The sequence below is a fragment of the Vicugna pacos genome, chromosome 11, assembly GCF_048564905.1.
Source record: "Vicugna pacos chromosome 11, VicPac4, whole genome shotgun sequence".
NCBI classification, from domain to species: Eukaryota; Metazoa; Chordata; class Mammalia; order Artiodactyla; family Camelidae; genus Vicugna; species Vicugna pacos.
In genome coordinates, this window is record NC_132997.1 from 90,644,328 (window position 1) to 90,716,416 (window position 72,089).

Consider the following 72,089-nt stretch of genomic DNA (forward strand, 5'->3'; position numbering starts at 1 on the left):
CTGGCTTTTCTTTCTAGCCGAAGGTGTGCAGAAGCAGGATGCAAAGCCAGAGAACAGGGGTAGGTGGGAATTCAGGGCTCTGCCCGCATCCCTCCGTTACCTCCCCTTCCGCCACATCACCTCCCTGTCCTGGCCTGCATTCTTTCCTTCTCCATCACTAATCACATACACTGATAGGCATCTGGCTGTATTTATGTTATTGTCCGGATATAAAAACAACAACAAAACCTGGCCCCTTAGCCAAAAGGCAGGTAGAACTTTGACCTTTGTACCTGGAGAGAGAAAACAAAACGCGAGGTGTTAACTACCACTGGATTAGCATGGGTAGAAGACAGACAAAGGATATCCTTTGTATCTTTGTCTTCTCCCCTTCCTGGGACCTCACTGTGCATTTGTTCACTTAATCATTGTCTCCATGGAAGGGAGATAGTCCATAGCTGGTCTGTATTCTCAGCTTTGAGGACCCCACCCTGTGTCAATTAGCATAAACTCAAGTGTGACCAAAAGAAGCTTACTGTAATAATAAAAGATATTCCTATCTCTCAGGACTTTAAAAGGGTTTCAGTTGCTTTGTGCCAAGAACAGGGACAAAGACTAAATATTATACCACAGCAACTGTAATCACTCTTTTTCTAAAACTTTTTCATCATCCCAAACAGAAACCTTGTACACATTAAGCAATAATCCCTCATTCCCCCTTCCCACCATTCTCTCATCTACTCTCTGCCTCTATAAATTTACCTATTCTAGGTATTTCTTATAAGTAGAATCATATAATAGTTGTCCTTTTGTGTCTGGTTTATTTCACTTGTCATAATGTTTTCAAGACTCATTCATGTTGAACTTCATATCAGAACGTCATTCATTTTATGGCTGGATAATATTCCATTGAATGTATATACCACATTTTAAATGTGTATTCATCTGTTGATGGACACTTGGATTGTTTTCATCTTTTGATTATTATGCTACAATGAATATTGGCATCTGAGTCCCTAGTTTCAGTTCTTTTAAGTACATACCTAGGAGCAGAATTGCTGCATGTTTAGCTTTTTGAGGAACTGCCAAACTGTTTTCCATGTTGGGTGCAGCATTTTACATTCTTCCCAAGTAATGCACAAGGGTTCCAATTTCTCCACATCCTACCAACACTTGAACACTTATTTTCTTCTCTCTTTTCTTTCTTTCTTTCCTTCTTTCTTTCTTTCTTCCTTCCTTCCTTCCTTCCTTCCTTCCTTCCTTCCTTTTCTTCCTTCCTTCCTTTCTTTCTTTCCTCCTTCCTTCCTTTCTTTCTTCCTTTCTTTCTTTTTAAATGATAGCCATTCTAGTAGGTATGGAGTAATATCTCATTTTGATTTTGATTTGCATTTCCCCAATGACTAATGAGTAAGCATCTTTTCAGTGCTTATTGGACATTAATATATCTTTTTTGGGGAAATGTCTAATCGAGTCTTTTGCCCATATTTTAACCTGGACTGTTTGTTTCTGTTTGTTTTGTCTGTGTGTTGTTATTGTTGCTGAGTTTTAATTCTTCATATATTCTGGTTATTAAATCCTTATTGTGTATATGATTTGCAAGTGCTTTCTCCTATTCTGTAGCTTGTCTTTTTGCTTTTTTGATCGTATCCTTTGATGCACAAAAGTTTTTAAATTTTGATGAAGTCCAATTTAGCTATTTTATTCTTTTGTTGTTTGTGCTTTTAAGGTCATATCCAAGAATCCATGGCCAAATTTAAGGTCATGATAATTGACCCTTATGTTTTTTCTATGAGTTTATGGCTTTAGTGATTTCTTCTGTTTAACCCAGTGATCCATTTTGAGTTATTTTTTGCACATGTGCGAAGAGGGGACCCAACTTCACTCCTCTGCATGTGGATTCAGTTGCTCATCACCATTTGTTGAAAAAACTGATCTTTCCTCATTGAATGGACTTGGCATCCTTGTCAAAAGTCAATTAGCCATATATGTTTGGGTTTATTTCTGGACCCTTCTTTCTATTCCATTGGTTTATATGTCTATCCTTATGTCAGTAGCATACTACTTGATTACTATAGCTGTGTAGTAAATTTTGATATCAAGAGATGTGAGTACTCCAACTTCGTTCTTTTTCAAGATCATTTTAGCTGTTTGGAGGCCCTAGCAATTCCATATGAATTTGAAGATCTGGAAAAAGAGTCTCCTGGAAATCTGATAGGGAGTGCATTGAATTTGTAGACCACTTTGGGGATATTGCTATCTTAACAATATTAAGTCTCCCAATCCATGAACATGGGTGTCTTTCCATTTATCTAGATCTTCTTTAATATTTAATTTTATAGTTTTTATTGTACAATTCACCTCCATGATTAAATTTATTCCTAGATATTTTATTGTTTTAAATACTACTGAAAATGGAATTGCTTTCTCAGTTTCCTTTTCAGATTGTTTACACATGTGTGCAGAAACACAGATGATTTTTGTTTGTTGACCTTATATCCTGCAACACTGATGAATTTTTTTTATTAGCTCTAGTAGCTTTCAGGTGGATTCTTTGTGATTTTCTCCATATAAGGTCATGTCATCTATAAATGTTCTACTTCTTCTTTCTTTTCAATTTGGGTGTCTTTTATTTCTTTTCATTTTCTAATTATTTTACCTAGACCTTCCAGTACAATGTTGAGTAGCTGTGGTGAAAATAGGCATCCTTTTCTTTTTTCTGATGGATAATCTATTTCTAAGATACTTATTAAGTTGATGGGATCCAGTGCACTCATAAGAAGAGACAGGGGAGAGCTTGCTTCCTCTCTTTCTCTCTCTCCCCATCATGTGAGACTATAACAAGAAGAAGGAAACCATCTGCAAACCAGGGGGATGGCCCTCACCAGAACCTGACCATGCTGACACCATGATCCTGGGCTCTCCCAGCATCGAGAACTGTGAGAAATAAACTTCTGCCATTTAAGCTACCCAGTCTGTGATATTTTTTGTTACAGTTCAAATCCCAGCCAGATTACCATAAATCCTTACACTAAAGTCCTATTTACCTCAGTTCCTATTACCTGACACAACATGTTCAACTTTTAACAAATAGTTATGCCAAAGGCAAGAAAACACACAGTCTGAAAAGACAAAGGAAGCATCAGAACTAGACTCAGATATGAAACAGATGTTAGAATTATCAGAGAAGTAATTTAAAATAACTATGATTAATATGTCAATGGTTCTAATGGAAAATGTAGAGAACATGTAAGAGCAGATGGGGAACGTCAGCAGAAGGAATTTTTTAAGGAGATAAAATTATTTCATAGGATAGACTAATGGTGAATGCATAGCACTGTGCTTTTGTTAAAATCCACCCACAACTTTACAGCACAAAGAGTAATCTCAATGGATGCAAGTTAAAAAATAACTTAGGAGGTCACAATCAAATGCAGAATGTAGCCAAACAAATTACAAATGTATGAGACAATCTAACTATTGCAGTGAAAGTTTACAGATAATCCATGGGAGCAGACTAGAACAATCTATGTGGTAATGGACAAGACATGGAGACATAAGTATAAATTCCTGTTCAGCTTAATATAGATACAAATGATTACACACAGAAATTTTTTTGTTCCCATTCTTGTTTTTTTATTGGACTATAGTTAATTTATAATTTTGTATTGGTTTCAGGTGTTCAGCAAAGTGATTACACATATATATATATATATACACATATATAGATATATATAAAATGTGGTTTTATATATATTACATATATATGTGACTCATATATATGTATTCTTTTTCAGATTCTTTTCCATTATAGGTTATTATAAGATATAGAGTATAGTTACCTGTGCTATATAATAAATTCTTGTTGTTTATATATAGTGGTTCATATCTGTTAACCCCATACACCAAATTTATCCCTTCCCCCTACTTTCCCCTTTGGTAACTATAAGTTTATTTTCTATGTCTGTGAGTCTGTTTCTATTTTGTAAATAAGTTCATTTGTATTATCTTTTTAATTCCACATGTAAGTGATATCATGTAATATTTGTCTTTCTTGTCTGACTTACTTCACTTAGTGGGATAATCTCTAGGTCTATCCATATTACTGCAAATGGCAGTATTTCATTATTTTTATGGCTGAGTAGTATTTCATTGTATGTATGTACATATACACTACATGGCTTGATTTGTAAAATATACAAACAGCTCATACTGCTCAATGTAAAAAAAAAAAAAGCAACCCAATCAAAATGCGCAGAAGACCTAAATAGACATTTCTTCAACGAAGATACACAAATGGCCAACAGAACATGAAAAGATGTTCAACAATGCTAATTATTAAAGAAACGCAAATCAGAACTACTATGAGGTATCACCTCACACGTGTCAGAATGACTATCATCAAAATGTCTCCAAATAGATTCCTCAAAAGATTAGGAATAGACTTACCGTATGACCCAGGAATCCCGCTCCTGGGCATATATCCAGAAGGAACCCTACTTCAAAATGACACCTGCACCCCAATGTTCATAGCAGCACTATTTACAATAGCCAAGACATGGAAACAGCCTAAATGTCCATCAACAGATGACTGGATAAAGAAGAGGTGGTATATTTATACAATGGAATACTATTCAGCCATAAAAACTGACAACATAATGCCATTTGCAGCAACATGGATGCTCCTGGAAAATGTCATTCTAAGTGAAGTAAGCCAGAAAGAGAAAGAAAAATACCATATGAGATTGCTTATATGTGGAATATAAAAAAAAAAAGCATAAATACAAAACAGAAATAGACTCACAGACATAGAATACAAACTTGTGGTTGCCAAGGGGATGGGGGGTGGGAAGGGATAGACTGGGATTTCAAAATTGTAGAATAGATAAACAAGATTATACTGTATAGCACAGGGAAATATATACAAGATCTTATGGTAGCTCACAGAGAAAAAAAATGTGACAATGAATATATATATGTTCATGTATAACTGAAAAATTGTGCTCTACACTTGAATTTGACACAACATTGTAAAATGATTATAAATCAATAAAAAATGTTTTTAAAAAAGTCTCCAAATAATACATGCTGGAGAGAGCGCAGAGAAAAGGGAACCCTCCTGTACTGTTGGTGGGAATGTAAATTAGTGCAGCCACTGTAGAAAACAATATGGAGGTTTTTTAAAAAAACTAAGAATAGAGTTACTATATGATCCATCAATCCCACTCCTGAGCATATATCCAAAAAAGACAAAACTAACTGGAAAAGATATATTCACTCCAATGTTCACAGCAGCACTGTTTACAATAGCCAAGATATGGAAGCAACCTGTGTCCATGAACAGATGAATGGATAAAGAAGATGTGGGGTGTGTGTGTGTGTGTGTGTATTTTCGCTCTGGCAACTGAGCGGGGCTAGAAGCAAAGACCTGCCAGTAGCATTGAGTTGCTGGATATTTGTTTTATTCTCCAGTGAAAGGAACCAGGGCTCCCAAGAGATATGGCCAATTCCACAAATGACACTGGAGCATCTTGCAACCAGAAAGGTCCCACAGTTCCTCTGCATAGTATGCCAATGCTCAGCTGTTTTCTCCAGGGTGAAGCTAGAGGGAACACTTGTTCCCCAGTGCCCAGAGGAAGAACTAGATCCCACATCCAAGCAATAAATCCATGGGTCCTTTCTTTGCTCTCTGCACTAACTCTTTGGCAAGGGTTTTCTCTTTACTTCTCTCCCAGCAGTGTGACCGAAGTTTCCACCCTTCTTTGGCTCCACTTAGAAGCTCTTACTAAGACATCTGTTGAGGTCAGCCGGCTGAATGTGTTTCAGATTTTATAGCTGAGCACTTGGATGTCATACTTTCATTCCTGGCTCTATCCACAAGGGATGTGAGGAGTGGGCCTCTCTGCCTTAAATGCAAGATGAAAATACCAGTATGTTGGGCAGAGCCTGTGAAAGGCTATAATAATGAGCCTCCTTGAATGAATTATGAATAAGTAAATGCCTATTAGTGTTTTGTACATTGACATCACGTCCTTATATAGGCTACATAAAGAAGATTTCAATTCTGAGGGCCAAAGCCCATTGTAAAGTGCATACACACAAACTTCCCCTAGCCATTTTTCTTACTCCCTGGGGATGACTTATAATCATATGATTTGGGAGTTACAGGTACAAAATGTTAAACTTCTTATTTTGCAGATGAGGAAACTGAGGTAGAGAGTTGCCTTGCTGTAGCACACACATTGTACGAAGACTATAAAAACCTTATTTATGCAAGATGAAAAGCACTTTATGGCTCAGAAGAATTATCCAGTCTTTTAAAAGTCTTAATAAGCATTGGCTTTTAGTAAAACTTGATTATAAAGCCTTTGGATTAGAAGGGATCTGGAGCAATCTGTAGTTTATCTAGCCACAGTTAGAGGCAAGGAAAAGTATCTCTTTGCTTTCCCCCTGTTCTTGTTTAACTATTGATTACAAAGCACAGGGAGTAGAAAACTGAAGCTATGTGACATGTCTGGGTCGTTCTGGGAAAAGCTGATATGTGAAAGTCCACATTTCCAAAACAGGTACACTAAGGGATGATTCTTTACATTGCACATAAATTACCTGCCTTATAAAATTATCATTCCAGGGCTTAGTCATATCACAATCTATCTAGTATATTAAAAAATCATTTGCATCAAAAAATTCTATGTAGGCTCTATGACTCAAATGAGAAGGGACGTGTACTAGGACCTGGTTATAAATATAAACATTAAGAAATTCATTAGCTCTGATATGATACAAGTTCTCTTGTCATTTATTTTTGTTTTCTTAAAGTTCAATTATTTTTAAAAATTCTTGAGATGTTTGCTTTGCAAATCACACTGTAATCTTGTTTGGTCTTAGAAAAGAAAGGCACAAAACTACTGTTTCAACAAAGTGTATTCCCAAGCCATAAAGCTGAAATCAATATTTTATTGTCAACAGAGTTAAGTAGGCACAAGCCCTTGCTGCACAGAAACTCCTCCCTCACATCCTTGTCATCAAATTATCATGAGAACTATTTCATGCCATTCTGGGTCAAGGCAATTACTATATGTCCTTTTCTGAACTTTAAAGAACTAACCATATTATAAACCTATCAAATTGCACATATATTATTAGGAGCATTTCTCAAACATTTTGTACTTAGAAGAAACTTCTAGAAGCCCATTCGTTGACAGCAGAAGGTCAATACGCTGCTAAACATCCCATTTCCCTTCCTTCTTTCATTAGAGACTTCAGATAGAGCCTCACTCTCCAATGATTATAGATGAACAAAGTAATGGGCAACAGAACCCATCCCAGATGAGGGCATTTTCTTGAGACTCTAGTGTTAAGATGATAAATGGGTAGACCATTCATCCTTAAATGACAAAGAAATATTACAACTGATTAGAGAGTTTTGTTGTAAGTGTCCATTCTTGACCTTCTAGATATATGGATAAAGAAAATTTATATTATTTCTGACATTTCAAGATGAAAATGAGGAAACTTCCTTTACTGAACTTCCTACTTTGGGCAGTAGCCCGATAGGATGCAATTTTATTAAAATAAGGAAGATCTGCATGGCATAATCCAAACTCTCCACCCTCCTTCCATATTATCAACAATCTGAACAAGCAGATTCCCATTAAGCCACTTCACTTTGCCAGTGATTATTTTTCATGCCTTCTTAGTAGGTTACCGGTATTACTACTTTTGTTTTTGCTATTACTCAATTGCATTTATGTTTGGAGCAGGAAAGAGGACATTTTAAACACATTTAACCAGGTCTTGGTTTGGGGGTCAGAAATGTGTTTCGAGTCCCACATCGGTCTGCAAACATCTGGTATCCCAGATGGGAGTCATAACAACTCTACTCTTATTTTCATAACTGCGTTATGGAAGATGTTCACTGGTTTCCTCCTCAGTGAGTTTAATTCACACCAATATTTTAAGGAAGATTAGAAAAAAAATAAAGAAATGAAACAGTTCTGCCAGCACAGAGCTGAGTTTTCACGCTCCCATCATAAAAAAAGATTTCGAGATAATTATAGTGTTATAACAGATCTTTAAGGCTTCTTTTGTGACTCAAATCAACTATGCATTATTTTCTGTGCTGAAGCTCAATATGCACCACAAAAATGCTATATTTTTAGCCCAGATACAGGTTTTATGTTTTTCCTCTAAAATGATTTTCCCCAATGAAATAGTCTTTGTAAAACCAGCTGCAAATCAGGCAACATCGTAGAACGGCGTTTGTGTTCAATGTCACCGTTCAGCCTCACTTGAAATATTGACATTAAGAAACGCCCAAGCTGTTGCATCACCAACCCTTGCTAACAGCTGCACTAAGAAGTAATTGTGTTATTTTATTTCTTATTTCTCTGAGATGATTTTCAATGGTGTCCAAATTTGCTGTAGTGAACAAGTCAGGGACTCACATGCGGACTGTCAGCTCCTGATTGAAAGGGGTCTTCAAGGGGAGCCACAGAATCACAGATCCAAAGCTCAACAAGGCCTAGAGTCACAGTATAGTCATCTCTGCTTAATCCAGGAGCTGGGGCAGGTCTGAACTCAGGCCCAGCAATCCAACATTCCCGAGGAACGGATACCAAATGCAAGTGCCGTGAGCACTAGAGATTTTGTCCCTTTTGTTGACTAATGGGTCCTAAGCCTCCAGAAGAGTGCTTGGCACATAGTAGGTACTCAATAAATATTTACTGAGCGAATGAATATCAGCTTCTTGAGCAAGGTCATAAGCCAGCGAGAAGTCAGACTTAATTTTCTCGTGTGACCCTACATCACCGGGGTTGGCAACACGAATTAGCGAAAAGAGCACCCAGATCTAGCTCTTTACTGAGTCACTTACTTAGGTTATCTCAGCCAAGTACCTTTTTGGATGTATTTCCAAGAGCAAATGACTCAGACGCCCAAGCTTTTTCATCTGGAAGCTGGGACAATATTGGACCTACCAATGTCATAGGGTTTAATGCCTACCAATTTAGATAGTATAGGACAAACTCTAAAGTGCTGTAGGATATTACTATTGGCAACTGGACTCTGAGATGAAGACATTTTATTACTGCAGAAAAGTTTAGGCAGGAACTCTGTGGCAGAAGCAAACTCTCCAATGTGGTGAAAGGCTCCGGCCAAGGGCATGCTGGGAGCCATGACCTGGACTGCTCCTGAGCTGGAACCAATCTAGTAAAAACCAAGGAAATGCAACCCATAATGAGGTACAAGGTGGGGTGGAGGAGCTAGGTCAGGGAAGCAGTCAAGAAGAGGGTAGGACTGGGCAGAAGTTCAAGTTCATTATCCCAAAGATGAGATGTAGAGGATGTGTTTATAATAACCAGTCCAAGTAATAGATTAAAATGCAGTGTGGGATTCTGAGTGGACCTGGCCATCAGTATCTAGAGAATTCTAGGTCATTAGTAGATAAATCTATTCCTCCAACTAGGTCCAGGCATTCAGAAACCAGGGCTAGCCCTAGGGAAGGGAGCTGGCTGATCCTAGGATGGAGGGCAGGAGTTAAGACTCTATTGGGCACCAGGATACACCAGGCAGCAGAGGCTGAGGTGGAAGGACCCGATGGGCAGGCTTGTCTCCTGCTGGGCAGAGGAAGATCACAATTCAGTCCTCATGGGACATCCAAGGCTTTGTCTACTCCAGGTGCCGGGACATCAAAGGTTCCTAAGGTACCAGCAGACCTAGGTGGGGCTAAGCCCACAGGGGCCATCAGCATTGTTGGTAGCTCAGGAGGGAAGACCCGAATTCTCTGATAATTAGCATTAGGGCTGACAGTAAGAGAACTTCAAAGGGCGTTGTTTTTGCTATGAAGTGACGGGAGTCAACAGTTATGGACCAACCACAGATGCGATGTCTTTGTGACATCTTAAAGCACAGTATTATAAGGCAACATTCTGAAGGCGTATCCAGCATTTTCCAAGTGTTCATTCAAAACAAAAAACATGGAGCACTCGAGGCCATAGCTGCAGATCAAAGAACAATGCTTGTTTGTACACACTGTCCTCCCAGCCTTGCCCTTTTGAGTCATCTTGTCTGTAACCACCCAGATGCTGGTCATACAGAGAGATGAGGGACCATCAAGCACAGTCTGTGGCTGTTCCCCAACATCACTCTCATCATTCCAGTTCTGCCAGGATCCTCGCACTTGTCTGTATTTCCCATCCCAGCTCCCTTGCCCTTCATTGTTGACAACTGACTGTTCTCTTAGCTTGACCTCAGCCCACTCCAAGGACCCTGGCCTTCTCAGCCCCTGGCTCCACCCACCCCTGGACATCTCAGGTGAAATGCTTTGCTCAAGCTCTGACCCTAAGACTAGACCCCAGCCTCCATCGGCCTGACCAGCACGCAGACAGACCCACTCAGGTCACCCAAAGAGGGAAACATTGCAATCAGCCCACTGTATCAAAGTCCTTCCACTGGGGTCCTGTGGCCACTGCCACGAGAGACCTTAGAGGAAACCCAGAGCTTGTCGGAGAGCTGCCTGTTCGGAAGTGGAAGAAAATAACAAACTTAGAGGAGGCGCTGAGTCAGGAACAGCCCGCCAGACCCAGGCGTGCTCACCCCCAAGTCACCTGCAGTGTTTCACATTCACTTTTTCATTTTCTTTTAAGAATCATCCTTTGAAATATACAAACAATTCATTGAAAGTTATGAAATTTTCAATCATTCACTTTTTCCGGTAAAGTAGTTACCGGAACGCAGTTGCTTTCCTCCCAAAATCTAGCACAGAGCAGCTGTAAGGGCAAATATGTGGTTTGATGGGCTGTGGGGATAAGGCAAAATAAGTAATATAACTGAAGACCTTTGGAGGCCAGGAGAAACTGTCTTAAAATAGATGGGGCCACAAGGGGACGAAGAGCAGTACGAGGAGCTCTGAGGACAGCTGGGCCAGGGCTCAGTACAGCAGGAGGCAGATGACTTATAAGAAAGAGGAAAACAAAGTTTCTTCTTGCTGCACTGCTCCCCCAAATTTTACTTAGAACCAGCTGTGAATCAGGAAGGAAGTGAAAGTCCCTTCCTTCTTCCTCTGCTTTCACTTCCTGTTCCTGAGATCAGAGCCCAGGCTGATTAATTATGATCATTTGTAAGTGGGCTTTCTTTTTTTTTTAATTAAGAAATTTGAAAGAGATAAATATTTCCAATGGTTCAAAATTCAAAAGGCACAAAAGGTGCCTCCAGGAAAGGTACTTCCAGGTGATGGGGACATCCTTCTGGAGCTGAATAATCCATTCACAAATGAGTATGCACTCACACACACTTTTTTTTTTAAGGCTATTATTTTTAAGGTAATAGTTCAGGAACATTAAGTTTTATGGGCTTTGGGGCCCGCCTGGGAAACTGACTACTACTCAATTTAACATTTTTTTCCCAAGAGAAACTGTGTGCTCAGAACCACATAATCAACTGAAAGGTACCTTTCTAGAACCAAGCACATTCATAAGTTGGAGACTTCCTGTTTAGATCTACATTAAGCAGTGCTGAATAAGCAGAGATACAAAGAATGAGGAGATGGAAAGTGAAAAGTGCCTGTATGTGTCAGATTAGTTTTCCGTGATTTTTTTTCTCCCTCCTAAAGTACCTTCAAGATGGGCTTTTTAGAAGCCAACATGTGTTGGGCTAAGAGCTGATGAGAAGCGAAAGTGGGAAAAAATCTTACGTAATCAATAGTCTCCTTTGGGTTAAATAGCTGAGATCTCGACGTAAGGGACTCGAAGGCTGTCCTCAAAAACCCTCTCCAACCGATTCACAGCTGTAGACAGTCCCTGCATCCACGGATGGAAATCCACTAATTCCAGGCTGTTATACGGGAAATATCTTAACAGAATAAGGCGCTGAATGTACTTATTTTGTTTAATGTCACTGGCTGATGTCTTCTGCCATAAAGTTTGTGTGGGTTACAACTACATGACAAAGTGAAGCAAGTGTGAGTGTGTGGATGATCATTTCCAGAAACATCAAGGACCACGTTGTATTTGTAGATGATCCGCTGTGCCTAGGCGGAAAGCATCTCCCCTTGGGGGATGTTGTGATAACTTCCCCCACTTCGCCCACACTAATAACCACAGATTTATCGTGAAGCCTGTGTATGGACTTTAATAAACATCTCTGAAAGGATAAACGTTCAGATTTCTCATCAAGAAGAAGAAGAATTCAATTACAAAGGGAAACTGATTTAACTGCTCCTTTGAGCCTTTGAATTTGATTGGACCTACAAAATCCACTCTTCCTTTCTTGACCAGAACCCATAGTTCAGTTAGTTTTTGCTGCAAAAAAAGAAACCTTGGTATCATAGATTGATAGTTGTATGCAAGGTTTTCTAGCCTAGCAGATTTCTTCATGAAGGCAGGGCTGCTAGATCTTTCACAGAGAGAGACAGACAGAGAGATATGAGACACTCAGCCTTGAACGTCATACCACGTCATTATTTTATACTTCACAGTGCTTAGAAAACGGCTTTGCACATGGTAGTTTTTCCTAAGTCGCTTGTTAAACTGAATAAGAAATCATTTCAACATATCAATGTATTAATTTAGCAAACACACACAGCACTAACCAGATGCTAAGCCTTCTTCCAAGTGCTTTCCAAATAGTAACTTATTTAAAAGGCAGCCAATCGTGAATATAAAAAATTTTCCAGATAATAGCCAGACTTTTCATCATTGTGGCATCTTTATTCCCCGGGTAAATACAATCTGAATTTGATTGCTATCAAAGTAATGTTTTTGTATATATAGTTTTTCTTTGATTATGAAAGTAGTGCACTTTCAAGTAAAAAACCAGGAAAATATAGGAAGTACAAAAAAGACAATAAAATCACCCTACCCCTATAACGAGATAACTTCTGTTAGCTTTTTTTATTAGACATATGCTTTATCTCTGAAATAACTATGTCATTTCTGCTCATTCTATCAAAATAGCATCCCCAACCCTCAGTTATTCTCTACCCTGTCATCCTGTTTTATTGCTACCATTGCACTTACCACTATTTAAAATTATCTCATTTATTTAGTTTTCATTTTTTCTGTTTCCTGCTACTAGAATTGAACCCTGCTGAATGTCCCCAGCCCCTTAGTTGACACTTAATAAATATTTCTTAAAGGAGTTAATACTTTCTCCTTTGTGTACAGGATCATTGGGATCGACTCAGCACACGACCTTACAGCATTATGTTTTTGGTGTAGGTGAAACCTCTGAAGTTACTGTACTCAACATTGAAAAAAGTTAGAATTTAGGCTAAAATTTAATGACCACCATCTCTGGAAAAATTCTGTACCGATTACAGTAGTTATAATAATGTTGCAAAAACGCTTTCAAACTGCCAGTGAGGTCTTGTTCATGGAGAATTTTAATGGATTCATCCTTTCCCTCCTGAGAAGATCATGGGCAGAGATTTGTCAATGCAAATCTTAAGTCAGAACATACCTACCAAGGTCAATAGATTGTGTCACCTTCACATGTCCTATAAAGCCAAAGTTTTGATATTTCCCCAAATGCTTGTTTGACAGATCAGCGTTGTTAGGTATAAAAAATTCAATAAGCCAAAGGAATTCAGAGTACTAAGGGAAAATATAAATAGGGGCATACACATAACAATAATTGGCTCCTGGAGAGATTCCTTATCTTGGCTCTAGGACCTATTGGGACACAAAGAAAAGGGCTTGGTTTGGCTCTTGGATTTTTTTTAAGGCAATTAAATCTCTTCATACACAATATCACAACACATGCATGAAATAGATAAATAAGACGCTCTTATGGTTCCCACATTACAGAGTCAGAAACGAAGTGTTTATTAAGCACCTCTTACCTAGTTCTGTGCTAAGTAAAATGTGTCTAAGAGTTTGGCTTAAAGGAGCTTTAGATCTAGTTTGGAAAGTAGAATGAAAATGTTTCAAGCAATCAGAAGAAAGAGAGCAAAACCAAGTGGCACTCACTTAGTAGGGATGTCAGAGTCTAGGGATGGGCGAGCAGGGTACAGGCAACACGGAGAAATGGCATTTCCAAAGGTGGGAGGGAAGCAGGGAAGGTAACAATGGCAAGGACCTTTACAATGGCACCCCACATGGACTGAATGCTTACATCCGCAGGTACTATTCTAAATGCTTTGCATAAACTCACTGAATCCTCACATCAACCCTATGAAATTGATCCTATTCTAATCCCCATTTTGGAGGTGAGGAAACTGTGACCTGCAGGATGAAAAAAAAAAAATGGCCAAGTCACACAGCTGGTGGGATTAGGGAGAGAATGACACAAGCTAGTCATCTACCTGGCCTGGAAATCAGTGCTGGAGAGATACCCTGGCCCAGCTGGAGGAAAAGAGTCGCCCTGAGAATAGTAAGAATAAAGCCCACATGATTAGAACATTGTTATGTAGAACTTTGAGTCTTCATTTGGGTGGAGTCCTATAAGCCAGCAGTTTTTCAAGTCTTTGGGTTTAGGACCCCTTTATACCCTTAGCAATTATTGAGAATCCCAAAGAACTTTTGTTCATATGGGTTACAGTTATCAATATTTATCATGAAGAAATTAAAACTAAGAAATGTTTAAAATATTAATATTTCACATTAAATGATGTTAATAAACGCACTACATACAACATAAGTAACACTTTTATGAACAATAACTGTATTTTCTAAAACAAAAAATATTTAGTGGGAAGAGGAATATTATTTTACATATATTCAAATTTCCTTCACATCTGGCTTATTGGAGGCAGCTGGATTCTCATATCTGCTTCTGCATTTTATCTTCTTCGGTGCATTGTTTGGTTAAAGCATATGAATTAAGTCTGCTCTAACTCAGGTACATAGACAGTAAAGGGAGGAGTAGCTTAATAGCCTTTTCAGATAATTACTGATCATCTTTGATACTATATTAAGCTTGAAAATTTAGTTTCCTTCCCTCTTTTTTTTTGTTAAGATATTATTTATATACGAGAAAATAATCAGCTTTAAATGTACAGTGTGATGAAACTTAGTACTGGTATTAAAGTACAGAACACCTCACCCTAAAAAGTTTCTTCATGCCCCTTTGTACTTCCCTCCCCTCACCCCTAGCCTTGGGCAGCCAGCGATCTGGTTCTGTCACTGTAGTTTTGTCTTTTCTAGAATTTCATAGACGTGAAATCATTTATGGTCTTTAACGTTTGCCTTCTTTCCATTAGCATAATTTTGGGATTTGTCCACGTTGCATATATCACTATGGTGTTCCTTTTGATCACTAAGTAGTATTGCATTTTATGGATATACCACAATTTGTTTATATATTCACCAACTGTTAAATATTTGGGTCACTTCCAGTGTGAGGCTATACATAGCAATGCTGCTCTGAACACTGACATATGCATTTTTATGTGGATGTATATTTTTATTCTCCTACTTGCAGGTGGAATTGCTGGATCATATCATAAATGTATGTTTAATTTTATAAGGTACTGACATACTGTTTTCCAAAGTGGCAGCACCATTTAACATTCCAGCTCACAATGCGTGAGATCTCCAATAACTCCACATCCTTGCCGATACCTGACATCATCAGTCTTTATCACTTCACCTATTCTGGTAGGTTTGTAGTGGTTTCTCATTTGCATTGTGGTTTTAATTTGCATTTCTTTTATGACTAGTGATGTTGAACATATTTCCATATGCTGATTGACTATATTTTTTTTTTAATTGAAGTATAGGCGATTTGTAATGTATTGGTTTCTGGTGGACAGCATAGTGATTCAGTTATACATTCTATGTATACATTCCTTTTCATATTCTTTTTCAATATAGGTTATTACAAGATGTTGAATATAGTTCTCTGTGCTATAAAGTAGAATCTTGCTGTTTATCTATTTTATATATAGTAGGTAATATCTTCAAATCTCAAACTCCCAATTTATCCCCCATCTTCCATTTCCCCCGTTAACCATAAGTTTGTTTTCTATGTCTGTGATTCTGTTTCTGTATTGTAAAAAAGTTCATTTCTGTCTTTTTTTTAGATTCCACATATAAATTATATCATATGGTATTTATCTTTCTCTGACTCACTTCACTTAGTATGAGTGATGCAAATGGCATTATTTCATTCTTTTTTATGGCTGAGTAGTATTCCATTGTCTTCTTTATCTAATCATCTGTCAATGGATATTTAAATTGTTTCCATTTGACTATCCTCTTTTGTGAAGTTTCTATTCCTTCCCCATGTTTTAATTGGGTTATTTGTTTTACTATTGAGCTGTAAGAGATTTTACATACTCTGGATACAAAGCATTTGTTGGATATTTTGTGAACATTTTTTTCCTAGTCTGTGACTTCCCTTTTATTTTTCTTGGAATTTTGTCTTTCTTTTTTTTTATTTTTTTTAACATTTTTTATTGATTTATAATCATTTTACAATGTTGTGTCAAATTCCAGTGTTCAGGAATTTTGTCTTTCAAAGAAGAATGAAATTTAATCTTGATGTAACACATTTTATCAATATTTTTCTTTTATAATATGTGTTTTTTTGTGTCTAGTTTAAGAAATCTTGGCCTGATCCAATACCAACAGATATTTTCTCCTATATTTTTTCTAAGACATTTAATAAGTTGAGCTCTTTTTTTAATATTAAAAGGAGTGTTTTATTATTTTTCTTAGAACTATTTCACACATCATTTTGGAATACCTTAAATACTTAAAACTATTGTCTTCTAAAAACTTACAGACTTGTAAATCTAGGGTGTCTGCACCTTCTTAGTAAGTTTAGCTCTTCCTTTTAGATCTATGATCTATTTTGAGTTAGTGTTTACATGTGAAATAATGGTTGAGGTTTTCTTCATTTTCATACAGATATCCAGTTGTTCCATAACCATTTGCTGAAAGACTATCTCTTTATTGAACTGCCTTGGTATTGTTAATGAAAAACAATTGATCATGTAACTTTTGGTCTATTTCTGGACTCTCTAGTCTGTTTCTTGATCCATTTTTATATTAATACCTCATTGCCTTGATTATTATAGCTTTATAATAAGTCATGAGATCAGATAGTATGTGTCCTCCAATTCTGGTCTTATTTTTCTAAATTGTTTTAGCCATTTTAGGTCCTTTGCTCTTCCATATAAATTTCAAAATAAACATTAATTTCTTCAGAAAAGCCTATGAGGATTACAGTTGGAATTGTATCGGCCTTTAGATCAACTTGGGGAGAACTGCCATCTTAACAATATTGAATCTTCCAGTCCAGGGACCAGCAAACTATGGTCTGCAGCCCAAATTCAGCCTGTTGTTGTTATGCCCTCGAGCTAAGAATGGTTTTTACATTTTGGAAGGGTTGTAAAACAAAACAAAGAAGAATAATCCACAGAGAACTGTGTGGCCTGAAAAACCACCAATATTTACTACCTGGCCCTTTACAGGAAAAGCTTGTCAGCCTCTGTTCAAACTTTTGAATACGGCACATCTCTCCATTTATTTAGCTCTGATATTTCCCTTCAAAATGCTTTTTCATTTTCAACGCACAGGTCTTACATTCATTAAATGTATGCCTGTGCTTTTATTATAGTAGACCACCACATTTTAAGCACCATTGCTATAAGCAGCGGGGTGGGCGGCACGGGGCACTAATAGTAAACTTTCTTTGTTTTAAGGAGTCAAATTACATGGTACAAATACTAAAATTATTTTAATAGATTGTGGAAGGGCCCACAAAAGCTAGAAGCAGAAAAAAAAAAAAGAGGGATCTACAATATTTCAAATGAGCGGCGCCAGAAATATAGGTTAGAGCAGTGGGAGAGAAAAGGGAGTAAATTCAAAAAAAAAAAAAAAAGCCGTTTCAAAGGAAGGAAGCGCAGGATTGGTAATGGATTGGATAAAGAGGATGAAAGAGAGGGAAGAGTCAAAGACAACTTCAAGGTTTCGAGACTGTGATGTTAAATGGCTCGTCCATGGTGATTTTTATTTGGTTTACTTTTATCATCTGGATGCACAAATGGGATTTTCCCACATCTAGCTATTGTAGCGCCCTACATTCAGACTTACCATTGAAATTACCTGCTATCTCTTCACACCCTGTTAGGGAACAGGTAGTATTTTGATGGATGTTATACGATCAGAGAAATCCCGGGTCTCCGTGGCATATGGGACATAGCGCGCTCTAAATCCTTGTTTTAATTAATTATTCCTTAATCTTCGAAATCTTTTTAGCTCTGCAGTAACCTTAGAGAATGTCATTTTGACCAGTTTGTTTGTTCGGCAGTCATTAGCCCTTTAAGACACTTACATTATTGGGGACATTTAAATTTGTTTTTCCCTTTTTCCATCCTTTGGCTTTCTTTTGAAGTCACACTATTAAACCTCCTTAAAAATATTTATGTGTGTTTAGTTAACAAAAGCTCCTGTAAGTTGAATCCATGCTGGGAAAAGGTTCAGGTAAGCTCTCTATATAAGCTTACAGACAATTGTGTAAGTCTTCAGCCATTAAAGAGAAAGGAGAAAAAAGCCACCCTCATTACACTGCTGTCATTTACTCTTCATCTTCTGTCCTCTTTAGCAGCATTAAGATGGGATGTAAATTTGCCAGTTAATGCTGTTAGAAAATGGATGGTTCAAGAAGGGCAGGAATTAGAGATCAGTATTAGGTGCAGATAAGCTCCTTTCCCTCCGCAGTGGCGGCTGTTTAACATTCATGGGAAAATCATCATCAAACAGCGTTATCACAGCTCTGTTGATGGCTGAGGAACTTCATCACTATGATAATTTTTTTTATAGCTGTGAGCCAAAAAGCTCCCTTTTATTTCTGCTGTCTAGAGCTGTGAGAGAAGCTTGTTGGTATGGGGAGGGTACAGCCAACCCCGGGCTCCTCGGCTGGGTTTGATTTCTTCTCCCCACCCCCCCCGCCCCCCGCCTCTGCTCTCCCCTCCTGCATGTTGCCCTAAACAGTCCTCCTGATAAATATATACATATATATATATATACATATATAAAATGGAAGTCCTCCAACAATCCTTCAAAGCATAACAGATATTTTTATGATCAGTAATTCAAAGTTTGACAAGTGATGCCATTCTGTAATGAAACTGTCATCCATTTTATTGTGAGCAAAGTGCTAACTTGATAAATGGCACGTGGAGGGGAGGAGAGCAGCCGGGTAGTTGCAGGCCAGCGGCGGGAAATAAGCGCCTGTTTCTGAATACCTGGAAGGCAGACTACGTACAGAAGTCAAAGTAGCCCTCCATAGCCTCTCTCTCATCAATGGGCTGAGCCGTCAAAGCTCCCTGCCTGGGATCCTTCCTTTCTGAGTCCCAAGCCGAGTAAACCAGAGATCGTGTCTTCGGAAGCCCCTTTCCTGGCTCAATTCTAACTTTATTTTTAGGGTGTTTGGGGACAACATTGGTCGCGTTATTCCAAACTCACTGAATTTGCTTTCGAACACACACGATCTTTGCACACGATACATCCCTGACGTGTTTAGACAGCTTCGAGTGTATGAAAGATAAAAGTCGCAGTTGTCGCTCACAGCATATACACAGGGCAAAGATGTGAGGTATTCAGAGGTAGATAAGGAAACTGGCATTCAAAGAAAATTTAAATTTATTAAGGTGCTCAAACTTCTGCCTCTTTGCAGCTTTGACCTCATTTTTTTGGAGGCTTAACGGCTCTAAGTGACTTCCTCCTTTCGGAATGCAGCTGGAAACACGGTGTGAAAAGCGGTTTTGTAGTCCGGACAGAAAGGTACTATGACTTAAATGGTTGGGATTTGAATTCAGGATTGATTTAACTCCTTCAATAATTTACTTTCCATCCCAGCTCCTTCCCTTTCTTTCCCCAAGAGCAGACTTCCAGCCCGACCATGATGGGTTGAATCATGCTTGGAGTTTGGAGATAAGGACTTTTGTCTACCAGGCTCAGCTTAGATGACCAAACCCATTTCCCAGAAGACTAGAGTACGAATCCAGTTAGGATCCTGGAGGTGAAAATCTAGCGCCTTATCATTTAAGTATAGCTCTTTAAACAGAAGTTTAAAAGAGATACTGCAGAATGGAGGGACAGTGTTGTTCCTGGAAGGATAATCTTGGGGAAAGCTGGCTGGTTGTTCCCTAAAGATCAGATAGCCCTCTCCAACCCTAAATAGCTTTGGCCACCTCTGACTTCTAAGATCAGGAGCCAAAGGACACTTCTTCACTCTAATATTTTTTTCTGTTCCATGTTAGTTTAAAAAAAAAAAAGCAGAAGAAATACCTAAGGAGGTGTTTAATTTCCTTGAGCACACTTCTTGAATTGACTATAGGTTTAAGTCTTAACTTTGTGAGCTTCTCTTTATTAACGAAAAAAATCACAGGCCCTCCCCTGTAAAGGAGCTATGGGATTTGTCTGATATTCATTTTTCTCACTGGTCCCCTGAAGTAGACATGCCATAGATGGCTCCTGCCTTATGGGGAAGTTGGGGGTGCCTACTCAATGATCCACACTTTAACCCCCTCTCCCCACAGAGGAATTCCCAGTCTTTCTTCCCTTAGCTAATGGGAACTCCATGACACTTAACACCACTTTTTACTTCTTTATTGTTTATCTCTCTCCACTATAATGTCAGCTCTATGAAGGCAGACATTTGTGTCCTTTTTTTCCTGCATTTCTCTTCTTTTTCCCTTTTTTTTTTCCTGCTATATCTCCAGTGTTTAGAACAGAGCCTGACATATGGTAGGTGCTCAAGAAAGATTTGAAGAATGAATGCATTCTTGTCTGCAGCCAAAGCTGGAAGGGCTTCATCGTCTTGTAGTACAAATCTCAAGGGCCTCATCCGGGCTGGTGGGGAAATCCCAAGGGCAGCAAGGACTTTCCAGGGCACCAGAAGTGACAGAGAAAACCCTTTTTCTTCCCAGGTACGTGAAAGAAAGCTGGAAATTTGTTCATCTCTAAAGTTGAGCCTAAAGAAGCAGATTCAGGGAGAGAGACGTTTTACAGACTCCTGTAATGGTCCAGATGGTGAGAGAAGACCATGCGGTGGGGGGTAGGGGGACGGCTTGTTACCAGCAACGTTAGGAAATAATGTACCTTGCCAGTGGCCCTTTCTAGCCCTATCTTTCGGTAGAAATACAGACCAGTGGTTCTCCATATGAGTTATAAAGGTTGTGCGACTATGAACCATGAGTCATAAGGGAACTTTATTCAGAGAAGATGAAGAAAGGGCTTCCAGGGAGGACCAGCAGGTGGAACCAGAGGCACTGGAAAGCCCAAGAGGACGTCCAGCCCCCAGGAGGGGTCAGGGCCATCACTGTGTCAACCTATGAAGGCCTGAGAACAGAACTTCTCACCCACATAAAGGGAGCTGGCTACACTTAGCAGCCCGCTGAAATCACACATTCTCTAATTTAGTTCATTTTACACTAACAACTACTAGAGACGGCCTTGGGTTCACAAGAACAAAAGACAACGAGGGTAATTTCCTTTGGCTCTTTTGCCAAGCCATCAGCGATTTTCTGGCTTTTTTTCCCCTCCCTTAAATCCACCCATCTATCTCATTATCTTGAATTAGCCTTATTTTTTCTTAGACATAAAAAAAATCAATTAACCTTTTAGTAACTAGAACCCATTACAGAGATATCTGGGATTCACAGTTTGTAGGCTGTGACTCAGTTATTAATTAATGTATTTTTTAACCTAATTTTGGCTTTGAAGCTAAGGCTAGCTAATCTCATAAGAATTTCATTTTAACTTTCCTAGACATATCTGTGTGTGTGTGTGTGTGTGTGTGTGTGTGTGCATGCACACGCCTTTGGCAGCACTGTAGCATGGATCAGCTTTGATGCAAACCCAAGTTTATATAAATCTTTATTTTTTCAGACTCCCTGTAGCTATCAGGACATTCCTACTACCTGTGAGGTGATGCCAACTAAAAATGACCAGGATGAGCTTAGTTGTTTGCTATCCTATAATGGCACACGGGCTCCCATCTGAATCTGTTTATCAGCCCTTTGAATCAGATCAAAATCAAAAGATACTTTGTGACACAGAAATCATTCTTCCGTCTCAGGGACCTGGGGTAAGAGATGATTCTGATCAAAGTAGCTACTGGTCAGGAACGGCTGGTAGCATTTCGGGTGGAAACTCGCTTTCCTGAATGCCATTTGGCTTGGTCTGTTTCTTCTCCAGCTGCCTTTACTATGCGTTCTTCAGGAAGAGTATTAGCTTTAAGGGATCACAGGAGTTCGTGCTTGGGTCTTCACTGTAGGGTCTCAAGCCAAGCATTTGTTTTGTTAGCCCATCTAAGGGGTGTGAACAACGTGAGCTCAGCAATTGCCCTGGCCCTGTGTAAGCCTTGCACGTCTTCACCGTCCCACCAATAGACACGCATGACAATGATAACCACTGAAACGTCATAGGAATCTGTTTTCTTAGAAGGGAGGGATTTGATCTGGTCTGCTGATCCTCTCTCATCCATTGACCCGACACACAGCTGTGAGCTGGGTGACCAACCCACAGAGATGGCCCAAGGCCATGCCACAGTGATAAGCCCATTTAGGGTCCAGCCCTGAATGTGGCTCTAAGTCAACTGGCCACAGATGCCAGGGACTACACAGTGACAGGTGAAAACGTACAGATTTCTGCGGCATCGTGGCGCTACCAGCTCCCACACCTGCTACCTGCTGGAGCCAGTCCGTGGGCTCCGCCAGAGCTCTGCCCTGCACCCCATGCCTCATTAGCCCTAGACAAACCCGGCCATGAGAAAACATCAGAACATATCTGTCACCTCCAACAATCCACGGAACAGACTCTCCATTTCCTTTGTTATGCTATGAATATTCTGCAGTTTCTCCGGTTTTATTAAGAAGACTTTCCCTTGCTTTGTCTTTGTTCTTCTCATCTAATCTCTTAATGGAAGTTGCTAATTAAATTCCTATAGCCATTTTTTTTACAGTGTTTTGAATAGCAAAGTCTGTCAACTGCAGAAAGTGTATATTCTTATCAACACGCCTGTTGCCTGGAGGAGCGACGGCCTCGCTGACAGATGGCTGCCGAGGAAGGCCCGGCAGGGCTCACATCTGCAGCACCTGTCAGCAGGAGCGCACCCCAGCCAGCGCGGGACCGCAGACCAGAGCCCATTTGGGTTCAATAAACAGAATCCAGGTTGCCAGAGTGTTTCTGTGAATCTCAAGTGGAACTTGGCCAATTTAAGCCAAGTGTTCCGGGCATATACTTGTTTTTAAGCATCCTTTGATGCTGTCCCATTAACGATCACGTATCTCTTTAAACGTCAGTGGTATCAAATCTCTAAAGGAAATGTGAAAAGCAGCTGAGTGCCTGATATGCAGGCCAGCACAGCACATCCTTTTATTGGACGCAAGTCATCAAACTGATCTCCACGCAATTTACTTGTTGCTGTCTGGTAGGAGTTTTCAAGACCTTCATGAACAACACAGAATCATTATCTTTTATGCTAAATTTACAGAAAAATTAAAGATGCAAATGTTTTCCAGAAAACCAGTCCCACTTTTACCCCCACATGGGCAGTCAGGTGCACAGTGCCTCAGAGTTGTGGGTGGTGGGTGGTTAATTGAAGGTCAATCCACCAACACAGAAATCAGTGCCAAATTAGTCTCTGGGAGGAGACATTTTTGTCCTTGGTCAAATTCATTTATTCTCTCAACCGTTCTTCGTCCTCGCACAGCAGTCGTTCAGTACTGGGCAGGGGACGTAGTGTAGTTGTCACAACCTGACTCAAGACAGCTGGCTAAGCACATGGGTCTATCACCTCCCACCCCAAATTCCACAGATCATCAGGAGAGGGTCAGGGTGTGTTTGTGTGTGTGTGTGTGTGTGTGTGTGTGTGTGTGTGTCTTTGTAACAGTGCTGGAAATAAGAGAGATTGACCAGGGATCTCTGGGAATTTCTGAAAGATAGGAAGAATGGATCAAATCTATGGAAAACCAAACCTAGGGTCTAGCAGCAACTACAGCTCAAAGAAGAGAAAAATTATCCCCAATCAATAAGATCAATTCTGGGGGAGCTCCAAGGGCAGAGGCAAAGGACAGAAGGAGGAAGAGTCCTTGTAGAAATTGCCAGAGTGTTTAAAGATGTAACTCAGCAATTCTCTCTATTTAAAAGAAACACTTACACTTGTGCACTGGTACCTGTGAATGAGGATGGGCCTTGCTGCCTGGCTCACAATAGAGAAAGCAAGCTGATCGTCTATCGGTGGGTGAGCGAGTTACTCTGAAATTCTATAGATTGTTAAGTACTGACAGGAAAAGATCTCCAAAACATGATTATAAAGGAGAAAAGCAAGTTGTAGAAAAACAGAGGAAAAGTAAATATTAAATAATTAAATGAGAGATGATAGGTGGACAGACAGACAGACAGACGCATGTTTGTGAATGCTAGGATGAAGGTCTGGCAGGATACTTGCCAAAGAGTTATCAGATTTGACCTTTGGGACAGAGAGTGGCAGTACAGTTACGGTAAGGGAGATGTTCACTTTTTACTAACTTGCTTATGTAATACCTGAAGCCCTTATGAGGCCAGATTAATGTGTCATGGATGTGATTATAGACACACAAAGCCAAAAAAAAAAAAATAATGACACAAGCAGATATGCTGCCCTCCTTGAGAAGCTTCTGTGGCAGACACATGCAGGCAAGAAAAATATGATTGGCATTTCTGTGAAACAGGTGCTCTGACAGTCATCTCAAGGTGGCTTAGCACCTCCCAAAAAGGCACATAACCGAGGCTGGATAGTGGCAGTTTTCCCCAAAGCCGTGATTACTAAGCTGAACTCTGGAGGGAGGGTAGCACTGGTCAGAGGGATGGAGAGCAGGGGATCCAATGGGCTGTGAAGTCCCTGTAAGGAGGCGACTCACCTCCATCCCACGTCCTGCTTCAGGAAGTGGTGTATCAAGCTCCAGACCCCAAGATGAGAGCTGTGGCGGGGAGCAGTGCCTCCACCTAGTTCCTCTCTCCCAGTCTCCTTCCGAGTAGACACAAAGAGCCAGGAGAAGTGTTAAAATTGCGTGGAAGTGACCAAGGAAAACATCTCTGAAGGTCGAGTCGCCAGCCAGAATTCCTCCCTGACAGTCTGGCCCATGGGCCACTCCCTAGGACATATCTTCACTCTTTCTTACCCAGCCAGGTGCCCGGATGCTCTCTGCAGGTGGCCAAGAAGATGCAGGTAACGGCAACAGAGCAGGCATCACTTTCTTCAGCCTTTTTCTCTGTCTTCCCCAGAGACGAGCCAAAGGCTATTCACCCCTGACCAGAAAACTTCACCTCTGGAGACTAAAAACATTCTGGAAATTTACAGGTAGACCCGTCATTCCTTGATGGCACAGGGACTTGAAGTCAAGTGCATGGAGGTGCCAGGCTCCAATGAGAAGGGAAAACACATAGTCAAGGTGGGAGTCAAAGCGGTGCTTCCTCCGAAGTAATGGCTCATACCTGCCCGGCAGACCTGCCACTTTCCTGGGTGTCTACAGGTGTTCTTCCTTGAGTCAAAAACCAGCATCCGAGAAGAGATGTGGTGCTGGGTACTGGAGGGGACCCTATGTAGCCTGCAGACAGCCGGGGCTGGGGATCCTCAAGGGAAAATGTGGGGCAGCACTGTATCAGTGTTCCAGGGCCACCAGAGCAAATTATTACAAACAGGTGGCTTCAAATGACAGCAAGTTATTCTCTCACAGTCCCGGAGGCCAGAAGTCCCAAGTCAAGATGTCTACTTAGTACTTAGTACTTTCCTGCTTGAGTCTCAGTTTGTCCCCATTCTAGGGCAGAATTCTGCCCTGTGTCTTCCAGCTTCTGATGGCTCCGGATGTTCCGTGGCTTGTGGTTGCATCTCTCCAGCCTCTGCCTCTGTCTTCACTCTGCCTTCTCCTCGGTGTTTGTGCTTTCCCCTTTGCTGTCTCTTATGAGGACATTCGTCATTGATTTTATGGTCCACTTAAATAATCCAGGAGGCTCTCACTTAAGATTCATAACTTAACCTACATCTGCAAAGGGCTTTTTTTCCAAAGAAGGTCACAGGCACAGGTTCCGGGGGTTAGGAATGTGGACGTATACTTTGGAGGTCATAATCCAACCAACCACAGTGTTCCCAAGGCCTTTGTTCTCAACTGTCTCCGCCAGGTTCGGGCGTGGTCTTAGAAGTCACACCTGGCTTGTCATCCACTTGAGATGTTATTTGAGTAGAAGGCAAATAGTGGAGATAATAAAATGCTGTGGTTTTAGAGATGAGGCTCAGTGGTTTCATATTTAGATGCAAAAACCGGCCAGAAAAATCCACTTGCTTGTCCAAGGCCACAGTTAGAGGCCGAGCTGGTACTCAAATCCAGGTGCTGTTTCCTGCATCCCACGCTCTGAGATATAAGATTCTAGGTGATTATGTTCTGACCTCCGTTGCAGGTTGTGTCTTAGGCAGATGGCCGTTACTTTAAGGAGGAAATAGTAAAAGCAGTTATCATTCATCTTGCAGCTTGGAAATTCCACTTCTGTTGGGCAGAACATAACCAGACTTCCTCCTGCCCTCCTTTGCCCCTTCCTTCCATCCTTCCTTCCTTCTTTCCTTCCAGGGCAACTCGGATTGCTTAGTATTTTCCTGCTGAGGACTGAGTTTGTCCCAGTCAAATGAATCTATGTCCTGATTTCAGAAACATTTTGGGCCACGTTAAACTGTGCTTTGCTCCAGTGAGAGAAAGAAACTACCTGCAGTGCTGTGAAAACAAAACATTCTAGTTCAGTTAGTTTCCTTGAGGAAGGGTTATCGAGGCCTTTAGTTCAGTCTGGTAAACCAAGGAGCAGGGTGGCACACTTCAAAGACTGGGCAGTATTTTTCTTGGGACCTGAATTAGGAAAGAATGGGGTGGGGTAGGCTGGTGTGGGCATCCTTTAGACTCACTTACAAGGTTGGACTTGATGGGAGCGCCGGGTGTCTGTGAATATCTTATGTAATACACACCCCGAGCAGTTGTAAAGTCATTCAGACAATGGTCAAACTTGGGATGTTCCCAACTCATGAATATTGCAGATAGCCCATTTTCTTCACCTTCGGTTGAATCTGATACTTTTGAATAGGCTGTAAGGTGTTCAGGACTTTATCTGAGCCAGTGCCACTAAGCTGAAAGGGGACTTGAATGGTTGAGGGAGTCATTCAAAAAATGCTTTTATTTGGTTTCAGAAACACTTTCTTTGTTTTGAATGTGCTCAGAACATCATCTATTTGAAGTCTGGCTCCACTAGAGTTTTTATCTCCAAAGCAAGAAAAATATGGTAATTTTAAATAAACAAGCCACCGCAACCAAATGCATTTAAAAAAAAAATGTTTCCAAGAGATTTGTGCATTTGGAACACGGGTAATGCCTATATAAATGTCTTAACGAAAGCATCTAAGCTACAGTCCGCCTTTCTCTTTGTTCTTTATGAAAATATCCACATCTCTCCAACTAAATTAACATATATTATCACAAATGTGTCATTCTCAAATTTCCTGAGTTCGGCTTATCACTCACCACTTTTTTTTTCTTTTTTTTTTTTTCTTCCTCATGACTATCTTTCTGAAAACAAAACAACATTATTCACACCAATAAGTGTAACCAGTACAACGGGAGAAAGCACTGGAAGTCACTTCTTTGTACTTATCGGGGGTGACCTCTCGCTCCTGGCTTTGCCTTTCTTCGCCTCTCTGGAGTCGCCTCTGAGAAGGAACTGTGGGACTCTGTGTTCCATCAGTGTACCCCGCACTCATTTGTCCTCTGAGTTCCTTTGTGCTCCGGGAGAATTCAGCCTCCAGGCACAATCTAACTCCTGGCTTTATTCTGCAGTTGAAAACAGTATATCTTGTTGAAAGAGAAATACTCAATTTCTCTCGATAATCTTAATTCATATGCAGTTTAAATGCCTAGGGAAAAAGCCTCCCACGTAAATGGTCTCCCAATACTTAAATTAAAAATAAAATAAACTATTTACTGAAAGCTCTTTTTGCAGCCAGAGCCCTTTCAGAGAATTTGGCCCAACCCACAGGCTTTTGTAAGATGGAGGAGAACTGTACTGTGTGGGTTCCCACACCTGAGAGTGAGGGTGTGTAATAAACACCCTGAAATAGACCAGTGAGAAATACAAATTTGCAGGAGTCTAGAAAGATGGGGACAAGTATCTCAGCCCCATTCAAATTCCAATTCAAGCCAGGAAAACGGTCTCCTAGAAAGTTTTCTACGTCCAAATTTAGGACTCAGAACCAACAACAGAGAGAAGCGTTTCAAAATGTTCTCATGCCAGTGGGATACTATGAGTACTACTTTTAAAGTCACCATTTAAAGCAAGTTGCCACTAAAAATATCTTCAGATTTAAATGGAAACTGAGCCCTCTACCAAGACATCAGGAACTACACAGGAAGAGGTTACAGTCTTCTGACTTATTAAGATACATTTCTTTGTGTTACTTGAGGGGCAAATGCCATTTACACAGGTTGCTAAACACGGATTATGATAATGACATGAGAGGGCTTGAGCTTTGCCATTCTGCAACAGAAAAATTTAGGTATAAAACAATTTACTCATTTTTGCTTGTTTACATTTCTTACAAACTTTTCAGTGAGTTTAATTTTTAAATCAACATAGTACTACACCCTAGAAACTGTCCAAGCCAAAAATACATTTTAACCGTGACCATCACAGACGTAATATCACAGACCAAAAATCTATTTCAACAGTGATCACCAGAAACCCAAGCTTTGTCAGAATGACCAGAACAGACACAGACTTTGATGTGTGCTGGATTTTTATTTTGGTTTTGGCTTAAACAAGCCCTACCTCTTTCTCCAGTATCTTAGCAATATGTGCAGATCACTTACGACTAGCCTTACATATTCATTTCTTTCTGAGTGAAGTTCAAGATGTCATCAATCATTTTGGCTAGGATATTCTGGTTCGATTTCTATCTTTGCCAGACGTTGGCTTATAATTGATCTATGATGAGCAGAAGGTGTATGCAAACTCCCTAAAGAGCGGGCAGGTAAATTATCTCTTCATTCTGCTCAGTCACCACGGATCAACGTTTATTGCTTTTGCTCAAAACTACAAAGTTGGTTCATGCCTGGATGCTTGTTAAGCCTGTGGTGACTCAAGAACGCTAAACCCTACTGGGCATTGACAGGCAGAATGTCTGTAAAATTACTCTGAAAACATTAAATCTTCATGGCGTGGAGATTAAGACTCTCCCCCTCAGTGAAGGCATTTTCTAGTACAGAGTGTTAAAATGACCGGCTTTTGTTAAAGCATCAGTGTTCCTACATTTTCTACCTAAGTTATTAGGACAAACAGATCTATTTTTGATGCTAGGACCCTGTAGAAACCATACCCATATCAGGGGTAAACACGGAGCCTTCTTTGAAAAAGACTTTTGGTGTCAGCCTTCTTCTGAAATAATGCTTCGGGAAAAACAAGAAGAGAGAAAAAAAAAAAAACTGCCTACTCTGATTAAGCTCACAAAGAGTCTACAGAACTCCACATTATCTTAAGACAAACAAAAGCCCAAAAGCACAGCCCACAGCCTTTCCAGTCAAGTAGACAGACATTAAAGTACATTAGTACTATCATTTGTATGTCTATAAATATCAATAAAGTATGCTATTTGGCTTCTCTTTCACACAAAGAAGGAGGACTATCCTTTTCAGGAAATTTCACAGAGACACTCACCAACAAAAGTTTGGTAATTTAATCTTTGGAAAGCTCAATGATGCTAAGTTCAAAATTGCAGGTTTTAAACTAATGTACCCGATAAGTGATGATGGCAGAACTAAAGCAACCCATTATTAGGTAATCCAATCATCCCAATCCCTGTTATCTGTAACAGAGAAGAGTCTCCCTAAAACAAAACTAATGTGTTCACATCTACGTTAATCTCTGAAGTCAAAAAGAGGCATTCTTCATGGGCTTTATCTGTTTCCAAATGTCTGTCTCCACCAGAAGTGATTTCACACTGCTACGGCAGCTATGCAAATGATTCCAACGTCTTTGTCCGAGAGGCGCTGTTCCATACGGATCCACGGGATTCTGTCCTGCAGACGACACTCCTCCAGCTGTCTAACTTTTCTGTTTCACAGGACTTAGAGACTCTGAGCCAAATGGGACCTGCTATTTCTGTTGCTTCTAGATCATGAAGGACCTGGCGTATCTGTGCGTGCGTGTGTTTGTGTGTGTGTGTGTGTGTGAAGGGTGAGGGCAGTGGGTTAGGCTTTTTTCCCTCCTCTTAGATGTCACACTGCGTCCAACTTTTTCTCCACCACAAGTTTTCTCTTGTAAGGTGTCACGATGCTAATGAGAGGATTTGTAAAGCCTCCCTCTTTCAAATTTATTCGCACAGGGCCACTTATCACTGCGAGTGGTTTGAAACCTCTATCTTTTTTCTCCTTCTGAGTTGCAGACCTTATTTCCAGAGCTGAAATAAACATGGTCCACAAGCCATTCATTATTCAGTAACACATTAAGCGATAACATGGAAAAGGTAAAACTTATTCAAGATGACGTGTTTTCCCTGCCTCGCTCCTATGACAACATTTAACAGCAACTCTGGTAAATATATTTTTATATTCACAGTTCTACATGCACTCAATTGGCCTTAAACAAATTCCTTTGTTAAGTAGTCTTTTTTAATCCTAAATTAAGATCATCTCAGTGGTATCCCGCAAGTCGGATGGCAGGTGGATAACTTAGAACGGGGCTACCACTTCTTTCTTTGGCAATCTTGACTGGTTCTTGCCTGGAAATACACATTTCCATGAATGAGTATTTTGACATATGTGAATTTGCATGTTGGATCTTACAAGTCCAATAGAATTAAGTTAATAAGTATGATCTTTGGCAAATACATTCAAGGCAAGTATTTCATGTCCCTGCAGAGGAAGTGACAGGAGCCCGCTGAGCGGAACATTAGTTTTCTTTCACCAGCCTCCTAACCTGGGATAGTTCCCAAGAAACATCACAGGAAGGAAGAAAAGGATCAAAATGAGGGCTCTCTCTCTTGAAAACAGGAGCTATAATCGTTTTTATGAGCCACTTACAGTCCTACAATTTATTGAATTTAGAAGTTGTGTCTTTGAAACAGGAACTCTCCAAGATTCAGCCAGTTTTTCCTTTTTATAAAGACCAAAGAAGGCTGTTTGTTTTCTATTAAAAATTTGGCTAGCTCCAGAGTTAAAAAAAAAAAAAAAGAAAGAAAGAAAGTAAGCAGCAAGTTCCTACTTGTTCACACTTTTTAGAATATTTAACTATTTCACATTAAGGGTATCATGTATACCAAATATGGATCATCAATTTTTTTAAGAACTTTAGTCAATTAAACAACATCAAATTCTAAAACTCTCCAGGATAAAACTTAACTAAGTTCAGGAATTTGCAGTACTGTCAACTTAATGCTGAGTCAATCAGCTAACATCCCATAATTCTACAGTTGTAGAGAATGGGTGAGGCTAAGCTGACCACAGGTTGAGTGTATTAGGATGTACCTGAGGGAGTTAGTCTTTTAAACAAGTTTAAGATTTTAGCTTATTATTGTCAACTTTTTTTTTCAATAAAAATGGAGCATAAAATGTGAAAAAAAAAATCCAGTTCCAGTATTGGAGACACAGTAGCATGAATGAGCACACGGAGACATCAGCAGGTGACAGAGGTCCTATCTAGAGCACAGGTTCTCAGACGGGCATGGACACCAGCATAAGAGAGAAGGGGGGGTCCCACCCGGGGGGGTCCCACCCTCAGAGACTCTGACTTAGTAGGTGTGGGATGGGGGTTTAAGAATTTGCATTCTAACAACTTCTCAGGTGATGGTGATGCTACTGGTCTGGGGACCACATTTTGAGAACCATTGCTCTAGAGTCGAGGGAAGGTTTGTTTGTTTCTTTGTTTCTTAGTTCACTTGATCATGCTAATGTAAACTCAAATAATTCTGTCCATAAATATCCTTTTTGTGCCTTCAGAAACATAGGTTGACCAGACTGATCAGATGAACAGATTTTTATTTTATTTCGAAACACCTTGATATGAAGTCATAAAAATTTCACCCCATGACAAAGAGCATTTGAGCATTTCAACATATCCATGCAGTATTTAAGCCAGATAGACTTGGGGTCATACGTAGCTGGGTCTTTTCCACTCTACAACTCTGGGGAAGTCCTCTAGTTGTTCTAAACCTCAGTCCTCAGATCTATAAAATGGGGTTAAGAATACAAGCTCCAATGGATCTGTGTGAGAATTATAAAAATAAAACCCCTATTTAATTCACCTAGCACAGCTGAGACATATCAACTTATTTCAAAACATTCAGTTCAGTACAGTTTTAATTAGAGAACTAAGGAAAACTCAGAGAACTATAGGTGACTCAGAGAAAGCCATGGAGTTTGCTAAAAAGATACAACTCCTCAATATGTAATTTTACAATATTCCATAAAGTATTTATTAAACAGAATATGAAGGTTGACTTAATTTTCTCAATAGCAGAAGTTTTTCAAAACTCCTTTCTGCCACCCTGGTTGAAATTCCTTTTAACTCCTCTGCCTTATGAAGCAACGCATATCTTCAGATAATCTTTCCTTGCTGAGTTACAGTCATGCAACAGTTGAGAGTCATTATTTACATCTAATTGACATTGTAGTCAAAGTAGATAATGCAAAGGACAGTGTGAGTTGTGATTCTAGAATATAACCTGGATTTAAAAATATAGCTAATTTCTGCTATAAGTTAGACTTCTTGCGAGCGCTTTCCTCACCACACATACACACACGCACAGAGATCTAGAGCACAGAAGAAAACAATCTAGGAAGGAAGTGATTTAGTTAGGTTCAGTAAATTGATAATATGTAATATTTTGAAGGGCGCTGAGGAACACAAAAGGTGCAGTTCAACTAAGAGATGTGGGTTGTTCAAGCAATGGATGGCTACGCTGATGATGTAGGAAGCGGTGTTTTGGGCACCTCTTCCTCCAAATCCACAGAGTCATGTGCTTCAGAGACTGACACTGTTTGAAGCACCGCTCCACGCTGAAGTTCAGATTCCATTGCTCTCTTCCGAGTTGGGACTATTTGGTCTCCGCTCGGTATGATCCGAATGTCAAGGCAAGAAGCCCTACCTAGAGCCCCATCTATGCTTCGGCGGCTGGCTTAAAAAAAAAAAAAAAAAAACGGATATGCATCAGTGGCTCTACTGACATTTGGGGCCAGATGGTTCTTGCTTGTGAGGAGCTGTCCTGCCCACTGAAGGATGTTAGTAGCCTCCCTGGCTTCTACCCACAAGATGCCAGCAACATCTCCCTTCTCAAGTCAAGACAATCCAAAATGTCTCTAGACATTGCCAGATATCTCCAGGGGCTGGGGCAAAACTGATCCCCTCCCCACGGGCTGAGAAGCAACCCCTTAAAGGCCAGTCCTGGGTTTGAAAACAAGGGGACATTTTCTCCCTGCTGCTCCCTCTGTTGCTACTTGGTGTGGAAATGGCCAGAGATTCCACTGGGAGTCTAGCCCTTCGTCTCTACCTACTCGTTCTTTTGATTAAGCAAGCAAAGCAGAGGGATTTCTTCCTTCCCACAGAGTCTTAAGGAATGGACTTATTATGTCAGATATAAACATATTCATGGTAGAGCTTTTAGAATGAGTCACTTAGGAAATAAATATCTCTTCAATATTTTTTGACAACGGATTTCTGAAGGGCTCACATTTCCATCAAGCACAGTCCAGGCAAACCCCACCTCACTGGCGTTCCGAGAATGGCTGTGTGAGTTCCCTGAGTTCCTTGATTAACTGGAAGACAAGAGAAACGTACACAGCACCTCGATGTGAAACATCTTCACAAAATGCTTTTTATACTGAGAATAATGAAGAAATTATTCACAGCTTGCACAATTTAAGAGACTCAAGGTCTCAGTTCTGATTATAAATTTCTATTGTCATTTCGTGGGATAAGAAATTGAATCGGCTATGAATGTTTTTTGGGTTTTTTTGTATGTGTGAGTGTATGTGTTTTAAAACAAAATTCTTGATGTGTCCTTGTTTTTTTATGATTTTTTAATCTCATTTCTCCAAGTATAGTACACTAATTACTAAGAAATACACATTCATGCCTGAAACAGGCAGTGTATAGCGTATCAAAGGAGCATGAGCGGGAATCACTCGCTCTCAAAGGGCTTACTCACGGTCTATCTGGGCAGATGGCAAACACTGATATCCACTCCAAAATGAAAAAATGGCTATGAAACAGAACAGGGCAAGCTCCTTGTATGATACAGAGCACAAAGTACTCAGAGAAGGGGGCCCCTAGAAGACTGGGGTCCTCGGGAAAGGCTTCCCAAAGGGCATTCAATCTGATCCCATGTGAATGGCCACACAGGTGCTTCTCTCACCTGCAGAGAAGCCCGGACTTGGGGGTAGAGAAGCAGCGAGGCAGCTGGACACAGAGTTCAACACATTTATGACCATGACCAAAGAGGTACTGGGGCGTTTACATACAGCTGACGATTACAGAATAGTAGAGGTATTAAACTATTCCATGTTCGGGTTCATTATCATTTCCTCATAATAGCAAAATCAGAAAGGAATCAAGGGACTGAAATGATGACAGAATCAGAAATAAGCTGCAGTGTGTTGTTTGTTTCAGTAATGCCGTTGCTATAAGGCAAGTAAGATGCGCTGATAAGCCAATGAGCGTTCCCTGTCCCTTGGGTACACTGTGTACCTTCTCATCTATTCGATTTGGTGATAGGATCTGGATTCACTGGTTAGTCACCAAACACCAAGTGAGTGTCTACCACATGCCGGCCTTATGTCTATTCTACCTGCTCTGCAAGGAGCTGGAGAGGCAGAGGAAAACCCAACAGACAAGGTCTCTGTTCTCACAGGCCTTGCTAATTAAACAGCCAACAATCGGTGGGTGATTCTAGAGAGTGATGCAGCCAGTGGAGAAAATTAAAAGTGCAGTGTGCTAGATCAGAGACCGCAAGCTGTGGCCTGCAGGTAGATCCAGCCCCCAGCCTGGTTTATAACGTTTGAACCCTAATCATGTGAAAAGTTGTCCTCCCAAAAAAGAATTCCATTCTTAGTGTTATCCTGCCCCCCAAAATTTCATTCTTCTCATTAGTAGATCTACACTACAAAGTATTGTACTCAAGTGTTATAGTCTAATCTGAATTTCTTTTTGTGTGTGTGTGTGTGTGTGTGTGTGTATAAGTAGATTTATTTAAAGGGGGTGGTGGGGGCGAGGGTTAAAGTAAAGGTAGATACACACTCCATACTGAATGCGGGCTGTCTCAGAAGGCAGGAGAGAGAGAGTGACCCTAATTTGAATTTTATCAATAAAAAAACTGGGCAAATTCACTCTTCCTCTTGCCATTTAAACACCTACATGGTATCATCAGCTTTGCCTCTTAGCCCAGCATGTGTCTCTTTCCATAAAAAGTTCAGTCTCGTTAAAGAAGGAAATCCTACCATTTGCTCCAACATGGACGAGCTAGAGGATGTTATGCTCCGTGAAACTGGCCGGTCACAGAAGGACAGACCTGGCGGGATTCCACGGACAGGAGGAATCTCAGCTCGCTAAACTCACAAAAGCAGAGACTAGGATGGTGGTTGCCAGGGGCTGGCGGGGAAACAGGGAGGTGTCCCTCAGTCTATAAAGTTTGAGTCATGCAAGATGAGTAAGTCTAGAGATCTGCTGGCCAACACAGTGCCCGTATAGTGACCGGTATGGAATTGTGCACTTTAAAATACGCGAGGAGGGTGGTTCCCATGTGAAATGCTCTTAGCAAACACACACACAAAAGAACACGAGGAAGTCTTGGATGTGTTTAGTGCCTTGATGGTGATGATGGTTTCACTGGCACAGGTATGTGTCCAAACTCATCAAAATATGAACATTAAATAGTTGCAGTTTTTCATATATTATTTATACCACAATAAAGCTTAAAACAAAAAGTTTGCCAACGGACGTCCTAGAAACCAGCAACAGGGATGCGGAGGACACGGGTGGCTGAGGCAGGTGAGGGACATTTCTGCTGATGAGCTGACACTGGAGCTGAGACCTGTATGGCTACTTCTGTCACCACCAGCTGTGTAATCTCTGGATCCTCCTTCCTTGTTTGTAAAACATCTGGGTTGAACTACACCATGTTCCCTCCCCAGATCGCTGCAGCTCTGCTCCCCTATTGACCGGACAGCGGTCCTCGCCGGCCAGCCTCCCTCACCCACACCCACTTCGTGCGTGTCGAGAAGAAAGAGCCCCAGTAGAAGAGTCACTTCCAGTTCTCCCCTCTGGGGCACATCCCACCATCTGGCCGAACTCACAAAAGTCCCGTAAATATGAGTTCTACAGTCAGCCTCCACTACCCAGACGAGACACTTGGGAAGTGTGTGGAAGTTGATCAGAGCGCAGGCCAAAGGCCTTACCGTCTTCAAAACACGACTGGAAAACAGCTCACACTTGCTCGGCATTATTGTGGTCTTTCAAAGTCCATACAAAGTAACATGCAAGGAGACAAAGCTATTCGACCAGGCAGACAGATATTCCAAATTACTAGTTCTTAACAAGCATGGTAATACATCAGTCAAAAGCAATAAATTTAAACTTAATGAAATCTCCATTTGCCTACAGTGCATTTCACTTTGACATTTTCTATATTGCCACGGTGCTTTGATAAAGTTTTTTAAAATGCAAAGAAAGTCTCTGTAAGGCTAAAGACCAGACTTGGTGTCATTGTGGCCCAGGCAACATTACAGTACTTAAGTTTCATCACTCCATGCCCCGTGGCAGGCGCAGCCCCGGCGCTAACACAGGTTCACTTTTCATTATCATCGTATGATTATGCATTTTACTGCATTTAACTGATAATACAAATACCAGCTCACCTTAAAAGAATTAGCTTGGAGGTTTCATTGCTTTCCAAATGGAATTCATTTGACAAACAAATGACAATTAGCCTAGTCTCCCCGGTCTGCGTCAGGATGCTTTTTGATTGAACCTAGACCAATTTACAATTTTTAAATGAGTTTAGACATTTACATTTAAAATGTCTAGAGGAAATTAGCCCTGGGACATCCAGCAGCCAAAATGCTTTTTGAAGTTGATTATTATTTGATCTAGTACCCTCTACCTGTACATTTTGTTCTGACTTCAAAGTTTGGGAATGTAAATGCCACCTCACCTCAAAGCACAGGGAGAAACTTAAAAGTGGTTTTGCTCATTACGTTATGCAAAGGAGTCCATATTTTAATATTCGTTTAATATAGTTAGTTAGCTTTAATGACACCAGTGTGACAGTGTCATAGTTTTGGAATCTGAAAACGCTGATTGAAATTTCTGGCCGCTGCCTCTATTTTTCCGGCTCCGAAAGGAAGCGTGCCCTTTGAAGGGCAGGCTGGCCCCTGGGTGCGTCCATTCGGGTGAGGACAAAACGTGATAATTTCCAGATGAGGAGTTCACCTGTCCCGGTGAAGAAAGCAAGAATCAGGGACCAGAGACCCTCGACTACCATATCGCAATTCTGTGTGTTTTATAAAGGCGGCCACCGCTCCTGAGGAAACTGCCGGAAACTCCCTGACAACCCTGTGTTGCTGATAACCCAGCCTTGGAAACTGGCATTGCTTGGAAACTGAGCCTGCTAATGTCTAGCCAAGAGCGTATTTTATTTATTTATCATTGTTACTATTACCACGTGACTGTCAAAATAGAAAAATGACAGCCCTCGGCCCATCCCATGTTGTTCAACAGCCAAAATTAAACACAATGAGGACAAAGGCCACAAATAAAAAAAAATGAGTGTGGTATGAGCACCCTGCTCTGGATGTTACCTCTGAGACCCAGATGGTCCGGATTATCCATGACACACTCAAAGGGACACTGGGGCAGAATGGGCACGTGACGCAGGCCACATCCGTGTGGAGCTACCCTGGCTTTCCTGTGTCGTCCCTGCAAGTTCACCAGCACATTTTGAGTTTCTAGTTTTGCCTCGTATTACAGGACACACCCCCACGTTTTCAAAATAACCTGGAGTTCATAGAGTTTCCAAATGATTCACTGTGCACTCCCAGCACAGAAATCACGGTTTTGAAGATTGTTTTCTGTGAATATATTAGATGCTGGACTACAGGGTCCAGACTCTCATTAGACGTCACAACAGCATGAAGAGGCCAGAACACCGGGAAAGAGTGAAATAGCCCAGGCGGCAAATGTAGAAGACGGCAGAGAAGGGCACGAAACGGGTCTCCTGGCTCTGCATCCCCTGGCCTCCCCACTGCGTGTTGTGAGAAAGGGCTAAAAGGGCCATAAATAAACTAACAAATGTGTTTTTTTGGTTTTTTTACTTTTTCATCTAGAATGGCTTCAGTTTGTTGCAGAAGAGATGAAATTTTTCCAGGTCCCTTCACATCTAAACTCTTTGATTTCACATCTGCTCCTCTCTCCCCTCCCGCTCCCATTTTCCGTAATGAAAATGGCATCAGAGTGTCCTGGGAGGAAACTCTGTTTTGATTCCAAATTTGACACACTAGCACCAAAAATTTTCTCACGTGCACCGTGTCCAATGTACGCTAGAGACATGCCAAGTCCTTCTTTCAAGAGTTTTTCATTTTCTATTTCTTTCTGCACACATAGGAATTTTTATTCCTGTACTGAGGGCCTGGCAACAACCATCTTACGCAGCATCCTCAGACTGTGGCTTTGAGGGCACCAGGGTTGCCTGAAGCCCAGGCAGCACAACTGGAAACGGGCAGTTTTCTTACCTCGTCCGCCCTCTGCTGGACAGATCCACCGCTGCTTCCACGGAGCCTGGAAACCTCGAGAAGTTTTCCCATTAAGGTGGGTGGGGTTTTCACTAAGCCACAGAGAAACAATTTGGTGTTTTAAGACATAAAACAGTCTTTTCTGCTAGAGCTTATTAAAAATATACTTTTCTCTATCTGGTTACACTGCTACACTAGTTTATTCTGCCTCCCATTTTGAAGCATAGCTACTTAAAAAAAAACAAAAACAAAAACAAAAACATGGAGACGATTAGAGTGAAAACCTTGAGGAATTCCGACGTCAGTCTCTGACATACAAGTGCTCTATGAGCCCCCACTCTGGCACCAACGATTTGGCAAGGAGGGAAAAAATAATACCAAAACAGAGTCATTTTTATAGTATTGTCACAGCATTAAGAAGTAGAGTACCATCGAGGTTAAGACCATTGGACAGACTGCACATCTTCCTCTGACACTTACTACCTGTGGGACATTGGCAAATTACATAACCTCTCCAAGCTTCCATGTCCTCCTCTGTAATATGACATTGTAATAATATTTGCCTCCCGTGGTGGTTGTTAGGAGTTAACACATATAAATAACTTCGACTAGTGCTTGGCACATGGAAAGCATTCCGTGAATGTTGGACGGAATCAGATGTGCGGCCCAAATAAGAGTTCTCAGCTAAATGCTCATAGTAGAATAGACAGGAGTAGAGATTTTTCCAGATCTTTGTCTTAAGGAATTTTTTTTAACCTTTACTCAAAGGGGATAAATGACACAGCTTCTAAACTGAAAATAGACACATGCCCTAGAAAAGAAATAGAACTGTCAGTGAAACTTCATCCAGAGGAGTGTCCTCTTTGCCTTCTCTGCCAACAAGAAAGTGATATGTGCAATTGACAATACTCTTTACATGATAATTCTAGAGAAAAAGGGATAGATTCTCAGGAATTGCTAACCTCCTCTCTGCAGGACTTTGTAAAGGAAGGTTAAAAGTTGAAATGACTTTTATGTGTTAAGGTATTAAGCACACATGAAGGAGTAGACTATACATTCATTCATTTATTCAACAAATATTTACCAGGTGTCCACTGTACCTACAAGTCCTGGGACAAGACAAGAGGATATAGATGTAAGTAAGACAGACACAGACCTCAAAATATGGACATTACAGACTGATGGGAAATGCAGATAGGAAACAAGTGATTGAATACGAATGGTCTAAAGGGAGAAAGACTGGGAGCCATGGAGTGCAAAACTTCATCTGGACATCCACTTTCCAATTTTACACAAGATTCCTTTGCATGGAAGATCTCTATGCAGGAAAATGTCATAATGTTCTTAAAAAGTGACAGAAGAGCTATAAATCCTCATTATTGGGGCAAGGGGTGGGGCAGACTTTATACTTAGGAAAACCAACAATTGGAAAGCACATATTTGTCCACAAAAAACAACATGGGATTTGCAACACCCACTGGGGGGTACACCAGAGCAAAACATTGCACCCTTATGCTCAAGGTCTTACCTATACGAAGCAGAATTGCATTTTCAATGTTTGATAAAACTGCATGCCACCGCAGCGTGGGATATTCTCGAAGGGTTCTCAGAATTAAAGTGGGCTAGTAGGCCCGTGCGGGTGCTGACAGGAACACTCTGAAGGTTGCTGAGGAGTAACTGGGGATATTGAAGACCTTCCAGGAGATATTTTTCTTTGCTAAGAAGAGGAGTATCTATAGGTATAAGATACAGGTGTAGGGGGGAGGGTAGAGCTCTGTGGTAGAGTGTGTGCCTAGCACACACAAGGTTCTGGGTTTAACCCCCAGTACCTCCTCCAGAAATAAAGAAATAAGTAAAACCTAATTACCACCACCCCCAAAAAAGATAAAGATGTATATACTGTATGCAGTGAATCCCCTCTTATCAAAATTTCCAAATAACCCAAGTGATATAAGAAGGAAATTAACTGGCCAAGACAAATCCTAGCTGCATGAAGCCACAGATCAAACGATTATTAGAATAGACTGCATATTAGATTGTGTTTTTATTTCTTTAATAAATTTTCATGGGAGGAAACAACTTGTGGTTAACATTCTTCTGTTGCAGAATAAGCCCATGATGACGGCCTTTTTCTCACCCGTGTATGAAACCCCTATTTTTAGTAACCTACCTTCTGTTCTTGCTGATTCTTCTCATTCCCTTAATCTCCTGCCTCAATAACTAACCATTTTCAGGTCAAAGCTGTAAGTGGACAGTCAAGTTGAGAAGAGACACATATGAGAATATTATTGCTCAAGCATCTAAATCATTGGATTAAATGATCCAGATGATTTCCCAATATGCTGCATACACACACACACACACACACACAATCTTAGACAAACAGCTAAAATGAAAAAAAAAAAATGCTTGGCCTGATCCCTGGTGTGGTATGGAGAGACAACAGGGAAAACACTGATTCAAATTCAAAGAAAATCTATTTCAGAGACTTATTCTTACAGAAAAATTTTGCAGAACTGGAAAACTTTATAATTAGGCAAAACTATTAACCTGCTAATCCTGGAGGAGAACCTAGGATATACAGGTTATTTGACAACTTTAATTGAACGTAATTTAATGAGGAAAAAAAAAAAAGAAAAGTTCATGTTCAGATAGTCCATCACCTATTTTGGTAAATGTTTTGCTAAATTTCCCCAGAAGAGATTTTAATGAGAACCAAAGGAAGATATTTATTTTTATATAAAAGTTATTATACAGTATACATACATCTTACACATTCACACACATAGAACATATCCCTAGACATACATACATACATAAACACATGCATAACATCCCATAGAAAGTAAAATAGCCTTGTACCAAATAGACCCATGGAAAATGGCTCAAGCCCATTGCCTGAGATGTAAATATAATAAAATAAGCAAATTCCACTTATACAAGAAACAAGCTGCCTTTTTTCACCTTTCAAAGTCTCACTCTGAAAGACCTTCGATTTCTAACATCTCACAATTAAGGTGTGCGGATTACTAGGGTAACTTGACATTTGCAGTCAAATATTAAACCTGTTTTGAGGTGTGTTAATATTTTGATTGCACTGACTACTCTGTAATGATTCCCTGCAGTGAGGTAGTTGGCTGATTGGTGCCCTTCCCTGGAAATGAAACCTACGATTCTTCACCCACGTGCATAAATTACATTTGGGGATGTTGCAGTAGAGATTAGTAGAGTTGTGGTTTCGTAACACTAATTCTTAAGCAAAGATAAAGAGCCATTCCATTCACTTGGGAAAGAGCCACAATGAAAGTAGCCATTCACGGGCTTGGAGCAGACATCAGTCATCTCCTTCTCGGTGGGGCTGAAGGTCCCCACTCTTAAGGTGGAGTGTAAGTGAGACCTGGGATCTCCCATTTGACAAATGCTTTTTCATGTGAAATACATGAACTCCTTTTCCCCCTAGACCAAGTTGTTTCAGATCATTGTCTCTTCCGCAGCACAGGAAGAGAAGCTAATCTATAAAACAATGAGACTTCACTCTGGATGCCAAAATCTGCAATTATATTGCATGGAGGAGCTTCGTGAATAAGTTGGGGGTATGACCCGACATTAATCTGGACAGTTAATACAGAGCTGGGGCATTGCCAGCAAAAAGCTGGCTGATTTCTTTACAACAGGGCACCTTCAAGGTGAGGACACAGCTTTTCTCTAAATTATAATCTCCATCCGAGCTGAACGCTAAGTTATCGCCATTGGTCTTGTGTTTCCCCCTGAGCTGAATATCCAGGTATGGGCAGCAGGGTCCCATCTTAGAAAGAAGGCACTTCAGTTAGGCAAGACAGCTCCAAGTTTTTAGCTATTGCTCACATATTGGCTAGTTTTAAAGGACCTTGTTGTAAGAAAAATCACCTAATGTACCAACTATACGTTGGTCACTGTTTCTGGCCAGGCTATTAATCAGGGCACCAGTTAATTCTCCGAACTGGTCACAGATCTAGGGGAAATAATTTTTGAAATACTCCTTTGGGAGTTATTAATGGGGAAGTGTTGATACTTTCTCTTTAAGTAACCCAGGATAACAACAAATAAGAGGTCTTTTCTTAGTTAAAATGTTTCGCTGATTCAGACACATTTACAGGGTGCTTATCTCATGTTCATCATTGCAGTACATCTTGTGAGAAATCCTTAAGAGTAGGGGCGGGGGGGAACCACCACCAACCAATCAATGGACAACACAGCAAGTTTTCTGCCCTGAGGATTTTCCTATCGAATTAGAGAAATATGAGTAGAAACAGATAATAATGCTTAAAGAAAGAGAAGTGAGTGAGACAACGGGAGGGGGTATCTTGCAGAGGGTAGAGTCTGGGTTGAGCCTTGAAGGAAGGTCAGACTTTGGGTTGGTGAAGAGGACTGGGAAATGTTTTTAACAATAGTAATAAGCAAGGCAAAGTGTGAGTGTGATGCCACCTTTGCCTGCATAACATTTAAGAAATTTACTAACAGGTGTGATATTAAAATCCTTCAACAGTAGGCATGGTACAGGTACCAACCAATCAGAGTGGGAACCGCCTGCCATCAACAACCGTCGCAACCACAACAGTGCAGAACAGCAGAGGGTCAGCCTGGCTTGGGACTGCTCACATTTTCCTTGTGCTTCCGTTTGTTCACTTGCCCACTGTCTGCTTCCCTCCTCCGTAATGTATATGCACCTGCAGCGCCAGATGTAGTTTCTGAGCATGGCTGTTTCTCAATGTTGATGTAACTGTACAGAACAGTCTCAGATGAGCCTGACTACTAAGGCAGCAAACTCATCTGTGAATCGTGGAGAGCCACTGGAAATACACCAACAGGAGGATGGCAACAACATTATTCTCAGCATCAGCATTTCCAAAGTCAGTGTTCCTTTCCATAACATGAACGAGCCTTTACTCAGTGCCAGGCATTAGTCCTTTGTGTTTTACATGCATTACCTCACTCAACTCTCGTAACAGAGCTATGAAGTGGATCCTATTATTACCTCCTTTTAAAAATGGGCAAACTGAAGCTTAAAGATCACCAGTGAGCTGTTCAAGGTCACATAATTACTAACCACTACACTGTATGCCTACGCACACCACACACACATACAATAGAGATGGTTTTCCTACCAAAATTAAGTGACACTTTAACAGGAAGAATTACCCATAATTTCAGCATGATGCCACTCCTATAATTTCTCCTTACTTTGGAGGGGAGCTACTATCATCATTTTATACAGTTGTAACTACAGCTATTGTACACTTTTATGATGCGCTTTTTACTTAGTGTTATCAAATAAAACTTTTCTTTGTTATTGCATAATAGTTATCATTTGTAATGGTTGTTGTCTAGTGTCTTTTTTCCTCTGTTGTTGTTGTGGTTTTATTATAAATGATGCAGTAAACATTTCTCCAGATACGATATTTTGCTTTCTAATTATTTCCTTTGAATTAATTCCCAAGAGTGATTATATTATGTCAAAGAGTATGACTATTTTGTAGGTCCTGAATTGTATTGCCAAATTGTTTTCCAAGTGGGTTGTACTAACTTCTACTCATTCCAACAATTACTATTTGCCAATTTTACTAAAAAAAATCTCATGAACAACTGCTATTAGATTTTAATTTTTACAGAAGAAAACTAAGTGGTACTTTTCACTTGCATCTTTGTTACTAGCTCATTTAAACATTTTAGAAACAAATTATATGTATCTCTTACACTTAACTGTCAGAGCAATGTTTTGGTCCATATCCTTGTTGGAATCTTAATATTATCCTTACAAATTTGATTGAGATCTTTATATACCATTAAAAATCGTACTACAGTTCATCATTTTTAATGTGAATATATTTTTACAGCAGGCTGCTTTAATTTATTTTTCATTTTTATATTGTCACTGGAGAGGCATTTTGAAATTTCTTTGCAATCTATTACTTTGTATTTTTTTCAGTTGCTTCAAACTTTAGAAAGTTCTCACCCTTCCAAATATCTGAGAGTCTGTTTTATTTTTGGCTGATTTTCATTGATTTGACTTTTCAGCTTAATCTTTTTCCCATATGGAGATTATTTTTACTCTATAGGAAGGAAGGAATAAAGCAATTTTCCTCACCCTCAATATTTATTAAATAATTCTTCATTTCCTTCTTGCTTATGACACTTTATTACATACAAAATTTTTCTGTTTAATTTATGAGTTTCTATCCTGCTCCACTGAGCTATTTTATTTGTGAGTTTTCTATGTTGTTTTATAACGTGGTTTTATATTTGATAGGACTGGCTTTTTTTAGACAACATTTTTGAGAGTCACACTCACAAAATTTATTTTTTGAGTTTTTTTGGTTTATTTTTTTCCAAAGAAAGTTGTAAAATGTTAATTTTTTTTCTAAAATAACTTCGAATTTCCAGTGAGATTGCTTTAGCCTATATGTAACCTTAGGACAGATAAACACTATTGTATGTCTCATTTATACTCTTACATTTCCCAAGAAAAACTTCTTTATGTAAGTCATTTGTACTTTTTATTATGCTATTTTTAAGTTTTATATTTTTTAATATTATTGTCAACAAGATCTGTGTGTAATTTCTAATTATTTTTTGCTGGTATAAATAATATAATGTATTTTGTATGTTTAACTTTACTTAGCTAAATATATATAGTGGGTATATACAGTATAAAGTACATATATGTATATTATATATATATTTTATCTATAGGTAGTTATTGCCCAGAAAGAAAGTCAGTTAACTATTATAAAACCTTAACCTCAGCCATCATCTCAATGAGCCTTCTCCACCTTTAAGTTGTTTATAGCCAGAAGTACCCCACAGCAAGTTATCTTTCTTAGTTCTCTGATTTTGAAATTGAGAATTTGTTTTTAATTAGCCAATGTGGATGTTAAATTTCTACTTCTTTAAAAATTAACTAAACTAAAATTATGATAGTCATGGACTCTGGGACCTAGATCACTTATATGCCTATATATTGGAGCTAATTCAAAATTCTTTCTTGAGAATATTATCACTTAGGATAGCCTTGGGTGTAACAGAGACCCAGAAGATCATGGCTAAAAGAAGTTAGCCTCACAGATTCACAAGTCTCACAGTCCTCAGGGCCCAGGCTTCTCGAAGCTGAGATCCTGATGGAATTGATTTCTGCTCCAAGCCACAAGGTGTATGCCTTCATCCGCATGCTCCAAAATGGCTGTTGGAGCCCCAGCAATTATAACCTCATTCCAAGTCACAGGATGAAGGGGAAAGAAGGAGGAACAAAAGGTACACCTCCCGCATTTTAATGAGACATCCCAGAAGTTTCACACAGCTCAGTGGCCACAGCTTAGCCCCGGGATCACATCTAGCTGGTACAATGGTGCATGGAAGTTGGAATCTTTTTACTCAGCAGCAACGTGTCCGGCTAAAATTGGGGTTTATTACTATGAAAGAGAAGGGGAAATGACTATTTGGTAGGTAACCCTCTCTGCCGTAGAGTCTTGTCACTGACCAAACGTAATTCTTTGGCTTGAACTGAGCGGGCAGGTCACTGGGTAGCTGCCACCACCACCACCACCACCACCCAGAAACCTTCCAAGTCTCCTTAGAGCTGAATAAGCACCGAGTGCTCGTTAGATTGGTAGACAGGTAGTCAGATATGCAGGTAGAGAGACAGAAACATAGATTCATAGATATGTAGATTTTTGAGTGGAGGGGGTTAAATGAATAAATGAGTTACTAAGTTGCCTTTGTGAATGAAAAGCATTCTTTAGTCTCTTTCTCCTTGAAATGTTGTTCCATTGTTTCTGGCTTTGATAATTTAAGAGGGAAAGGATACAAAGCCTCTCCAGTTTGTTCTGTCTTGTAAGCAACCTCAGGTTTTGACTTGTAAACTAGCAATACCCCTTTCTTTCCATGGGGCTATGTTTTGAAGTTGATTTCGGTCTCTATCACATCAACCCTACGAGCCTTGTCAATTTCCAGTCTCGTGTGTATACATTGTCTGTCTGCCTCAGGAATTTTCATTATTCACGTGTTGGATCCAATCTCTGTCCTCCAGTTCTATCATTTTTTTCGTTATATATTCATCTTATATGACTCATGTTTGTCTTCTATTTTAATGACTTCACTTTAGCATTTTCATCTTGATTTTTATCACCTCCAATGATAAACGAGAGCTGTTTTCTTTCTTTTCCTTCTTTTCTCTCTCTCTCCTTCCTCCCCTCCCTGTCTTTCTTCCCATAGCAGGCTGCACATATTTAATAATTCTGCGTCTTCTGTTATCTCTTTGAATATAAAATTCCACTCATTCTCAGAAATATTTTGGTTCTTTTGATGAACGAACATTTCAGATGCTGTCTTCTTTTGCATTTGAAACCTGTTTTCAAAGCTACTTTTAAATCTGTTTATTCACGCGTTCTTAAATTTCACCCACCAAACTGTTGAAACGTCTCAGAGTGGCCTGTGTTTCAGATAATGCTGAAGATTTGCTGATGGAACTTAAAAGGAGAAGATTCCTGTTGTTCCTGTTCAATCATCATTCCAAACGTGTCCCTCTAAAGGAGATATGTTTAAAGGGCTGGTTAGGAGTTAAAAGTATAGGATGGATAAGGAGGAGTGACTGGAGGCAATAAAACAGTTAGGAAGCTTTGCAGTAAATTGTGTCTGTAGTAATAAAAGCTGAAACTGGGATACCAGTAGAATAGACCGAAAAAAAAAAAAAGAAAAAAAAAGAGCTGGCCATGAGATACATTCGAACTGACTCCATTCGAATTAGATGTTCTGCCACAAGAACTAAATAAACAAAATCAGTCACGTATCCCATTTGACATTGAAAAAATTCAAAATGCTGACTAACAGCTATCACTTTTCTTGGGCAGTCATGAGCTCAAGAAGGAGCATATACTTCCCCCAAAGAAAATCTCTAAGAGCTGCCTTTTCATCAGCTTCCTCTGTGCGAGCACCCCTGTCACCCCTGCAGCGCAGCGCAACTCAACAAGACACTCTGACTAGGGCTTGAGCTGCAGGAAAGTGAGGCAGCCACACTTCCCAGCCCTGGTCTGTTGTAAGCCCACCGTCCACCCCTCGTGCCCACTTGATTGTTAAAAGTAAATGAACAATAATAGAGTTAATAAGGAAGCTTTCACGTTGCCCCAGCATTACTGACATCATCATCGAAGCAGCTGGGTCTCTGGAGATGTGTTCTGGAAAGATCTTGCAGAGAAGAGGTAAAGGCCTGCCTGCTCCAGAGAGTGACGAAAATGTAAATTTCAGTAATCCCACTCGAGAAGCAGACGTATTTCACCAAGGCCAGATTAATTTAGCAGCTACATTTCTATTCCTGTGTGCTCTTAAGTAAAAACAGACCTACGAAACAGTCAAAGGGGCAGAAGGGATCCTCGACATAAATACAGTGTGCAGAGGCCTCAGCCAGTGGAAGAATCCCAGCAGGGACCCTACAAGACACGTGATGACACGTTGCAGAAGAGAATAAGTCTTTCCCTGTTGCAATTATTTATATGAGTATTGTGTGGGATTGCTTAAATGCAATACATCAGCTCTGTTTGGGGCTAACGAGAAGGAAAAGTTCCCAAGATATTCTACTTCAGATGGAATTGGGAATCATGTTTATACCACTTTCGCCTGACTCGACCAATTTGACAAGTGACCATAAATTCCAAAGCTGTGATCTCTAATTGTTGCTCAGCAACTGGCTTGTGCTATAGCCCTAGAAAAGCCACATAATCCTCTCACTTCCTCCATTTTTTAAAAGCCCTGCTTTAAAAAGCACATCAATGTCTTACCCTGTAAATATTTGGGGGGACCTTCATGGTGCCAGAGACGCTGAGGCAGGCGGATTTGAAGGACCTGGGCCCTGTCCTCAGGGAACTGACAGATTAGGTGCCAGACTGACACCATGAAGGCAGGTGATGGGTTAGCAGGAATTGTATAAACCAGAGCCAACAGAAAAGAGTGGATCTGGATAGGGGACAGCAAGGAGCACAGCTGGCATCTGTGCCCCTGGTAAATGCAGAGAGCCCTCCCTTCTCTGGCCCCGTGATCCACTGCCCATTTGTCTATTAGCATCGATAGCGCTGTGTTATAATCACTCGCTTGGAGGCCATCTCTGCAACTCACTGTGGGCTCTTCAATGTCAGGCACCGTGTCCAACTCACTTTCCCCCACAGTGCCTAGCATATCGTACATGCTCCATCATAGTCTGTCCAATAAGTAAATGAACAAACATTTCATCATCAAAGTGGGAATAAATCTGCCATGTCCAGTAATGTAAGAGAGACTGGTTTCCCTCCCCAACACCAGTGGGAACTGTCTGTGAGGGCAGTGCCGGCCAGAGAAGGGTTTGAAGGGTGTGTGTGTGTGTGTGTGTGTGTGTAGGGGGAGTGTCTGGTGGATCTGTCCTCATGAAAGAGCCAGAAATTGAAAGGTGGAAGCCATCAGTCAGATATCAGGTTTGGGGCGCCTGAGCAGAGGTAGGAATCAAAAAACAATAAAGGATGGTCAAGATGGGAAAATAAAGCAAGAGATGACTTGGGGTGGCTGAGTATATGAATTATAAAGGGCTTTATGGAGTGGCCTAGCACATCTCTTTAGGCTGAGGACAGAGAAAGTTGCCAGATAAAATATGTCCCAAATATTCCATGAGACATCTTATACCAAATATTCCATGATACATACTTATACTAAAAAAATTCATTAGTTTCCTGAAATTCAAATTTAACCAGGTATTTTGCATTTTTTATATTTGCTAAATCTAGCAATGCTATCTTAATGGAACAACCAGGATGGAAATAAGGGTGGACAAGTCTGGCAGAATGAGACTGTAGAAAGTTAAATCCCATGAGGCTTCACTTGGCAATTTTATTCAAACATTATTAGGTGATCAAGAAGTTTCATAAAAGACAAGAATGGATTTAGTAAGATAATAAGGTGATTCTCCAGTAATAGCAAGTGTTGTTGGGTTTTTTTTCCCCTCCTGAGACTTTCACACCTGTGCCTAAGGGTCACCCAGACTTAGGAACATCCCACCTGTGGCTTCTGCCCAAGGTCTAGTCACAAGATTCTACTTTCCAGAGGCTCAGGGGAAAGAAAACCTTTCCTCTGTCTCTACTGTGAGAAACAAGGAACTGAATGAATTTTCCACATGGTCGGGTGAGTGTAGCTTAGGGAACTCTTGGCTGTAAAACCTCTACTTAAAACATCTTAAGCAGGAATTTGTTTTGGGTTTTTGTTTGTTTGTTTTTTACATAACAAGGCATTTGGAGATAGAAAGCTGTTCGCACTAGTCTAGTTGCTTAGCAATATCAAGACCACATGCCTGAAATGCCCTCAGTTTCTGCCTCATGGTTGCAAGATGGCTGCTACAGCACCAGCTACCACATTCCTGTTCAAGGCAGGAAGAAAGAGAAGACAGGGCCATTCAACTGCTTCTGATCCTATTCTTCTTTCCTTAAGGAAACAAATGGCTTCCTGAACCCTGCCCTCCTCAGTAGACTTTTAGTTTTATCTCATAAAAAACTTTTTAGTTTCTCTAGTGGGACATAACTTGGAAGAAGAAAGTGGGAGTAATTTAGGGTGGTCAAAAAACAGTTGAAAGGAGCTCCTAACCCGGCCACCCCTCTGAAAAGAACAGCGCCAAGAAGCACTGAAAAGAATCCAGGCTCTGAAATCCAACAAACCTTGGTTCAAATGCAGACCCTACCCCTCACTACACGTGTCCCTGAGCCATGCACTTGACCTTTTCGAACACCCATTTTCTCATTTGAAGGATGAGGGTAATAATGTTGACCTCGAAATGGGGGTGGGGTAAATATCAGAGACAATATACACGAGGCACTTAGTATTATTGTACGTGGCAGTCAGTACGAAATGAAGCGTAGTTATTATTAGTCGGCGACGCCAGCCAATTAAACATGAGGGTTTTTTCCTATCTGGATAAAATATGCCTTCTATTAGGTGCATATTTTCAAAAATTAGTTTCCGGAGTTGTGAACATTTTAACTCTACAATGTATTTGCAGTTCAACAGAATCATTATAAAACCATTAAAACAGCAGTTTTGGGTGGTCTGGATTAATCATGGTCACTTACCCACACACTCATGTCATGAGCAGATACCAGAAAGTGTTACCAAAAACTCTTCTGTAGACACACAGGTTTGGGGCACTACTCTGAAATTTGTCATTTCATTCATTCCTTCCTTTCTTATAAATATATGAAAAGGATTTTTGATTCAAGGAATGTTTAGGTCATAGATGAAAAAAAAGTGCCATCTTTTGAAAGCCCTTCATCTTAAAACATAGTTTATATTGAGTTTCCCACTGGAAGAAGACTATAGAACTCAAGATAATCAAAATGGTTTTGAGGGCCAAACAATAGGACACACGGACTCACTGTGATGGTCATCGATAAAATGGTCCAGGAAGGCTCTCAGCATTTACCGCATTTGACAACTGAAGCTCCAAGAACTCTTCATAAGGATGAAGGAGAATCATACATGTTATTGCAAGATTTGGATATTAAAAGCCTATGCATAGGCTAGAGAAATTAGGGTAAACCCTTACACACACACAGATGTTTAAAATTTACCAGTAATGAAATCACATGCCAGAACTTGAGAAAATGAAAGGAGAAATGGCATTAGAATTCTTCCTTATTTGTAAAAACATCTCCTACACAAGCCAATTTAATACATCTGATGCAAATAGCAATGACTCGTCCAAGGAAATATTGAAATCCATTAGGGCTGCACGTGCGTAATCTGATTCAACAAGTCGGTGTATTTTTCTCAAAAACATAATATCTTTTCTGCATTGTGTGAGATGAAGGTTAGATTACATTTCTTGCCTGTGCAATAATTCCCACATCATAAATTCTGATGAAATTATATCAATATATAAAGCAAATGGATGTCTGACCTACCATCGCGTTCTAGTTCTGAGAGAGAGGCTGACATCCAAGCAAATCCCCAGCTGCTCGGAGCGATGCTATTACAGCCTGCCTTTGCCTGGGAACTGTTATTAACTATCTTGACCAGGAGCGGCTGCTAGAGTTTGCGGTTTCTGCTCTGAATATTAAACTTGGGCATACAAGAGTCCTTATTGTGGGGAGCACTTGGAAATGGTAATACAAAATTGCTTTATATTTGCGGGATTTGATTGCTTTAGATGATACAGCCCTAGCTGGTGGGCCTCGCTTGCTGCTTGTATTTCCAGATTATAAATCATTCTTTTGACAGGGTATCTGCCACAACCAGGTCTCAGTTTCCGTGGTATCATTTTTTATATTACAACTGGCAACAGCTCTTCTGGGCTGTTCATATAAGTGACACATTTTGCATAATTTATGAGAATGGGGTCAAAATCAAAGCTAATAAAAGCCTCCCCAACTTTTCTCGTACACGTCAAGGCGTCTCTGGCTTCGAGCTTCCAGAGGAGTGGGACGTGAATAGAGGATGTTAGATTTTTGTACGGCATTGGTAGGCACCGAGGTTACTGATACTGAACTTCAGTATCGCAACAGTCAGTATGAAGCAAATCTACCTCCACATTTAGCCGATCAGTTCCTGACAGTCAATCTTCAAATGCAAAACTGTATCTCCTTAAAATTTTTGTAAAGAGACAAACGCATTTAATGTATCTCACGTGGAAAAGATGGCTGACAGTGAGTGCCTCGTTTTCCTCTTCTGAAAACAAGGACATTGAATGATCAGATGGTCTGCAGGCTTCCATTCAGTTCTTCCATTTTGGTGAGGCTACAAAATTCACTGGGGGAATTAAAGTGCAATGGACACAGATGGCAGGAAGGAAGATGTGCTGCCTCCTTATTGCAAATAAGCTTAGATGCAGAGCTGAGATTTACGCACCTGAAGGAGCCTTTCGTTCCTGGATCCCAAATACCAGCTCTACAGTAGAATCCTTTCCTAAAGTCATACATTTTGACTCCCAGAACACAGCTGACTTCCGGTTGTGCCTGAAATGCCCTGGTTTTTCTCTATGTAAATTTAGGGGGATATTAATTTGGAGGATTAATACCCAACAAGGATCAGGAGATCCAAGTAACACTGTAAGATGCCTTCCAAATTATGCTCTGATGAATTTATGAATGAAGGAATCAATAATTTCAAGGACTGTTTTGAAAGAAGCTCAGCCCAGAAATAAGAAGCTCTCTATCACCCATGCATCTCCCCCACCCCCGGCCCAGAGGCCTGGCTTGCTCGGGGTCTCCTCAGTTGCTCTTATTAGATCAAGACTTTTTTGACGTCCCATTAGTCAAAATACAAAGCAGGAACTGTGCGTGGCCCAGGGCTCCACATTAGCTGGGAGCGGTTTCCAAATTAACCAAGTTCAGCATTTCCTGAGCAATTAGTTGCCGTACTCCATCTGCCCTCCCCCACCATCCAAAAGAGGGTTCCTATGTATTTTGAAATATAATTGTAATGTAACCAGAGAAATCTGGTACAAAACATCTATCGGAAACTCGGAGAGATTGTCCCTGAGCCAACTCAGTTTACTGAAGTAGCTTCCACCCTCATGGGCAGTGTTTCTCTACACGATCCACACCTTTCAGAGCTCTTTGGGAAATCACGCCTTTCCAAAACATGGAACGTAGAGGCTGACTTGGGGGGGGGGGATATTTTTAATGGATGATGGTTGAATGCTGACATTGATTCCTTTGGGAATTTTACTTCATCATTGGATTTCAGAACTGATGAGACGTTCAAGATAATCCCTTCATTTTTCAGATGAGAAACTGAGACCCATTGGAGAAAAATGTCTTGCCCAAAGTTGTACAAGCAGCAGCAGAATTGTGACTAGAACCCAAGAACCCGTGTACATAACCGGTGACCTTCAGACTTTCTTGACTATGAACCGCTGTACGAAACATATTTTCCATTGTCATCCAGTCACAGTTACATCCAAGCAATTGAAACAATTTAAAGAAGTGATTCTGACCTTTGTTATGTGTGATGTGCTCTGATCCATTCTGTTCTGTTCTGTTCTGCTTACTTTTTTTTTTTAACACTGGTTGCGAACTACTTTTGATTATAACCTCCAGTTTTAAACCACTGTTCCAGAATACATTTGCTCCAAAATTGCTTATTGGATTTCCGTTAATAAAGACTTCCTACAAATAAGCTCTTATTGTATCTACGCTGTCGAAGAGACAGAGTAGAATGAGATCCCTCATCCAAGCCCAGAATTCTGCAGACCTGCTACGTTTTCTGATGGAAACACAATTACCTCCTACAAGTTATCAGTTTTTCCTTAATATTAGTGATTGGGGAAGCTTGAATGGCTGGAAAAAGGGAACCCGAGGACTACAATATCCAGAAGAGGTCAGAAGCAGCAACTCTACTGAAATGTGAGTTGTTCAGATGATAGGAGGGCATTGCTCTGTAGAGATGCTTGTTCAGGTTCTTGGCCAAATTTTAGGGCTCTTTGCCTTGGAATAAATGGCTTTTGTTTATAACAGCTCCATAAAACTCACTGCAGGGTTTTGGCTCATTTGGGTGACTGTGGTAAACACCCACATTTATTCATCTTGTTTCACTAGTGGGGAGAAAGATGGTTTTTGCTAAGCAAGCAAGCCAAGCTGCTAACCTATCCGAGAATGAGGTGGAGAAAACTCCAGAGTGGTTTTTCAAAAACTCGCTTGCAGGTTTTCCAATGATGCCCTCAGGTGTTCAGTGCCTGTCATCTCCAGTGCAGCAACGTGCACGAAATCCTAGTTTCAATATAGCCATCGTTTAACATGTGGCGAGTAGTCTTTACCCCTCGCCAGGGGGAAGAACAGAGCCAACACATCTGAGCAGCGCTAGAAGACTGCAAGTCTGCCGGATGCCAGGAACAGGAAACATGGAGGCAGTTCTCAGAAGACAGACATTCAACGTGGGCCAACTCCTGGCCCATGACGATATGCACGCTCCCCGTCTGAAGTGGCTGCTTGCCAGGAGCGTGACCACAACAACCAGGAATTCCCTTTGTGCACTTCCTCCACGGGACCAGGCGTGGACCCGCTACCATCAGCTGGCAGAATACTTGAGTCCAACCCTGGGTTCATCCTTGCAGACGGGGGATGGAACAGCTTAGCTTCCTTTCCTGGAAATTCCCATGCCTCCATCCTGTGGTGATAATGGAGCCAGCCAAACCTTGTTTTTCACTCTGGGCTGATTCCTGGCACACTTCCCATTGCTGGGCTCCAGCACTGACAGAGGTTAATGGGTACCATTTAGGCACTCTTGGCAGCATTGGTTTGATCTTCTCGGCTCTGATACTCTTCTCTTGGCACAAGAAAACTCAGCTTTTGCCCTTTATCTTGTTATCCAAGAGCCTGAAAGCCCGTGACAGCCGTGGATGCAGATGCTGCCCCTTCTAAGTCCTTGGCAGAGCAGTAGAATTCAGACCAAGGCAGGCAATGTGCACTGAGCTCTTTATTTTTTCCCCAAACAGCCAGCTGGTCTGTTGCTGAAACCAAGACCAATCAGAAAAGACACACATGCGTATGTGGCTGGTACTGCCTTGTTTTCTCCTCCACCAAGAAAGACTGGGGAACAGAGACTGGCTGGAGGAAACAGTTTCTCACTTAGTAAGGAAAGATGATTCTATGTGCCCTGAATCCAAAGAACTCTTGACTACCCTGAGTTCCTAAGTTCCTAGACGTGCATCAGCCCACAGAGTCACATAGGAACATGACTTTGGAAGAGAAATGCCAAGGTAAACTTGACTGCCCCTCGGCAAACAAGTGCAATCAGTTCCAATTACAATGGATCACTCTCTTCTAGAGCACCCAGTGCTTTCTTAGATCCACTCGGAAGGGTCCTGATTCTCAGCCTCAGAACCCACAGCATAGAAGTAGGAATGAGAGGGGCACACAGTGGGTTAGGTGGTCAACATGGACTGTGGAAATAACGTAGTCATATTACTCTTGACTACGCCTGAAGTCTCCCATAAGTACAGCCCTGGATCAAACCTCTGCTGAGGGCACGCAGGGTCATCCGCACATTTAGATCAGTCATTTCTCCCCCAGCACTGGAACAAATCGCGCACTAGATGAAGTAGCTGGCTTGCATTAAGGAACACAAAATACATTGCTTTTCATCCGAGACTTAGAGAAGCAAGCAGCTGGCAGGTAGGACTGGGACACAGCATCCCTCTGGCAGATGCTCACGAGTGGAGTGGCGCACAGGACCACAGAAGCAGGCACGACTCCATTTCTCTGGGAGTGTCACCCTGCCACCCTCCCCTCTGCCACCTTTTCTCTCTCCACCTGGAGATGCAATTGCCCATGTTTGGGAATGAATCTTCATTCCCAAGTATAGCTGGGAAGGGGACTCAACTTCCTACTTAGAATTCCTGTCCCTTTCTTTCCCATGAAGATTTCAGAATTATTCCAGAATAATTCTTGTTTCTACCTACATGTAAGTTCCAAAAGTTCAAAAAATTTTGGAGGATGATATTCTGAAATCGAAATTCGGTTCCGGAAATGTGCAGGGAAGAATTGAGAGCTCAGGGAACTCCAGGCACAGCCCAGCCTTAGTTTACCAGCTCTGAAATGGACATAGTCACACCCTCCTCCGTGGGTAGGGAGGCATCGGGTTAATTAATTGGCTTCCTCAGAGCAGAAAATGTGTCATTCTCTTCAAAACCCTAGGATGACAGGTGTGAAATGGTGTCATTGTTTCATAAATTGCTACATCAAACATAGGACGCCTATAAACCTGCAAAGTGTAATTATCATAAAAATAGCACACTAAAAACTCCCAGAAGAGTATGTGGCATATTGGATGGAAGAGGAACATATACGGTCCTGACCAAAGAACCCCACCTCTAACCCACTTCCCAGGACCAGCCTCTACTCCCTTTCCTTGAATTTCTGTAACAGCCTTCCCCATATTCTCCCTGACTCTACCTTGCCTTCTATGATATTGTGATTTTTAGTGAGAAATATGTATTTGGTCTTTATCTCTGTTTCTGGTACAAAGCTCCTAAAACCCTTGGAATTTCCTGAGTGAGGAGATTCACAAAGGTGCCTTTTGTTATGTTAATAAGGCAACTTTGGGGCAGCACCTAATGGTGGGGGCTGGTTGCCAGGGGAAACCAACCTTGTGATGAGAAGGTTGGAAAATTCAGTCCTGGCTCCTCCAACCTCCTGGGAGAGGGAGAGGGGCTGGAGGCTAAATCAATCACCAATGATTTAATCAATCATGCCTTTATAATGAAACCTCCGTATAAACTCAAAAGGACTGGATTCAAGGAACTTCCAGGTTGGTGAACCAACCGTGACTAGGGGAGAGTGACTGGCTCAGAGAGCTTGGAGTCGCCATGCCCTTTCCCCATACTTCGCTCTCTGCAGCTCTTCCATCTGCCTCTTCCTGAGTTACATCCCTTGGTCATAAATTGGTGATCTAGTAAGTAAAGTGTTTCTCTGAGTCCTGAGAACCGCTCTAGCAAATCAACCAACCCCAAGGAGGAGACGGTTGGAAGCTCAGATCTATAGCTGGTAAGTCAGAAGCCTAGGTGACAACCTGGCATCTGAAGTGTGTGGTGGGGAGAAGGAGGGAGGGGGAGGGGAGGAGGGGGTAGGCAGTCTTGTGGGACTGAGCCCCTAACCTGAAGACGCTGATGCTACCTCTGGGTCTAGATCGGGTCAGAACTGAATTGGAGGACACCCAGCCCTTGTCAGAGAATTGCTTGGTGCTGTGGGAAACACGCCCCACCACCACACACACTGGAATTCGAATCAGAATCCTCTCCTCCTTCAGTCTGCCCTCTGCTGACAACAGGAATGATCCCAGCACTCCTGGGCTGAGACTTTCCCATCACCTCCCACCGGGCTCGGCTTAACAGCCCGAGTTCCTGCAGTGGCCCTCACCTGAGCCTTACCTGGCCATCACCTGGGCCACTGCATCCTCCACTTCCCTCTACTCTGTGACCTTGCTGACCATCAAGCGCACACACCATCAAGCTCCTGCCTCCTGCCTTGGGGCTGCTGTCCCCACTTCTGTAAGTTTCTCCCAACCCTGACACTTGTGTGAGTTACTCCTTCTCTTCGGGGTCTTTGCTCAAGTGCCCTTTTGACCACCTTGTTTAAAATCACAACCCTCACCCTGTAACTAGTCCCCCTGCTCCTTTCCTAGTTTGTCCTTCTCTCCAGTTCTTATCCATCTGACCTCCTATTTTTGGTTTATTTATTTTCCGCCCCCTCTGCGAAGAGCAGGATTTTGTTTTGGCCTGCCCGGTGCCTAGATCAGTGCCTGACATGCGGAGGTGTTCAATACATATTTGTTGGATGAATAAATGAATGACAAGTTCTCCCAAACATAAGGACTTTTTTGCACTTTCCATAAGAGTATCCTGGTCAGACGCTCTTATCATTCCTTGCAGCTGCCCTTTGGACCATATTTAGATGTTCATACCTGCCTTAGAGAGACATCTCTGGGAGAGGTGGGAAGAGCCAAAAACAATATGTCCTTGATTGAATTATTGTTGCCCAAAGGTGGGGGGACAATGCCTTCTAGTCTTTCACATCCCATTTCTTTGTATTCTGATACAGCCCTGGGTGCCAATGAGAAGCTTCTCTGATGAATAAATGAGTTCATAAGTGAAAGGTTAGACCCTGGCTTTCCACGATTTGGTGTTGAGATACAATAGAACCCCTTTGCGAAGATGGATCTGAGAGATCTATCTAATGTGTCTTATTAAAGGCCCTTCAATTCCAAGTAGCAGAAATCCATTCCAGCTGGCTAAAGCCATTAAATGGGTTTTATTGGAAGGACACAGGGATAGCTCAAAGAACCTTAGAAAAGAAGGGACTCACGAGTGATGGAAATCATGAACTGGAAAGCCAGCATAAGCAGTGTTCACTCCCTGGTTCCAGTCCCATGCTCTCTCCTTGCTGGTCTTTGTGTGCCTGTTTAATGCACCTCTCCGTGTCTTCAGTTAGCACAGCACTTTCTGTCTCTCCGCACACCTGGGTTAGACACTGTTGCCTTACTGCCAGGTGACTCTATGGTCTTTTCAGGTCAAGGGCTGCCCAAGCCCCTCCAGCAGCCCAGAGTCCTTATTTCTAATTCCAGGGGGAGAAAAATCTGTGGCTGACTTGGGACAGAAATCCACCCCACTGCAGTTTTCAATGACAGTGGGGGTGAAGTCCTTTACAGGTCTGTAATTCCTTATCTGAAATGTGTAGGTCCAAAACTGTTTCATATTTTACAGATTTTCATTGTTTAAAATGGTAATGTTCATAGAGTTTATGTCACATAACCTCGTCACCAGATCTGGGGCCACATTCTAAAATTAAAGACATGAACGTTTCTCAAAAAAAGAAAAAAAATAGTATGGATATTCATAATAAATGGGACAAATAAAAATTATAAACAGCTCCAGGTCAGACCAGGTCAGCTTTCGATATCAAATGAATTCAGGTCAGGTTTGAGTTTGCCCAAAATGAGTTGGAAAATCGTTCAGTTTTCAGAGTCATTTGGACTTCTGATTGAGGATAAGTAGGGTAACCGTGTAAGTTATTGTCCAAACCTCTAAGAGTAAAGAGAACACTATTAGAAATTGCACTGGGACGGAAAGCTAAGAATAAGCAGTGTGGTCGCAGCAGTCTGTAGTCTCTGCAGCCCTCTCACAGTTACCACCAGAGCAACTAGGGCAGCAAAAGCAAAGCCCATGAACAACATCTACCGCAAAAACAAAGTGGTGGGCATCCCCATAATCTCTACAAAGTAATTAAATATTTAAGCGCTATGAGATCTATGTACGTAACATCTGTGTAGGAGGAAGCAAAAGGAAACTAGGGGACAGCGAATGGACTTGAGAACAGAAGACTCCCCCACAATCCACAGTAAGTCCATACTAGAAATGCGGCAGGTCAACCTGAAAACAGCAATTGAAACGGAGGGCTTTTTGCAGAATCCAATTCTCAGATGGATTTTCTAAAGGCTTATGAAACTATCTTCAGGGACTGCCGTGATCTGGGCCCTAAGACTTCTCGAAGAAACACACTAAAATCTCCTTTCAGGGTAAAACTCCTCTCTGGGAGTATAATCCAGAGCAGGACAGGGACAGCAAAGGAAAAAGTAAGATCTGGATAAAATTGTGGGTAGGCAATGAACGGGGCAGTTTTCCAGAGTTTGAGGCCATAATTTTTATCATTCTGTAGGAAAAAAAAACAAAACAGAGAGTTCTAGAACCATGAAGCTAGGGGGAGAAACAAAAGGTCTAACACCCCCTCACCTAGAAGTAAAGGAAAACTCATTTTACATGATATTAACCAACAAAATATGACAGCAGGTGAATCCTACGCAAAGTTATCATTTTCAAAAAAGAGTAAGTAGCATGTTAGAAAGACATGCCCATAAAATTTGTAAGAAATACAACCAATATTTCAAAATGAGCTAAAAGAAATAAAAAAGTATAATATAATACTATGAAAAATATGAAAGAAAATTTCAGAAATTCAGACACGAGGTTAGAGAACTCGGGAAAAAATTTAGAAATTAAATAATGAATCATTTCATAAATGAAGACCAAGTTGTAAGAAATAAATGAGTAAACAGCATATAATGCCTTACAGGATATAAAGTTAAAATGGCAAAAAAAAGAGAAGTTTTTTAATTCAAAAGAAATAAAGAGAGAAAAATGATTCAAAAGAAAATGACAGATAAAGTAAATAGTTCAAAAAAAGCAACATGTATAATAGGAGGTCCCCCACTCAAAGAAAGAAACCAAAGTAGCAAAGCAGACCAAATACTGAAAAGTAGGTCTCAAGGAAAGTTTACTGAAATGAATTCACTTGAAACTACATACTGAAAGGACATACCATATAAATCAATGAAGCTAGAACACGCCCTAACACAATACACAAAAATACACTCCAAATGGCTTAAAGACTTAAATATAAGACAAGACACTATAAACTTCTTAGCAGAAAAACATAGGCAAAACATTTTTTGACATAAATCTCAGCAATGTTCTCCTAGGGCAGTCTACCCAGTTAATGGAAATAGAAGCAAAAATCAACAAATGGGACCTAATTAAACTTAGAAGCTTTTGCACAGCAAAGAAAACCATAAGCAAAACAAAAAGACAACCTACAGAATAGGAGAAAATATTTGCAAAAGATGAGACTGACAAGGGCTTAATTTCCAGAATATATAAACAGCTCATATAACTTAATAACAAAAAAACAAACAACCCAATCCAAAAATGGGCAGAAGACCTAAGCAAGCAATTCTCCAATGAAGACATACAAATGGCCAATAGGCACATAAAAAATGCTCAATATCACTAATTATTGGAGAAATGCAAATCAAAACTACAATGTGATATCAACTCACATCGGTCAGAATGGCCATCATTCAAAAGTCCACAAATGACAAATGCTGGAGGGGCTGTGAAAAAAAGGGAACCCTTGAACACTGTTGGTGGGAACATAGTTTGGTGTAACCATTTTGGAAAACAGTATGGAGATTCCAAAAAGACTAAAAATGGACTTACTATATGAACCAGCAATCCCACTCCTGGGCACATATCCAGAGGGAATCTTAATTCAAAAGGATACATGCACCTCAGTGTTCATAGCAGCACTGTTTACAATAGCCAAGACACGGAAACAACCTAAATGTCCATAGCAGATCACTGGATAAAGAAGCTGCGGTGTATTTATACAAAGGAATACTACTCAGCCATAAAAAATAATAAAATAATGCCACTTACTGCAACATGAATGGACCTGGAGATTGTCATTCTAAGCGAAGTAAGCCAGAAAGAGAAAGAAAAATATACAGTATCACTTGTAAGTGGAATCTTAAAAAAAAAAAAAGAACTTATTTACAAAACAGAAACAGACTCACAGACATAGAAAACAAACTTATGGTTACCAGGCGGGGAAAAGAGGTGGGAAGGGATAAATTGGGAGTTCAAAATTTGCAGATACTAACGACTGTATATAAAATAGATAAACAACAAGTTTATACTGTGTAGCACAGGGAACTATATTCAATATCTTGTAGTAACTTATGGTGAAAAAGAATATGAAAATGAATATACATATGTTCATGTATGACTGAAGCATTATGCTGCACACCAGAAATTGACACAACATTGTAAACTGACTATACTTCAATAAAAATATATATTTACAAAACAAACAAAAAAACCAGCCAAGAGCAACATGGAAATTAAAAAAAAAAAAAAGGAAGAAGGACATATACATGATACCATGAAAAAGGAAGGAAGGAAAGCCAGAAAAACCAACATTGCAATATAGTCTTGAAAAATGACTGGACTTTAAGAAAAAGAAAATCCTCTGGGCATCCAAAAAAGGCCAAACCACTTAGAAATAAACTTAGATTATCATCAGATGGCTCAAGAGCAATGCTTTATGCCAGGAGAAAATAGAATGATATCTTAAACACAATCAAGGGTAAAAAATGTGATTTTATGTATTTTCAGCCAGCCAAATTTACATTAAAGTATAAATACTGCAAACTGTTATGAACATGAAAGAACCCCAAATATTTTTCTCATGAGTTCTTCCTAAGGAGTCAATTCGATAATGAGCTTTACATGGTCAAAATGGCAGGAGAAGCATTAACATAAGGACTGGTGATCCAGTACTCCTGGCATGTGAAAATGGAGATACAAATGTATGACAAAAGTTTTAAGTAAAAATCCCATAATCCCCACTTGAATTGGAATTATCAGTATAAACTCATGATATGCTTTATCTTTGAATTTTTTCTAGCTGTATCCACTGAAAATGCCTGGAAACCATGACTGAACAATAGGAATGAGCACCCCGGTGCCCAGATAGATTGTGGTCTCTAAATACTACATCCTGTTAAAAGGAAACAGGGCTTCTTGGAGCAGTAGCTGAGCCCAGCACTGGAGCAGGAAGTATACAGGATGAACCTGGAAATTTCTGTTATATGAGAACCAAGGGAGTTATCAAAGGCTACCGAGAGCTTGTCAAAGAATTCAAGAGCCACCTTGAAGAAGTTCCCACTGGCCAAACATAGGACAATTTGAGCATCAGTAAAGATGATGACCATAATGGACTGAAATATAAACATAAACATAAAATATACTTAAATCCGCAAATAATGATGCAAGGATAATTGAAGGAAAAAAGGGATAGGGAAACTACAGATGGAATAAGACTCAGGAGACATATCAAAATATTGCAGTGCCTGTGGCTATTTGAATCCTAGTTCAAACAAACAAAAACTGAAAAAAAATAGTAAAAATTTCAACTCTGGCCTGATATTTGATTATATGAGGGAATTACTGTTCATTACTTTAGGTGTGATAATGATATTATGGTTAGGCTATTTTTAAGCACTTATCTTTTATGATGACTGGAATTGATTTAAAAATAATACAGGAGAGGAAATGAGGGTACAGGGAGCTTTAATTAGTCTGTCCTGCATATTTCTGTGTATTTTGGAAGTTTTCTATGGAAAAGCTTTTTAAAAATTTTTACATCAGGATAGCAGACCTAACTTGGGACTGTCCCAGGCGAAATAGGTTGTAGTTCACTCTTTCAATAAGGGATTACGGGTATGTGGTCCAAATGTGGTTACAGGGGCGCAGACCTGTCAACTGCTACCAAAAGTGTCCCGTATGATTATATTCTGGTCATTTAGCATTTTGATATCATTGGCTAATCTATTTTTATTTTCATTTTTCAACCTGCATCAACCCACATTTAATTTGTGTCATCATGATTTCTTATTTGAGAAATTCTGACATGTGCTTTTTTTTTTTTTAATCTAGCTCCATTTCTCCAAAAGAGCCTCTAGCAAACAGGCCACTAAAATTTGGCAGCTTTATTGTTGAATGCATTCAATTATCATTTTTTAAGTCTAGCACCACATTCCTTTAATGATTTAGGACCTTGCACGGTTTTAAATGTCTCCCAAAGCTTTCATTGTAAATTGTGTTAAACATCAAAGGAGGTAAGTGATGCCCAGATGCTGTTTACCTCCTGTGAAATTCTTCTCGCTAAATAGGACGGATAGCCCTCAACCGATTCAGAATTAGAGCCGCGTAGAAAGGAATAACCTTCATTTTGGGATGTTAATCCAAAGCCTTGCGATGAGTATGAAAAAGCACATTAGAAAATCTTTTTCAAAATCGACCTTCTGCATTGATTCTTCTGCTTTTACTTCCAGTCCCAACAAGAAACACAGGGACAATTCCCATGTCCAGAGGGGCAAAGAGGTCCCATGAGGCTGCAGCTGGCTTAGGGTTAGTGTTACTGGGTTTCAAAGGCATTTGTTTAAGCCAGAGCCCCAGAAAAGTCCTCCATATCCTTTACGAACTGTCTTAAAACAAAAGCCAAACAACAGTGTCTAGACACACCCCTGCTCTTCTCTCTGCAGTGTCCTGTTCCCAGGTACCGCTCCACCACGCACATCCTCTTATATTGTTGGGATGTTTACGTAATTCTTAAGACGGCTTATTCTAGGGATATATTCCTTACGTTTCCAGGGCAGATTGTTTAAATTGAAATATGTTTGATTTACAATGCTGTGTTAGTTTCTGGTGTACAGCACAGTGATTCAGTTATACATATATATATATATTCTTTGGCATATTCTTTTCCCCTTTTCCATAGGTTATTAGAAGCTACTGAATACACTTCCTGGTGCGATACAGTAGGACCCTGTTGTTTATTTCATAGACAGTAGTTAGTACGAGGCCAGATTTTTAAAGGAAAAAACAAAAAAGCAATTGCTGCTCACCCCCTGCCCCCACCATCATGGCGCCTTCTCTGACGTCTCATAGCTTTGTGTCTCTCTGCATCTCTGGTTATTCTGCGACATGAAACCCTAGTATTGGCCGCCTAGGTCTGGAATCTGTCAGTGGGAAAACTCTCAATTGCTTGATTGCTGAGTTCCCTGCCTCTCTCCCCTCCTGCTGAATTCACTCCCCTCCCAGGAGACACCTGTCCCCAGATGTTTATCAACCACCCTACAGCAGAGTTTTAGGCACTGGGGACACCATCGTGCAGCCAAAAGCTTTTCTTCCAAAAGGCTTTGTTGGTTGCAGACTAATCTGCAGTGTTGAAGTTTCCTTGGGTCCTTCTCTCTACAACCACGGGGTAGGGGATGGGGATGGGGGTGGGGGGCAGGTAAGAGCCTGCCCTCTGGAGCCAGGCTACCTGCATTTGAGTTCTGGCTTTGTGACCTCAGACAAGTCACTTAGATCTGCTGTGCCTCCATTGTCTCATCTGTAGTATGGGGTACTGAGGCTCCTACCTCTTAGGATTGTGAGAATTGAAGAAATCAATGCACAGAACAGGGCCCAGGACAGTGATAACTGCTCCACCCACATCGGCTGTTTATTATGACAGCTGTGGGCACCCAGGCTGATAAAGGCCTCTCTCTCTCTCCCACTCTGTCTCCCTCTCCCTTTCTCCTTCTCTCTTCCCCTCTCTCCCTCATCCTCTCTCCCTTCCTCTCTCCCCCTCCCCCTCCCCCTTCCGCTCCTCCCCTCTCTTCCCTACCCTTTGCCACCTCAGCCATTCTATTATCATCCTGTTGGCTTCTCCCACCTTCTCTCCCAGCCGACAATTTTCTTATACTTCCAAATCATTCCCTTCCATCCCCCAAAGGAAGCATAAACTCTAATATCCTAACCTACTTGCTATAAATGATGTCCATCAAGCACAAAAACTTGAGAGTGTGTCATGGACAAAAGCTAACGGGAATCACGAGGACTCTCGGCTCTCCCCTCCCTCCTAAGGAGGAGAATCTCCTTGCTCTTGGTTCCTGGGCCTGGCTCTGCTGACAGAGGTACCTGCTGGAGGCAAAGAGGAAGCTAAGAGTGCCAGGACCTCCCTGCATCAGGGAGGCTCAGAGCTTCACCTGGAGACAAGAAGGCTCCCATCAGGAAGGCTGGGAGACCCGCCCCAAGGGAACAGGAGGGTAGCAAGAAACTGGCATGGGCTCGAGTGTTTTTGGAGGAGTAAAGAGGAGAAAAATGGTTTGGAGCACTTTGGAGGGAAAGATGAATCAAGAAGATATTTAAGAAGTTTGCCTGTGATGTGTGTACAATTTTCCCTCTGCTGCCTGAGGGTCCTGTAGGGAAGTATAAATTATCCTCGAGGCTTTTGGAGTCTGATTTGAGTTTCTTGTAGATCCTGTGAGCAGGTGGGAGGCCCAGATTCATCCCCGTCACAACTGTAACTGCAGCAGTGTTTACTGAGCACCTGTCGGACCCCAGGGGTGATGCGGGGCCTCACGCTCAGTCTCCAATCCTCACAGCAGCTCTGCAGGGCACGTGAGATTATTCTTTCTTTCCTGGAACTTAGTGCAGGTGGAGACAAATGACGTGCATCAGACCAACGAGAGGCAGAGCTGGGACTGGAACCCAAATCTGTCTGATTCCAACGCCTGGGATCTTCCTAAATGTAAGCTTTTAGGGGGCAGGTTGAACATTTCCTGTTCTATTATTATTATTACCACTCTGTTCAATCTCAGTGTCATTCCTCATGTCATATCACATGCAATAGGTTGTCTTTGGCTTCTTTGAATAAAGACACCATTGCAGGATTAATAGGTGCTTCTGATTGGAGGGTTATCAGTTTTATGTCAAAACTGCACAGCCACGTGTCCAAAATGAGACTCGGGGAAACTGACTATTTTTCAAATATTTTATCATACAAAGTGGCAGAGAAAGACACTAAGGAGGCTGTTTAAGATTTTAGTGCAGCTACTTTAAAAAATAAGTACATAATGTTGTTTGATTTCTGAGAGGCCTGAAAGAACTGTAAACAAATCATACAGCCAGTCCTTTACGGCACGCTACCTGGGAAAAGCATTGTTTGTTCACAGCAAATATGTAACCACAAAACACATTAAAATGCAGAAAAATCATCTGACCAAACAAAATAACGATAAATCAGCTTGAAACTTGTTGCCATTACAGGACGTTAAACACGCTCATCCGGGGAAGAGCGCGGGTTAGTCACCTATTTAATCGCGCCCGTAATTAAAGGGGTGGCCCGCACTCTGATTTATAGGCTGGATCTTCTAATTACTTAGCTGTAGCAATTAGGATTTTCTTTGTATTACACTTCTTCGGGCCAAAGATGCCTTCTATCTCTCGGGCCAGATTTTGGAGGGCAAACTCTGGCTTCCATCCCATCCCCTGTGAAGCTCCTCCCCGCCCCCACCCCACCTCGCCGTTGAAGTTGTTCCCAACTGGGGGTCTTGAAGGCGGATCTAATGCTGTTGGGAGGAGAGGAGAGGAGAGGAAAGGAATAGTGATGGCTGAACCGTTCTCCCTTTGAAAGACCAGTTTGCTTTGGGGTCTTGTCTCAGCTTCGCTCCCCCCCTACGCCCACTTTGGAGACTCGGAGCCCTGTCTTCATTTAATATAGCACCTTCCAGGCATCTCCTTACTAGAGAAAGATCCGAGGGGCCAGGAGTTGAAGAGAAACGTATATAACAGTCTTCTGACCTTCGTTATTCCATAAAAGTTTTGTTTAAAACTTTAGGAGACGGTGGGGTGGGTATAGTTCAGTGGTAGAGCGTGTGCTTAGCATGCACGAGGTCCTGGGTTCAATCCCCAGTTCCTCCAGTAAAAAATAAGTAAATAATATAAACCTAATTACCTCTCCTCCTTCAAATAAAATAAAAATAAAATAAATCTATTTTTTAAAACTTAAAAAAACAACTTTAGGAAACAGTGCAGCAGGAACAGGATAGGCGAGCCCACCTACCATTCATCAAACGTGTTCCCACATGTTCCCTGTACCAGGAATTCTGCTCTCTGTGCAGGGTTTCAAAGCACAGGTTCTGGAGTCAAAACGCCTGTGTTCACATCGTGGCTCAGACAGGTGCCAGCTGTGTGGCGCTGGGAGCCAACCCTCTCCAAGCTTCAGTTGCCTTACCTATCAAATTGAGCTAACCAGAGTCCTTACTCCAAAGAGTTTTGAAGATTACATGAGATAAAACTTTAAATCAACTACCCAGCATAGAGTAAGCACTTACAGCATGCATTATTCTTAGTGTTGTCAATATTTCCAACCTCATGAACCTTGCCTTCATCTTCTCTTGTTTGTCTGTTTGTTTTCTGTAGGGGGAGGTAATTAGTTTTATTTATTGATTTATTTAATGGAGGTCTGGGGATTGAACCTGGGACCTCGCGTGTGCCGAGCACGTGCTCCACCATTTGAGCTATACCCTCCCCCACTTTGCCTTCATCTCTTCATTCACGCAGCAAATATCTGAATGCCTATTCACAGACCCAAAAGGCCATGTTCTTTTCATTACCCTTCCTTGCCCTCCCAGGACATAAACCTTAAACTTCTGGGTATAGGAAAGCCATTTATTATGGTGAATGAGAAAAATTCAACTTTTTGAAGTGTCAAAAGGCTTGGACTTAAGCTAGTGTAAATCAGTTTTCAGATATCGCTGGGCTCTGGAGAACATGCACAGGCAGGGTGCGGGCACACAGCTGAGCCGTGTGGCTGGAGCTCCAGCATCAAAGCAGCACTTGGACTTCACTGTGACGGTGAAGAGAAAGCTTGGTGGTGCCTCACAAGGGCTGGGGGAGAGAAGTGACCTTCACTTCAGTTCAGCACATATCGACCAGGTGATGCTGTGTGTGTGCAGCTCTGCGCTGGTCCTTGGGATGCAAACAGGAGCAGCAACCCATGGTCTCTGTTCTCCGCGGCTCTGTGGTCCAACAGGGATATGAATACGCAGACCAGCATTGGCCTTACCAGCGGTAACGGGGAGGGACCCCCAGGGAAAGGAGAGCTGATGCTGCCTGGTGCAGCATCCCAGAGGAGGGAATCTTGGAGCCGAGGTTCCAACTAAGGTTTTCCCTGAGGACAAATATGAAAGAATTTCATGGGGCACCAATAAGACTTTATGAACCAAGCAATAGTCATAATCATCTCAGCTACCGTGTACTTAGTCAAATTCAAGCTCCATATTCAATTCAACACCCTTTTTTTTCCATTTAAATGATCTTATCTTCTAGCCGTTGGAATGACTTCCCCAATTCGAAGACATCACTCCCAAATGAGATTCAGTTCATTCAAGGCAAGACCATGGCCCCCACAATGCATCAAACAAAGAACATGTCACAGGCATTCAGCAAGGTGGGCTGAGCTGAAGGCGCACCCCAAAGGTACACTCCACGTCTCTTTGTGCCTATGTAGCCTGAATGGAAAAACTACATTCGTCTCTTGGCTTGTTTCCTTTGGCAAAGAGAATTATAACGTGCGTTATTCTTTCTATTTATGAAAAATCAGGGCTCTAGGAAAGCATGCTATTTGTGTTGGCAGTGCAAGCAAAGGTGGACTGGTTGCCACCAACCCCAGGCCATAAAACACACACCCATCAACTTTCAGTTAAATAAACCAGACCCTTTATCAGTAGAAACAAAATAGTATGGTCAGCTAGAAAACAGCCCTGCTGGAAGTACTACCCTATTTCATTAGGTGGGTCGCTTGACTTTGCCTTCGGGTATCTGAGATTTTGATAAAGGGCTGGAGTGGGTTTTTAACTTTTAAAGTTCATTAAACAGCAATTTCCTTGTGACAAACGTCAAAGGTTTGATCTCAACAATTAGGAAGTGAGCTTGTCTTTCACTGCACTGGGATACTTCAACTGAGATAAGACCAACAGGAAACACCATATTGAATAGCAGCTGAAAACATCTCTCTCCCAAAGAACGCATGACACACAGAACACGCCATCGTGCAGGTGGGAACTGACGAGGACTCACTTATCTTTCTTTTTCCAGGGAAAGCAAGTGGGACTCTCATGCTCATTCTGCCCTCTGGTGGCTGATTTTGTAAAATGCACCCGGAAGGCTACATGGCAAGCAGGAATGACTTTCTTCCTTTATCATGTGATTCATATGATCTCATGCAATTCTTATCCACAATTACAGGATCCCAAAGCTGCTATCTTCTGACCCATAGACCTCAGATTCAGTTTTATAATTAAATTGACTGAAACCCTGGCTTTTATTGAATTAAACACAAAATGGGGGGGGGAGGTTAAAAATGTCTCAACATTCAGGTTTAAGCTAGTTCAGGTGAGCTGCAGACCAATTTTTTAAATAAATGAATTCACCTGGTGGGGGAAAGCCATATGATCAGATCTTTAAACATCACAAAGATCGCTGTATTTAGGTCATCAGACAACAAGTTCATTTTTTAATAGACTATTGGCATGCTGAGACTAGAATCCAAATGACTAAGAATAATAAAACCATCTGAAGAATAAAGAAGTATGACCTTTTTTTATAAAGATACACTAACTACATCAGTATTCTGACAATGTTCAGAAACAGATCCACGTATGTGTGGAAACTGGCTACAGGAGAGAAGGGTATTATAAATCAGAGTAGAAGGGATGCACACATAACAAATGCTACTGGGAGAACTGGTTATTCTTTTGCACAAACATCGTACCTCAAACTATAGAAAGAATAATAATACATTTCAGACGTGTGAAAACAAAAAATTTTTAAGTTTCAAAGCAAATAAAAGAGACTATCTATAAGTGATATGTAAAAGTCCCTAGCCAAAAAAAGCAGATAGATGTGTGCAATTATACTGCATAAAGCTTTTATAAAAATCACCGTAAAGTTAACAGAGAAGACTAGAAGACATTTACAGCCCACATCATCAGTGAAATCTTAGTATCCAGGCTATACAGAGAATACCTGTACATCAATTTTTTTTACATGCAAATAACCCAATAGATAAAAGAGAAAAACACATGAACAGGCAATTCACAAACGAGGAAGCCCAAATGGCCAATATAATGCACAACCTATTAGTAATGAAGGACATGCAGATCGTAAGTTCAACTCAGTACCCATAATATTGGCCATTTTTTTAAAAAGCTGGCAATACCAGATCCCGACGTAGACAAGGATATGGAGAAGGTAATTGGTGGAAGTTGAAATTGGCACAGTTGCTATTTAATTGCTAATAAATAACTGGTTAATTATAAATAACCGATTATAGTTGACAGTGAATAATAAGGGATGAATATCTAATAAGTATATAATTGCATGCATTAACATCTAAGTAATAGCTAACCAAGCTAGTGACCCATATTCTTTACAGACAAGCTCTTCTGGGTCTAGTGAATTTCTGCACATATGCACCACGAGTTGGCAGTAATGAGACTGACAGGATGTCATTGCACAATCAACCCCCCAGTGCCCCGGAGTTCCCATCATGAGCTCAGCACGGTGATTACAGCGTGGGTTTTGGAGTCACACAAATCTTATGCTTCGTGACCTTTGGTAATTGCATAATCTATCTAGACCCCGGTTTCCTCAATTGTCAGCCGGAAGAGTAATGTCTCTATCCTCAAAATTATTGGGAAAATGAAATGACTGCTCTGTAAAGTTTTTCACACAGTGCCTGGCATGTAGTAGATACTCAATAAACAGTTGCTACTGTTTTCATTATCATAACTGTCTACCCCGGGGATTAATCATTTATGACTAAGGAGAAATTACCTTTTCTGATGAGGAAGACAGATATCAAGAACGAACATTCAATGATCTCTTCTTAGGGTAATCAGAGCATTCCACTGGGGAAATAACCACAGCTTTGTGAGGAGTTTTACCACCCATTGGATTACAAACTAAAGAATCTCATCAACCCCAAATTATCATCCTACTGGAGCCATTGCTGTCCGCTCTCCTTGGCAGTGGGAACCTGTGTGGAACAGGGTAACTCATCCCTTTCTCACTCATTGACACTCGTGGTCTCTGACCGTCAATGAGAGACCTGCAGTGAGTCCGGGAGGCATTCCATTATTCACTAAGGAAAGAAACAAGATGTGCGTACTTTATTTCGATGCTCTGTCTGGGACCTGACCCCGAGGGAAAACTAAGAATTCAATTGTACCTTAAGAAGTTCATGGGCTGGCCCCCGCTGTAGGGTTGAAATCTCAAGGTAGTCCAGATTAAAAGAAGTAAGACTGAAGTCAGAAAAGAGCTTTGTTTAACACGGAGAATGCAGTTTCCCTGCACCAAATACATCCCAGTTAAGAAGCATGCCGCTGCAGGGGAAGGCAGGTAAAATTCTTTCAGTCACATCCTCTCCTGTGAGTGGAGGCTCTTTTAGAATCCATTTGCTAAATTGACCTAAAACAACGTCCTCCATTGTCTCTGTTTTTCTTGTCTGTAGCTTTGCTCGAGGGCACAGCTCAAAGGCTTCTCAGAATTTGAAAGCCCACAGAAACAGCATAATGAACTATACCTTACACTCAATGAAGAATTTTCCCTCCAGGAATCACAAATATATGAAATGCAAATTAGAAGACCTCTTTACCTGTCTTTACCAGAAAGTTT